The following is a 60948-nucleotide window of genomic DNA, read 5'->3' as shown; positions in this document are numbered from 1 at the left end:
GATAGATAGATAGAGAGAGAGAGAGAGAGAGAGAGATTGATACATACAGATTGGATATATTGATCACTATCACTATCAATCATAAAAAATTAAGTACCAGGTACTATGCTAAGTGCTGAGGATACAAAGAGTCAAAAAATAGTTTCAGCCCTCTTGGTACTTAAAATATAATGCATGCTACATAGGTAAAAAAAGTCAAAAGATGATTTGTGAAGGAACAGGAAGGAAGAATCCTCCAATGAGTAACAGTTATGAGTATGATAATGGGAATGAAATCTATTAGACTATAAACTGTTTGCTTAAAGCCAAGGTGTGGGGGTGACTTCCCATTTTTGGATTACAGAAGTTGAATTGGCCTTACAAGGTAGTACATTTTGTAGGACAGACTTTATAAGTCAATTCAAATTATAAACTTTACTCCATTTACATTCCCCCTAAGAGGTAGAATAGTGTTTGGGAATATGCCCCAAAAAATGTAATCTGAATTCTTTAAAGGAATTCAAAATAAGAAGGTAAAAACTGAAATCATATTGCCAATAATGAAATACTTGAATATACAAGTTTATTTTATTTATATATAACACAAAGTTTGACTACATATCAAATAAATAGGTCAAATTTAATTGAAACAATATAAAGAAAGTACTGTGCATTTTGAGGGGCGGAGAGAAAATTATAGAAAAAGTGCTGTGAGCCTCACTTATCTCCCTGAGGGGATAGGATGGTCCACAAGAACTAATGATTTTATAAAAGGGAATATAGAGTGGGGAAAGGATAAAAGGGGAAATGAGTAGAGGAATTAACATGGAAAGACTATTTCTTACTCCCATCTCCTTCTATAAATGTCATCTTAGCCCCATCAACTCCATTGTAGGAGCTGCTGGAGCAGAATCATAGGGTAATGGATGGGACCAAAAGCCATGGGCAAGACCCCAGTGTGAAACATTACTTGGATTCATTAGGAGTCCTATATATAGTCAGGAAGAATCATAGGTAATGCGTTTAGACTAAAAGTAAATGCAAGGCCGAAATGCAATAAGATCGTATGTTGGAGCTTGTCTCTGCAATGTCCACTGCCAAGACTGTGAATAGTTTTTAGAACTTTTAGAAAAAGCCAAGTCCCAAGCAGAGGGTCAGTGTTCATTATGACACAGTAGCATAGCAGTGAAGGAGGGGAGGGTCTTGGCTATTATCCATGGGTGAAATTCACACCACTTCACATTCCAATATTCAACTACATTATATGCCACATCTGGAGTGATTTTTTTTTTCTTTCTTTTTAAAATCTAGTATATCAAGAAGTACAAAAGAGCTATCACTTATTGGAACAAAGAGAGGGACTTCCTGGAGAATCAGTCCCAGCTTCACACAATAGATTCCCACCTAGTCAGTGTAATTTCAGATTTTTAAAAATGGTTCTTCTGGTCCTAATCTTAATCTCTCTTGCCGTCACTGATGCTTAATAATCCTTCCATAGGTATAAAACAGGTTGTAAAAAACAAAAAACAGAAAAACAGGTTGTAAAAAATTGGCATAAAATCCCACTTATGTAAAAATGACATGTCTGGACCTTTCTTGAGATCAGGTTTTGATAACAAGTTAAAAATAGGAAGGTATGGTACACTTGACATTTAACATTGAGAAGAATATTTAAAAACAAAAAAACAAACCAAAAAAAAAAAAAAAAGACTCTGGGAGTAATAAAGACAACCTACTTTATACATAAAGTTTTTCAGGACAAGATTTTTTTTAAAAGCTTTGGTACTTATAATCTCTAAATTCCGTTTAGTATGAAAATATTAAAGAAATAATAAATCTTGATTTGTTCAGCAGAATGCATCCTTTCTAAAATATGTATTTTTTATGGATCTACTATTTTTTCTCTTCTTTTTCTTTAAAAAAAAATCTGTATTTTATGCAGTGGCTCCCTGAGAGTGGAAGGAAAACTAAAATAAGGAGAAAGTTAGATGCTATAAAAACAAAAGATATCAATCAAAAAAATGTTTTAAATATCCTTGTTTGTATAGACTCTACTCCAGTGAGACTTTCAACCAGTCCACTGAGAGACTTTTTTTAAAATCTACAATTAAGTTCACTGGGGTAAATAAGGCAAACTGCTTAAATTCACTTTACTAGGAAGAGGGAGAGAGAATAAGTAAAGGAAAAATATTCCGATGAACTAGTCAATTTATTACTCTTTTTTTTCAGGGTATTTTTCTCATATTTGGAAGCAGCTATGTGCTCTCATCTAACAAAAGAAGATTAAATGCTTTGTTTAAATGGTATCCACTCCAGTCAAGTCACCACTACCATTGTTGTGATCATTAAAAATTATTGTAGCTCCCTCAATCTTCTTGCAGATTGAGGAAAATAGTCCTGAAAGAGGATAACTGCTTTGCCCACAATCACAAAGGTGGCTGTACTTGCTCGAGGAAGGCTGATAGAAAAAGAAGCTGCATAGAAGTTAGAACACAGAAATCATCAAATAGAGGGCTAGCTACATTCAGAATCCATAGCAGGTCTTTCTTTCCTTCTTTTCTGATGGACTCAGGAGAAGACTTGATGACTGAACTCACAATCATTCTGTTAAAGTTGATTTTTCACTTCCTTTTCACTTCCCGGTCCGAGAGACCACCTGAATGGCTTTGATCCACTCAGTGCGTTCCTGAGGGGAGGCAGCTTGTAAGAAATAATGAACTTCAGAGGAAGTAATGATCTCAAAAAGGTTTTCATCACCACTCTTCTTTGCTAAAGGAGACAGAAAAAAATCATAATTATTAGAGGACCCTTCATTTAAAGAGGTCATATGGTCCAAACAGTGGACTCAATATATAATTTAAATGACTGATTATATTATTCATAGAGAAATAGAATTTTAGAGCTGGAAGTGATCTCATAGATCATTTAATGCAATAATCTTCATTTTGCAGATGAAGATACTAAGACCAAGAGAAGTAGCTTGTTCAAATTAATGAAAGAGAAAGTATCAAAAGACAGATCTCCTGCACCAAATCCAATACTCCAGCCATTATATCATGCTGCTGCCCCAATAGAAGATTTCTTAGATAATAAATAAATATAAAGGATTTCTTTAATAAGTTTTAAAGGTTATATGATAACAAAATCTAAGATAGACTGAGACCCAGAAGAACCTTCACTGGGTGACATTGATGGCAAAGTTGCTTTTATAGACCTCAGGTTTTGTTCACTACAGTTCAAAGTCCTCAGAAAGCCATGAAGCTTTATGATTTTTCTGGGACTGGACAGGCAAGATTACAAATGGGAAGCTTTGTTCTCTAAGACCTTTTGGAAGCCAATCATACATGCATAAATATATTTTTGCTGATACTATTGAGATAGACATGATCAGAGGTGCAGAGTGGAAAGAAAATTCACAGACTAATCCAACCTCATCACTTTATAAAGAAGAAAACTAAAGTCCAGAGGGGTGAATGATGGGCCCAAGACAGGCAGCAGGAAAGAACAAGCATTTATTCATTTATTTTATATATCTCTATATACATATATACATACATATTATATATACATATATATAATAGTTAATTTATTAAAGTACAACTATGTGCCAGGCACGAATTATTATTTCTTCTGATCTTCACAATAATTAATACAATTATACAACAATACTGGGGAATAAATATTATTATAATCGCCATTTTTCAGCTGAAGAAATTAAGGCAGACAGAGGTTAAGCAACTTGTCTAGGAAGCATCTGAAATTGGACTTGAACTCAGGTCTTACTGACTCCAAGTCCAGTACTCGATATACTGCCTAACTGATGAGGTCTTCTACTTCCAATTCCAGTGTTTCTTTCCTTTGTGCTTCTAGAGGAGAGTTGTACTTACCCTCAGGGGTGCTCTCCACTGCAGTGACCACACAACCTCTCAAGTGAATTGCCCCCAATGGATCTTCTCCCTGGAAAAAAAGAGAACATTATGCCCACCAAGTATTTAGGATCCAGCACAGTCCGACTAGTAAAGAGTTATACAACAGCTCAGAAGAGATTCAATTCAATGCAACAAAAATATATTAAGCCTTTGGAATAAAGAAGAGAAACTTGGCAGTTCAAGGATTAGATTCCCAAAGCTACATCTCACAGGGGCAGAAGAGGACATTTTTTAAAAATTGTAAGTTGTATGCATAATAGGGTACTTCCCTAAATTAAAAGTTCAAATTAGTTGGGAAACAGGAAGAAGAAGTGGAGGAACTTAAGATTCGACCACATCTCTTTCAGAGGTCTTACCTCCCTTGGCTCACCTATTGCCTAAAAGGTCATAGGATGTAGTCAAAGAATACTACCCTTCAGTCAAAAATAGAACTGGAGAATCCAGTCTGCTCAGGGGAGGCTTAAGACTTCAGACCAAACACCTCCTGAGTAAAAGATAAAACTGCTTAAATTAAACAATCAAAATATTCTCATCTAATTAAACCTGATTAGAGAACATTACTTCTTAGCTACTTTAGCCAAAAGCTAAAAATTAGATCAAATTCCTCCTCCCACCTTTACCAAAAATACTACCAAAGATAATTAGAGTGAAAGGAAAGTTGTGTTGAAAGTCTAATTGAAATATAAGATATGGAGAAATTAACTTTAATCCCAGAGATAAAGAAAGCTTAAATTGAAAAAGGGATGTCCTAAGGCCATAAGTTTATTGGATGACCTTAACAGCTCTATAATTCAACAGATTTCTCCAGTTGAGCCTGAAATGGAGGAAATGGAGGAAAGTAGGAAGTGGGAAAGGAGTATGAGGAAATGATGAGGAGAGAACATCATATGACCATGGAGAATATATGTTTAGAGTTGGAAAGACCCCCTGAGATATATAAAAGGAATTGAGATCAAGGAGAGAATCAGAAAAACAGAAAAATTTAGCTTTTGAGTATGATAATGAAAATAATATTCAAAGACCTTTCAGCAATCATTGCACTCACCCCTGCAGGATCATAATAATGCAAATATGCAGGGTCCTCCCTCAGAATAAATTTCCTCACTTTCCAGTTCTTCCTCCGATGCCCCTGCATCCAGAATCAGCACACAAAAGAGAAATAATATTATCAGCCCAATATCACCATGACCTACTCCAGTACAGAGGCACAAAATTAGCAATGATGTAATTCAATCAATAGACAAAATGCTTATGGCTCACCCATTATATGCAAGACACTATTCTCAGCATTTAAAATCCATAGATAAAAATGAAAAATCTTGTCATTAAGCAACTTTTATTTGTAGGACAGAAGAGGTCTAGGAAGTGATTTTTGGACTAGCTAGTTGAGAGCAGGAACAAACTAGAAGTAAGGAGATCTTTCAGAAGTTGTTTATTCCAAGTAAGAGGTGACAAAGACAGAACAGCAGCTTTGTGAAAAGAGAATGGTGTAAGAGACGGTATAGATGTGGAATTGACAATTGATTGGCTATTAGTGTGAAAGAAAGCAAATGCCTAGGATCATTTACCAGTTGAAACATGGCTGACTAGAAAAGTGGGGCCAACAAGAAGAATAGAGAAGTTTGAAAGAGGATGGATTTAAAGGGGAAAATAATGAGCACTATTTTTCTGTGTCAAGTTTGAACTGGACTGTGAACTGGAGGAGTTCTTTAGAAAAAGGGGAGCAGCAAGCCCCACACACTGAGGAAAGTACAGTGAACAGAGTGCTGGACATGGAGTCAGGGGGAACTGAATTCAAATTCAGTCTCAGACTTATTATTAGCAGTATGATCCCAGACAAGTGCCTTAAACTCTGCCTCAATTTCCGAATCTATAAATTGGGGATGATAATAATTGCCTCTACTTCCCAAGGTGGTTGTGAGGACCAAATGAGATAATATACATAAAGCATTTAGCACACAGGGCTTGGAACAAAGTAGGGCGCTATATAAATGTTAGCTATGATTGTTGTTATTTTATAATTGATTGGGGTTTATGAGAGTTTATATACTTGGGAATCATTTGTATAGAAATGCTACTTGAATCCACAGAATCTGAAAAAATCTTCAAGAGACATCATGCAATTCATTTCGTACGGCCTCATATTCCTCATTTGTCAAATAAATGGTTGGTCATTTGTCAAATAAATGAATTAATTTATATCCCTTTTTTATTTAAAAAAAAATCCTATTATGATCCTATTATTCCCAGCACCTTGTATGGACTGAACTTACAGTTAACTCCAGTCGCTCTTTATTACCTTTCATTCAAATATAAACTCCTCTGGCATGGAAAACATTTTAAACCATGACCTTTTACAATATTCGTTCCTGTACTCTTACACATATCCCTTCCTTCCCTCCATGAATTCTGCCATCTATCTGCAATGGCTTGTTGCTGTGTCTCACACACAACACCATTTCCATGCCTTTCTGCTCCATCCCAGGTCCATTATGCTCTTCCTTCTCTTGCACTTTTTAGAATCTTTGGCTTTAATCAAGATTTAGTTAAAGTGACATCTTCGATATGAAGCAATGCTTTCCTGCTATTATCTTCCCCTCATACTGTGTGTACTTGGTATTTATCTTCTCTCTCTCTCTCTTTCTCTTTCCCTCTCTGAAATAGCCTGGTATTGGTAAATATAGATATACCTATATATATGCATACATATATAATACATGTGTGTACATGTTTTAATTTAATACTTTTTTGTTTTTATATAAAAGTAGTATTATATATAAAGATAGTGTTTTTTATACAGATAGCTTTCAACATTCATTTTTGTAAGATTTTGAATTCCAAATTTTTCCCCCTTCTTCCTTTCCCTTCTTCCCTCTCCAAGAATCCGATCTAGGTTACACATTGTATAATTTCTTCTCTCCCTTCCAAGAACATAAGCTTCTTGAGGGTAGGAACTATTTTCAATTTTTCTTTGCATCCCCAGTGCTTATAGTAAGTACTTAATAAATGTTGGATGATTGATTGGTTGGATGAATCAGCATGACAATTTCTTATAGTCATCATTTCTTCCTTTTTTTCCAGACAAACATGTAATTGCTGGGCAATTCTGCTGTTTGTGGTGAGTCAACTTTCAGAGGAAGATGGCAATGGAAATTTGGAAGCAATGGGCATTGTTCAAGTTCCCTTAAGCACTTTGGTTGCATCAGAATGTGACGGCAGTGAGCCATCATTTCCAGAATAAGGTTACTCTGAATGAATGCTATGGCAATTTATAATATGTATGTCTGGGACTTTTAGACTATTTCTGAGAATTGATAGTCAACTGGAAAGATCAGCAACTATCCAATATCAATTGCATTCGCTCAATAAGAGCTACTGAGCACTAGCTGTATGTCTCATGATGTGCTAGGCTGTAGGGGAGATATATGTGGATATACATATACACACATATATATATGTATGCACGAATGCACACACACATATATATCTATCTATATGTGTGTGTGTGCGTTTGTATTAGACATAATCCCTGCCTGAAGGTTCTTAAAATCTACTTGGTAGACAAGATACATACAGACATAATTACAGGACAATACAAAGAAATAAATTACATAAATGAACAAAAGGGATGAAAAAAATCAAGTATGCCAGTATATGGTCTTAGTTAGAAAGCACAGGGTTAGGGGACTTTACTAGAAACTTAATCTACTAAGATATGAGACTTCCCTCGGGCACCTATTGATTGTATTCAAAAATAATGTAGTATCCCGATTGCCTCATAAACTATGGTCAGTAATTGATACTATGCTCAACAAGTTTACATTCTAGTAGGGGAGGTTTCTGAATTTAAAAAGAACCTTCTTGCTTGTATTCAAAGATTCATGTCATATTAGAGCTGGAAGAGACCTAAGTAATATGGTGCATTTGGGTTTAGCTGATTAAAGATTGAATTAAATGGTCATTTAGGTAAAAGGAAAAACTCAATGCCCTCCTGAGGAAATATGTTGTATTGGAAAGAACAATGAAATTGCAGTCAGAATATCTTGATTCAAAATCTGGCTTTTTAGCTTGCTGATCTTACTTGGCCATTCTAAGCTTCTGGTTCCTCATCTTTAAAATAGTAAAAATAACACTTACATTGCCTACCTTACAAGATTATTGTGATGATGAAATATGATTGTATATGAAAAATAGCTACATAAAAGTGAACGAAAAAGGATCTAAAGCCTCAGCTATCATTAGATGGCCATAAAGAATCCCAAATTCTTTTTCCTTTCTTTTCTCCCAATTACCTCTGAACAGCTCCCTTCTTTTCTTATTTCTGATAGAGCTTTATTGTAAGGGAAATTGTTGTCATGATGGTGACAGGGAATGCTAAAAGGATATAAATACAATGACCATTTAATTCAATCTTTCATCAGCTAAGCCCAAATGCACCATATTACTTAGGTCTCTTCCAGCTCTAATATGACATGAATCTTTGAATACAAGCTTTCCAAGGTTCTTTTTAAACTCAGAAACCTCCCCTACTAGAATGTAAGCTTGTTGAGCATAGAGACTCCCTCACTTTTATCCTTATATAACCAGCATTTAGCACAGTGATGGCACATAATAGGTTGTTAATGCATATTTATTAATTGACTGACTGACTCTCCATACTCCATGTCTTCTCACAAAAAATGTCACTTTAATTTTTTTGGTATACCATTCATTGCTAGCTTACAGATGTGAATACAGATTGTTCATTTAAATAGAATTTCACTTTTCTTACTTAGCTTCAAATCTCCCTCATCTAAATGTCTCTCTTATTTGATTATTTGTTTATTATAAAGATAAATATAAATTTAATATTAAATATCTCAACTTAAGAATTAATTTAATATTTAACAGTCAATGTATGTAAGATATTTTCTCATTGGCTCTCCTCCATCTCATAAAGTGGCAATATTTTCTTGTTATCTTCTTTTTCTTATTATTTTGAAGATAATGACCGCCACTATGCCCCCCTTTCTTAAGCTGTGAGATGAGATCCCATATAGGGTCCCATAACTGAATGTAGAAGTCATGAAATTATGATATATTATCAGTAAATGTTTGATTTATATATATATATACACATACATATATATGTATATATGTACATATATATATAACCATGATTTCATGAAAATTTCTTGGATGGGGCAACTAGATGGCACAGTGGATAGAGTACTGGCCCCTGGAATCAGGAGGATCTGAATTCAAAACCACCCTCATACTCTTGATGTTTACTAGCTGTGCAACTCTGGGCAAGTCACTTAACTCCAATTGCCTCTCAAAAAAAAAAAAAAAGAATTTCTTGGATGAAAAGGGGTCATGAGTGGAAAAAGTTTAAATAGCTCTGCTAGTCTATTTCAAGTTGTCTCTCTCTCTCTACTTTATTCTTCCAAATATTATTGTCTCTTGGATTTTTTGAACAAATTATTGGTCATTTGTCTTACTTTTACTCTATAGAAGAACAGTGGAATGCTTAGTTGTGATTCCCACCACTGATAGTCCTTAATAAGCTTTCAGAAAAGATAATGGAGGTAAAAGAAGAAGAAAAGAGCATCCAGTGAAGGAGAGGGATCCATAGCAAAAGGTTCTGGCCACTCACCTGCTTCAATAGGCACCCTTGCTTAATGATTATTCCTCTGAATTCTTCCTTTAAAATCACATCATCATCACTGGAATTGTCTTCACAGAAAAATCCACTGTCTGCCTAATTAGAAACCAACACAGATTTCTTTCATCAAATCACAGGCTTGCCATTCCTTCTTACTTCTCTGATCACCAGCATTTTAATGTTCCTTCTACATTTCTGTGTTTTTGGTACCCCAATCTTAATCTTTAAGGCTCTCCCCTAGAATGCTTCTTCCTACAAAACTTTATTCCTTGTCTCTCTCCTCTTGGGCATGGTTGTTATGAATAATCTTCCCTTTCCTGATGTGATTTGTTCATTTGTTTGTTTCTCTATTCCTAAGTCAATATTTCTCTAAGAAATTTTCTGCCTTCAAAAATTACTTTCTCTCAAACTACTCTTTTTCTTACTCTTACAAAACTAAACTGAGTAACATCCAGGGCATTTTCCTACCTCTACCATTTGTGGCTTTCTATATCTCCCTGAAGACTGGAGAACTTGTCTGGAGGAAATGAGACTGGCAATGAATTCACCCAAAGTGAACTGAAACCTTGTATCTGGGAAGTTTGTCTCAGTCTCATAAAGAAAGTTTTTCTCTCATAAAGCCTCCAAATATCTGGACTTCAAAATCCAGAAGAAACAGAACTGACAAAATCCCCAGAGAAATCTTCTCTTGTTATGTGTATAATATGACCCAGAGTGGGTTAGTTTTTTGAAAGAGAAATCTGCAGTGCTCTTATGGGGATTTCCATGAGTTGGGTTCTTTTTTGCAGAATTGTGAGCTTTTTTCCCTCAAAAGTGAATATAGTTTGCCCGGTGTTTAAAACAGGACATCTTAGTCTGGGATGTGTGAACTTAAAAAAATTAATAGCTATTTTAATACAATTAGTCTTCTTTGTAATCTCATGTATTATCTCTATTTAAAAACATTTTTTCTAAGAAAGGGGTCCCCAAGCTTCATTAGACTACTAAAGAGTTTCCCCTCAAAAGTCAAGAACTCCTGCACTGGGATTTGATTGAGTTATATTCATTATAAAAATGAGGAGGTAATTCTTCCCACTTACAAAGTAGTAGAAAGCATCAGGGTTATCAAGGAAGGATGTTTCAGCAGTTCCATCAACTGCATTCTTAGACAAGTCCCCAGCAGGCTGTAAGAAACCTTCATTCAGTAGTGAAGATGCAATCATGAGACCTTCCTGACGATTCCGAACAGATTTTTTAGATAAAAGCCAGTCAATCACACAGTTACCTAGACAGGAAAAATAGCAGTCATATTATTAGTTCAAAACTAGAAACAAAAGGCTGAAAGAACTTTGGAAGATGATACCCCATTTCTGATCAAGACTATATTTGTCATTCTAAGGAATGAATTTTCCGTCATTTAAAAAAAATTATCCCCAAAAAACTGCCTCTTTCTTGACAACATATTGAGCATCTTTAAGTAAAAAATCTGGCACTTTATCTGGATTAGATAAAGAAAATTGATCTTTTAAAACATAGATAAAATCATCCTTATATTTAAATTATTGACATAATTTTTGAGAGCCATCTATGAAAATAATTGAATCTTCCAAATTAGGTGGACTAGGGAAGTAGTTGGTGGGATTGTGGTTGATTTACCCAGGGCAGTTGTGTAACATGATCATGCCTTAACTAAGACCAATTCATTCATTCATTTATTCATTCATTCAACAAACATTTATTAAGTACCTACAATGTTCCAAAAATTGGCTTAAGTTCTAGGAATACAAAAACAGTCTTTGCTCTCAAGTAGTTTTCATTCTATTGAGGTAAGGCAACACAGAGAAAGAAGTATATGTGTTGTCAGGGGAAGATACTTACAAAATAGGAAGAACAGAATAGATTTCATGTAGGAGATGATATTTAAGCTAATTTGAAGAAATCTAGATGTTTTAATACATAGAAGTGAGAAAAGAATCCATTTCAGGTATAAGGGACTGCCTATTCAAAGGGACAGAGATAGGTGGCAGAATGACATGTCTGGAGAATTTGATTTACCAAAGGGAAATTAACAAAAAGGAATATTTGGATATAAACTAAGACCAAGACCCTTCGTACTTTGGTCTTGATGATTGAAATTTGATCTTAGAGCCTGACCTAGTAAAAGAACTTTAGATTTCATTGCATTCTCTTCTAGGGTTTATTCTGAGAATTCTCCAAATTTGGACAATGTCTATATTTCTGTGTCTATGGGTATCAGGGTCCCCAAGTCCTATAAAAGCATTCAAGATAAAATATTCACATGCTTTTTGGCTACAGGATAATCTTTCTCACCACTCTTGAAAAGGCAGAAAACACAAAAGACTCACAATAGTCTATAAACAGATACAGAAAACATAGAAAGAACTGAAATCTGGTTTTACTGCAGGGACACATTCCAACATTCTGGTGAATCCATAACTCTCTCATCATATCTTATACATTCCCACCTACATTTGTTATGTCCCTGTGGCTGACACCTCCCAGAAGGCAAGCACACTTTGGAGTTGCTTGATTTCCCTTCCCACAAGACTTGTATTATATGAATATTTATATATAGTATAATCCTGGAGGGATGACAAGATCTGAATCTTAAAGATACAATTATTTCATTACTGAAAGCTTTTGCCTTCTTTTCTCTTTTACCTCAACTAAACCTTGCTATATAACTTGACACCTAAGGTTTTATGACATGCCTTTTCAGTCTTGTACCATAATGTTCTTCTCCATCCAGGCTAGTTAACGCACATTCTTTTTTTCTATAGTATGGCAATTTTTACTTCCACACTTTTATTTGTACCATCTGTTTCTAATGGGACTACTCCAAGATTCTCCACAGCTTTCTGCCCATGAAAATCATGTCCAATCTCCCAGGAACATCCTACCTTCTGACCACTTCGATCTATAGTGATCTCTTTCTCTCTCCTCTAAATTCATGATATCTGTTGTCTAACATGTTTATTTGACATTTAACAGATAGTGTGTTGTTGCAACTCTTATTTTGTTATGTTAATAAATTTTGTACTTTTACTTGACAGTTCATGAATACATTTTTATTGATCCAACTAGACTATAATCTCCCTGACAAAAGGATTCATGTCTTTTTATTTTAATCTTCTACTTCCCTTGAACATAATGCTCAAAATTGTATTTTTTATTCTAGGATCTGTGATAAAATCAAAGTAAGCATTTCCATCACAAATATCAAATGCAACTTTTCAAAGCTTTGAGAAACTCTCTTTCTGAAGGCATATCTAGCTAGAGGAAGTCTCACACAAAAAAAATCTCCACTAGTTCCCTCATATTACAGAAAAGGAAACTGAGACCCAGAGTATGTTTGATTTCATTAACCCTGTGTTAAACAATCAAATTCCCAAAATTTCTACGGTATAATCCACAAACTGTCACAGAACTGAAGAATGTCACAGTAAGAAAGTATCTTTGAGATCATTTAATCCAACTCCCTTATTTTAAAGATGAAGAAACAGGGGGTCATAGAGATTGAAGTCATTTGTCTGACGTCATACAATCATCTAGTAGCAAATTTGATACCATAATACATCTCCCACTTCCTAGCCAAGACCTCTTTCCATTATACTTTAAATTCTATTGAGCAACAAAGACCTTTTCTTTTCTTTTCTTTTCTTGTTTTGCTCTTACAGTCCAGTTCTTCGATTTCAATTGGCTCACTGAGTATGTCCCAAATTATCTTTCTGCCCAGCACTCCTCTTTTATCATCTCTAAGGATGAGTCAGAGTTCAAATCCAATGCATTTCATTCATTTCAATAGTGACCACATCTAACAGTTTGTGGGAAATTGTTGGGAAATCCAGACTTTTACCTGTAAAACAGTGGTTGAACACCTTCTTGTCCTTCTCAATCTTCAGTTCTTTTATTCCTTTGTCAGCATCCTTCATGGATAAATATAGGGCACTGAGCAGAATAGAGAAAAAAAGGAATGAATAAGAAGAACCTATTTAATGTTCCTCCACATACCTTTTATCCAGGAGAGGGTGACCATGATAGCAAATGGCATTTCTATAACCCTTTAATTAAGAAGAGCACCTTGTATACATTATTTTACTTTAGTTTCACAACAATGCTGTGAGGTAGTTACTATAGATATTATTATCCTTCTCTGCAAAATAGGGGTAACAATATTTATGGTAGCTACCTCACAGCATTGTTCAATGAGGTTAAATAATGTGGTCAGATCATTGGTAAGTACTAAACAAGACCTCAATCTAGGGATTCTTGACTCCAAAGGCAACTATCGATCCACTACACTGCCTAGAAGCTGAACTTTCTATTACCTTGGTCTTTGTAAATATATATACATCTGGCTAGATTAAGGCACCATGAGGGTCAACATGTCTAGCATAATTTTAAATCTTGTATTGCAATTAGTACAATGATTTGTGTGCTGTTTGTGGTTTGGTAGTTTCATTCATGTCCCTTTTGAGATCTTCTTGGCAAAGTTACTGAAGTGGTTTGCCACTTCTTTCTCTAGCTTATCTTACAAATCGAGGAAAACTGAGGCAAACAGAATTAAGTGATTTGACCAGAGTTATAGAACTAGTAAGTGTTTGAGGCCAGATTTGTTCACTGGAGGCACTCAATTATTTGTTGTATGAATGAACTGAACAAATAAATAAAACTATTTGAAGAATTAACTACTGATACTCAAAAGAGAAAGTTATACCTAATGTGAAGGGAACGTTTGGTGTAGCTCCTTTACAGACTAATGTCTCAACCAGACATGAAGTATTTTTTTTACATTTTCCCTAAATAGAAACAGATCAAAAGAAGGGAAGGAGAAAAGATAAAGACATTAAGTGAGGTAAGGAAATGGGGTAAAGAAGAGGAGTTTTTATTTTTTACAGAGTAAGTGGGGAGCCCTATCACAGGAATATTTAGCAACAGAACAGAAAATAGTCTTCCTGTTTCTTATATCTTGCTTCCCCTCAACATTGCCCAGCCGTCCCCTTCACACATATCTTTGACAATTGCGGTCAACAATGTGGCTCCCAGTGACACATTCAGAAACAAAAAGGCCCCCAAGCATCCCACCCCTCCTGGTTTCATACCATTTTATCTAATTGAAGGAAACAGTCTGGTTTTCCTCTCTAGGACAGTCTGATAGGGAAGTTATCAGAAACCATCCCTGTGTTCCTTTCACAACCTCTGGGAGCTTTAGTGGCTATTCTGAGTACCAAGTGTGGGAGTGAGAGGATGTTGCTGAAGACTAGTTTCTAAATATATTTTTTTCAGAGAAATGTAAGATACAATGGAGCAAAAGATCCTTTCTTATAATGAATTCACAGGAATATGGAAAATGCATTCTGAAGACCTTTGGATAAGCTGCTATAGGCTGGTCAGAGAACAAACAGCCCAGACTGTAGGATTCAGAGCTAGACTTGTGTTGCCAAGATTCAGAGCTAGCAGGGACCTTAGAAGCCATCAAGTCCAATCCCTTTCATTATTTCATCGGGTGGATGGGAAAACCGGGCCCTAGAGACTGACTTCTCTAAGGTCATACCAGTAACAACTTACAAAGGGAAGATTTGAAAGCAGGTCCTTTGAGTCTAGAACCAGGGCTTGTGCCCCTGTATCCCACTGCTTCTCAAGGGCAGCTCTTATTGACTCTCTCCAGCCTCTATATTGTATTCCTCCACACACCAATATCTCCCTGTTCTTTCTTTCCTGCCTTAGCCCATTTCCAGAGACTGAACCTTTGACAAAATAGACATAAACTACGCTTTCCTGATTCCAGTCCTCCAAGTAGCAAGGTCATTGCTACCTGTAGCCCTCTTATGACTGTGAACTTAACTGTTTAAAAAAATCTAATCAAAGGTAACCTTGAAAGGAGAAGAGTTGTATTTTCTCCCTATTTAGACTAGTGGATATGTTATTCCATCAATAGCATTCTGCACCTGTCTATTATAGGAGTAAGAGGTGTTCCATACACTTAATTACTGTGTGACCTTCCTATGGTCAGAAGTCTGGGCTTTTCCTTGAAGCAGCCACTATGAGTGTCCCATAAATTCTGTAATATTGGCATTGGTCACAGTGCCTTGAGAGTGTCAAACACTTAATGGAAATGCTAAAGCTCTCAGAAGTAGATACTGGTTTGAGTACTATAGACTCTTTGAGATACTGCCATTCATTAACTCTGGCCAATGGTTGGCCATTTAGTGCACTAAGCTAGATAAAACCTCATGGCCTTGAAGCAGTTTTTACACTGATAGAGTTTGGTCAATTCCAAAACCTGGAAGGAAAAAACCCAAGGAAACAATCACCTTAAGTCAATAGTTTCTGGTAGTCGAATGGACCTCCTGGTGGATTTTCTAGCAAATTTCTGGCCTCCTTCAATGCACTTAATAGCCTTCTTAATGTCTCGCACCCAGACATCTCTCTCCTCCAGGTAGGCAGCCTGGAAAAAGTGGTCTTGCTGCTTGGTTGTGGCAAGTTTAAACACGAACTAAAAGCAAAATGTAATATGTTAGCAAGGAACAACTGCCACAAAGCAGAGGTTTGAGCCCAGTTATAATCTGCTAGTGCGTACTCAAAAGTCAATTAGCCACCCCAAACCAATCATTTATTAAGTCTTATTAATTCTATTTCAGCAATATCTATTGCATTTTTCTGGCAAATTGGAGTCATTGGAGTTGGAAGTCTAATAAAATGGGGACTATTTCATTTTTTTTTGTTTTTCCCCCAGTGCTTTGCACATAGTAGACACTTTTTTATATAAGCATTTTTATTATGAATTTAATATAAATACATATATTCAAATATACAAAGAACAAAAACAGAGGATTATATAAAAAATTGCCACCTTTTGCACATTTTATATAGATATGGATATATATAACAAATATACATATATATCAAATTTAACAAGTTAAAAACAAAATTGTCCACTTCATTTCAATGTAATGGGCTCTTACTAGATTTTTTTAGAATTTGAAAAATGTTGAAAAACTAAAGTATAGTTTAATGGGATGGTGGAAAGATATGGCTTCAGATCCTAACTGCCACATGTTTAACTTTGGTATCCTTTTTAATTTTATCTGTAAAATAAAGAGATTGAACAGGATAACCTTCAAGATTCCTTCCAGTTCTTACTCCTATGATCTGCTTTTCTGAGGATTCAAGGAAATGAATCTTTGTACACCCAATATTAATTCACTGGCTATCCCTGGGAAAATGGTTCACTTTTACTAGCTTTCATGTTCCTAAAAATCCAATGGAGGGATCAGCAAGAGAATTGTTCACACTTAGCTCAGAGGATATTATTGGATTAAGAATGACCTATGGGTGCCACTAGGATGGAGATGGTTAGTGGTAGGTTTTAAGATTATACAGGAAAAAGTAAAAGTGGGGGGAAAAGACATATAGTTAGACAAAATGGGCACTTAAAGGTTTATTTGGATTGGTCTAGATACCAACTATAATTATTTCAAATACTGACTGTATGAACTTGATAATCATATACTCTTTAATAGCCCTCCTAGTATCATTTCTATTTTATTTATCCCACAACACATTTTCTCTATGATTTAAAAAAAGCAAGCTTAATCAAGCCTGTTATGATGAACAGCTTATGACATGGCTTTTTCATTTGAATAAGGGAAGAGAACATTCAAATGAGGGCTAGAGGAGAGGGGACAGAATAAAGATATGTGAGCAGAGATTTCAACTCTTTATTTTTGGCCTCTCCTCTCTCCTCAGGTTAGGATATTATATCTATGCAGGTCTGGGAAAGAGTATGTATACCATAGTATAACCTTTGAGGTTCCCTAGATTCCAGAGTCACAGGTTGCCATAAATAAAAAGGGTGTATTTGGAAAGGGACTTCTATTACTTGAAGCAATTTTGCCTGTCTCGGTATTGACACTCAAGTCTGGACTCTTGCTGTTCTGTGTGGGCACTGATTAAATTATAATTAAATACATAGGAGTAATCAGGAAGAATTCACTTTGCATCTCAGCATTTATTGGATTGAGCTATCAAAGGGTGAAATTTGCTGTTATTAATTATTGTCATAGTAATCATTCTGCAGTTCTTTGTGATCAATCTATGATTGCTTTGATATTAGGAACTCCTGTGAAGAAATACAGATCAGCATCTGTTTGGCAGCTCAAATCACTAAAAGAGTCATGAGGCTGACATTTATCAGAGATGTGACATGAACTTAGAGGTTCTTAATTTAAAGGACCACTCTATCTTTATGCTCCATTCCACCTCATCCTAAATAGTAAAAAATTAAAAATTAACCAATCTACGAAGACTTGTGCCCACAGTAAGGATGAAAGCTGACAGCTCTGCTTCTTATATGTTGTGAGTCAAATAAGAACACATTTGGGGAGAGTTTCCAAGCCCACCCAGAAGTACCCATGAAGGTCTGACTCATGAATACTGTTATGTAGCTTGAGCTCCATAAGCCTTTATATTATCAGAACCCTGATTGAGACCCACTTACTTCTGATGTGATTCTGTCTGTCAACATTTATCTAAGCAAGAGGAAAAACCTGGACATCAAAAATATAAGATGACTGCTGCAGGATTGCGTGCCTAAGGCAGCATGATATAGGGGTTAGTGGTCAGATCTATGACAAGAAGATTGAAGATCAAATTCTGTCTCTGACACACTATGACTGTGTGACCCTGAATTTAGGCTCTCAGTTTTTAGGTCAAAATTCTTAATCTGTGGGTTGAAACCCCATATGGGGTTTGCATAACTGAACAAAGGGATTGAGAAATATTTGGCAAGAGTAAAAGGTATCAAATATTCTACTAAGATTTAATTCTTTTTATAAAAATAAACACATTCAGTTCATTAGTATGCACATTTGTTTTTGTCTTTAATAAATGATAAAATTATATTTATATCAAATAATTGTTTTAAAATAAAGTTACGATTTATTATAATTATTTGATTTATATACCTACATACCTGAGGTCACATAAAAAATTTCTTGGGCAAAAGGGGATCTCAAGTGGAAAAAGTTTAATAAGCCCTGGTCTAAGTACCTTTCCAAGATGAGAGATGCCAACCTACATTGCAGATAAAGTTCCCTTGCCAGGGATTTCCCTATACTAAAGAAATTATAGGTCTATGGCTATCCCCTATCTTTTCTCCTAGTTTCTAAAACAATGTTTTTCATGTTAGTAACATTTTGGAAATGTTTAATGAGTTGAATAGAAAAAATAAGGCCATATTGGGAAACAATTTTTTAAAAATTAACTAACTTACCATTCTTTTACCAAAGTCTTGGCAGGGGCTGGTAAGAGTACTTCCTTTCAGAGGGATCATTCCCTTGGGACTATTATCACTTTTTTTCTTGTAAAATTCAATAGCATCTTCCAGCAACACAACCCACATGGGTTTCCAGCTATTGAACACGCTGCCCTATATTGACACCATAGAAAGAAAAAAGAATGAGACTTTTTGAAAAATATTTATTTCTCCTAATTTCCACATCCCTAGACCCCAAGTCAGAATACTAATATGGAGTGGCTAATACATTAGCACTGTAGACTGCTAACAGACTCGAGGGTATGTGATGAGTTGCCTACATATGTGGAACAAACTGTAACTGCTACAGGAAGGTCCCTGTAAGAAAGCATCAGTATTTGTTTCCTCGGATAAAGTTGTAAATTTCTCAAGAGGAGGAATTATAATGCTTAAGTCTCTTACTTCTCCTCACTACATTCATTGCAGTACTGATCTATCACTGTAATGAAGTTGACGCTTGTTATGTTGCTTTTGTATGTGAGTGTGTGTGTGTGTGCGTGTGTGTGTGTGTGAAGGCAATGAGGTTAAGTGACTTGTCCAGAGTCATACAACTTGTAAGTATCAAGGGTCTGAAGCTGAATTTAAACTCAGGTCTTCCTGACTCAAGGATCAGTGCTCTACCCACTAAGCCACCTAGCTGCCCCTGCTATATGCCTATTAAAAAAGACTTGACTCTCAAATAAGATTCCAAATATACCATTATAATCACATTTGTTTCTCTACTTAAAAATTCTCTATAAATAATTATTACCTAATGAATAAAGTAAAAACTTTTGAGCTTGGCTCTAGCACTTCTCTTCATGTATTTTATGCTCTGATCAAATCCATTAATCTCCGTTTCCCATTTTCATCTAGCCTCTCCTGCCTTGATATTTTTGCTCTTACTGCACCCCATCTTTGGAGTGTATCTCCATCTCTTAGACTCCTTCCCTTTCTTCACAGCCTAACTCAGACATTACCTCCTCCATGAAGCCTTCTCTGCTTCTACCTCCAGGTCCAAAGCCTCTCATTCCTCATGGTCTTTATAAAACTTTGCCTGGGCTTCTACTTTCCCCTTGTCCCGCTCTCCTTTACATCACTCTTCTAAGATGAAATATAAACTCTTCTGTGTGGCAGTGAGAGCTAATCATAACTTGGCCCTATGAACACCATACTCATGCTGCTCCTTATTCCTTCTTTCATCTCCATTCCTTTTCTGTGGATATTTCTCTCTTCTCTGCCTAAAAAACTCTCTATTCACCTTCCTCCCTTGATTTCCTTCAAGACTCAGCTCAAGGCACCATCTTTTTCATGAGCTTTGCTTATCCCCACAATGGCTAATGTCTTCCATTCCAAAGGAACCTTCTCTCTGCTTTGTGTGAGGTCTCTCTCTTTCTCTGTCTCTGCCTGTCTATCTCTATCTGATTCTCTGTTTTTCTATCTTGTTCTCTCTCTCTCGTTCTCTCTCTTTTTTTCTCTCTCTCTGTGTATCTATCTCTTTTGTTCTCTCTGTCTCTGTGCATCTCTTTTGCTCTCTCTGTCTCTCTGTCTCTGTCTCTCTTTGTCTGTTTTCTCTCTCTCTTGCTCTCTCTACCTGTGTGTCTATCTCTCTCTCTCTCTCTCTCTCTCTGTCTCTCTTTGTCTTTGTCTCTCTCTCTCTTGCTCTCTCTACCTGTTTGTCTGTCTCTCTCTCTCTTGCTCTATCTCTGTGTCTGTCTTTTATCTGTCTGTCTCTGTTTTTGTCTCTGTCTCTCATTTCTTTCAATAGAATGCAAGTTCCTTCCCTTTGTTAACTGTAAATTCCTTATCAGTAACTTTCTTTGCATAGCTGAAGTCTAGAACAGACCTTGTATACAGTAACTAATTAATAAATGGTCGATGAATTTTTTTTGTTGAAAATATAACTCTTGGACAATTCCAAATCCTGCTAACCTCCATGGGAAATAGTGAAAAATTCTCTTTCTTTAATTATTATTCATTTGTGTTAACACTTCATATTCTTTACCTCAAACAGGGCCCCTTCTCACAATTCAAAAATTGCTTACCATAAAAGGAACCACAAGAAATCCACCCGAATAATTAGCACCCTTGCTACACAGTTACATGTGAAAAGTGTCAAAAACAGTATGGGAAGAACTAAGTACAGTTTCCTTCTGTGGCCAATTCTTATTAATATTTAATCATTCATCTTAAACAGTTAACAAAGCCTTATCATTTATCTTTTAGTATTTCCATAATACTATGGAATATATTATGGAAATACTTGGCCTTGGAGCTAAGAAACAAGGGGTCAAGTCCCTTCACTGACACATAGTTGGTATGTAATCTTAGGCAAGTTATTTAATGTCCATTGCTTTAAGTAAGTAAGATTATAATCAGAAGAGATGGCCTACATTGGTAAAGGTAATTCCTCATGAAGAGTTTCCAAAAACAGTGAAATCACAACTCCTTTCCCTATCTAGCAGACAACGGCCAAAAGGAGATAATAATTATTAAGTGAAAGATTGTCTTGTTTTGAAAATAATTTGTTTCTCTGGAGTTTGTCAGAGTTTAACTTAAATTGAAGCAATTAATAATCATTTATCAGGCATGGAGCCTGTCATGATGGGCACTGAGAATACAAATGAAAAAGTAAGAAAAATATTTATTCTCAAGGTAAGTCAATACAAGGTCATTTGAGGGGAGAGACAGCACTAATAACTGGGAGATAAGAGAGAGCTTAGAAGCTAACTTTTGAGCTGGACTTCAAAAGAAAGTAAGAATATTGAGAGGTAGAGATGAAAAATGCATTGTATGTATTAGGAATATCCTATACAAAGATATGGAGAAGCTGATGAAATGCCAAGCTTGCAAACAGCTGGGAGGATAGTTTAAATTAGGATAAGAAAAGAATATTTAAAGAAGAATAATGTAATTTAAGTCAAGAAATATGGGATGGGTCCAGATTTTGGAGAACTTAAATTCTAGTAGAGGAATTTGTAATTTATTTTAAGAAAAAAATGGAGCCACTGGAGATTTTTGACCAGGACAATATAATTGTTACATTGATGGCTTAGGAAGATTATTTTGGGAGCAATGCAAAAAATTTAATTGGAGAGAAGAGCCAGGTGGTAATTAAGGGGCTTAAAAAGCAAAGCTAAAAAGACACCTAAGCTAACAAGTATAAATAGGTTGAATATAAGTTTGGACAAATTCATTGATGATATAGCTACAATGGGTTATTTGGGGAATACTTTTAATTCCTCATTCCTGCATTCCTCCAAAATAAAGTATACCTTTGTGACATTTTGAGGTTTGCATAAGGAAGAAAATTTAAATACCTTTTCTCAAACTATCTTTGATACCACTGTCAGAAACAGCAAACAAAAATGCCACAAGAAGCATTTACAATGATACTATTTATGTCTGCTTTCATTTCTGAGTCTTCATGCTGGTGTTCAGGTTACTGAATTTTGTACTTCAAGAATTACCAACTGAGAATCTATTATACGGGTCTTAGCTTATTGCTTGCCATTATTTCAAAGACCCTATAATTCTTATTTCATTATCTTTCCATGCCTAAGAGATACCTGGGAAATGGGTATGTTCATACCATATTTGAGATAAGAAATTTCATCTTCAGTGGCATTCAGTAACATCCTCAGCAAACCAATCACAGATCTGGGCAGTAATGGTGAGCTAATGGCCCTTAACTCAATGCACTGGTCATGAAATTACAGATGGATCCCTTGTTGTAGTGGCTCTCCTTAGCTGTGGTTGGGAGTCATCTCTGATTTCTGATGACCTTCACTATACCCAATGGCCACTCCCTAGAATCTGTGTGTCTCCTCAATTTCTGTCACGTGAACATTTAATATTTAAAATACACAAAGAGCCATTCTGTTGAGCTTACACTCTTTGCATACTATCTATTCCTTTGACTTCATATATGTCATGAAAACCAGAAAATTCAAATAATGTCCAGTTCTCAGGAGGTTCATTTATCTGTGAATGGCAGAAGGTACTTAAATAAATCTGCTACTTACATAATTGGATGGCTCTCTATTATCTTAGATGTTGAAATCCTACTTAGCTTTTAGATTTTTTTTTTAGTGTTTTGATTTTGATGAACATAACAACCATATATTTACCTGTTACAAAAAACAGAAAGAGCACTGCAAATAAAGCTATGAATTTATATTATGTACATCTTGTGTTTTTCACTTCCTTCCTTCCCTCCTTCCTTCCTTCCTTCCTTCCCTTCTTCATTCCTTCCTTCCTTCCTTCCCTCCTTCATTCCTTCCTTCCTTCCCTCTCTCCCTCCTTCCTTCCTTCCTTCCTTCCTTCCTTCCTTCCTTCCTTTTTTCCTTCCTTCCTTCCTTCCTTCCTTCCTTCCTTCCTTCCTTCCTTCCTTCCTTCCTTCCTTCCTTCCTTCTTTCCTTCCTTCCTTCTTTTCTTCCTTTTTCTTTCTTTCGTTCTTTCTTTCTCTTTCTCTTTCTTCCTTTCTTTTTCTTTCTTCCTTTCTTCCTTCCTTTCTCCCTCCCTTCCCCTTTTTCTTTCTTTCTTTCTTTCTTTCTTTCTTTCTTTCTTTCTTTCTTTCTTTCTTTCTTTCTTTCTTTCTTTCTTTCTTTCTTTCTTTCTTTCTTTCTTTCCTGAGGCAATTGGGGTTAAGTGACTTGCCCAGGGTCACACAGCTAGGAAGTATTAAGTGTCTAAGACCAGATTTGAACTCAGATCCTCCTGACGTCAGGGCTGGTATTCAATCCACTGTACCTCCTAGCTGCCCCATTTTTCATTTTCTTACCCCTAACTAGCCTCCTAGCTATTTGCAAGCAAAAAAAAAAGGTATATTTATCTTTGAATCTTGATCTTCTTGGATTTAAGAATAGCTCTCTATACCATGCTTTATTCTTTTAAACACAACTCAAATGCAACTTCTTCCAAAAAGCCTTCCCATACTACCCCATGGTGGTGATTAGGTTGGAAGGAATGGAGATAAAATGATGATAAAATTACTTAATTTCTCTGAACCTCAGTTTCCCTGAATGCAAAATGAAAACATCTATAATATAATACCTATTTCATAGGGTTACTGTGAGGCTCAAATGAAATAATGTATGTAAAATGCTTTGCAAACCATAAAAGGCTATATAAATGCTAATGGTTATTATTATGAGCAAGTGCAAGCAATGACAAATATAACTGGTAAGGATAGTAACATTTTAATTGAAAAATCACCTAAGAATCTATTTCACAGCCTTATGATCATCCCCAGGATACATAGCATTACTATCTGTAAAAGTGGCCCCTTTCATCTTAATTTTAACTTGCCTACAGAGAAGTGCCTCAAGGAGACACTTTCTCAGAGAAAGATTATTCTGTTGTTGTTGAGGCATGTCTGACTCTTCATGGCTAACTCTTCATGATGCCATTTCAGGTTTTCTTGGCAAAAATACTGGAATGATTTGCCATTTCCTTCTCCAACTCATTTTACAGATGAGGAAATGGAGGTAAATGGAGTTGAATGACTTGCCCAGGGTCACATAGTTAATGTGTTTGAGGTCAGACACCCAAATTTAATATATCTTTGAATTCTGATCTTCTTGGATTTAAGAACAGCTCTCTATGCCATGCTTCATCCTTTTAAACACAATTCAAATGCTACTTCTACAGCCTTCCCATATCACCCCATGATGGTGGTTAGGTTAGAAGAAATGGAGAAAAGACAATGGTAAAGTTACTTAGCTTCTCTGATCTTCAGTTTCCCTGAATGGAAATATGTTAAATTTTATTAAATTTTAAAATATATTAAATTTTAAACTCTGGAAAATGAATCTTCCTGTCTTGATATCCAGCACTTTATCCTCTATATTATCCAGCCACCTGATCACTTTTTTAGGTGCTTTAAAAACAAGAACAGCAACAACCCTGAAATACTTACATAATCAGACCATAAAAAAATCCCCTTCTGTCTCTTTCCATCTGTCTCCTCCTACTGAAGCACAGCAATGAAACTTGGCTGCTTGTGCCTGCCATCCCTAGTCGGCCCACATTCCCTTTCAAGGTTACCTTCCATTTTAACAGAGCTAAAGCTCAGGGAGTGAGACATAGAATATAATTTCTCTAGGGTTTTGCATCCCTTAAGGATGACCTACCTTCCTTCTCTCCTTACCCTCCTCTCATAGATCTGAAGGTGAAGAGACATCGGATAATGTATCAAACCACAGCAAAATGAATTATGAGCCCTTTAATAACCCTGTTTTGCCTCCGTATGAGTTTGGATGAGGCAAGTATGGTAGAAACCAAAAACCTAAAAGTTTTTGTTTAAAATTTTTTGCTCTATCAGCAATGAACTGGCTGACTTTTTTAGAAGCAGGGAGTTCCTCTTTCTCATCTATATTTTAGGGAGGGCTTTGAGCAGGGAAAAGAAAAATTAACTTGGATTCTTTGCATACTAACTAATTCATAATATTCTTATGTCATAGAAGCCACACAATTCAGATAACATTGAGCTCCTAGCAGATTCTATTACTTATCTGAAAATAGCAGAGAGTTTCTATATAAAGCTGCCATTTGCACAATAGAGTAATTGTTTATGCAAACAAGACAAATGCTTTTTGCAACAATAGCATCCCTGTTCCAATACTTTCCAATGCAAACCATCACTACAAAAAAGTCAGCAAATGTTTTCTTTTTTCTCCTGGCATGATAGCCAGATAGCCTCACCTAATACCAGACTAAATGAATAGCCTATTTTCTGTCCCCTTCCCACTTGTTAAATTCCTACATATCCATTTATTTTTATGATTATGAACTTGACCAGCATTAAGAAATATGAATATTTTCCTATACAAAGGAAAACAGAAGAACAAGACTGCATATGAAATTGTGAATCTCTATCATGTTCATCTTATTAAGATTTGAGATAAAAGGGGAAGTTTTTAGATATTACAAATTTAATATGGTTACCTGTTTTTTAAGGCCAATTCAAATGTTACTTCTCCCATGAAATTTATATTACTTCTTCAAGGAAAACTATCTTTCTTCATCCCCCAGTTAGAAATGATCTTTCTCCACCACCATCCCCACTCAAGAATACTGCTTATTATAAGAATCATGCTGCTGCTGTTCAGTCACTTCAGTCATGTCCAACTCTGGATTTTTTTTTAGCAGACATATGGAATGATTTTGTGATTCCTTCTCCAGCTCATTTACAGATGAAGTAATTAAAGCAAACAGAGTTAAGTAACTTGGCCAAGGTCACACAACTAGTAAGTGTGTGAAGCTGTATTTGAACTCATAAACATGAGTTTTTCCGATTTTAAGCCCAGTGCTCTATCCAATGTGTCCCCTAGTTGTTCACTAACAATTATATGTGTGTAAATACATATATATATATACATATATATCTATTATAACATTGTATACCTTTCTTAAACAACTACCATGTATTTATTGTTTTGTATTGTTTCTCTATATGTCATATCTCTTTGCTACTTACAAGTTCAATGAGGACAGGGATTTTTTCCTAAATCTCCAAATTTTATCTCCCTTAATTCCTGGCCATGTGCTCTGCATACTTCTTTACCTTGCCTTTAATAAATGTGTATTAAATTGAAATTTGAACTTTAAATTATTAGAACAGAAAGGGTCATGAAAGTTCATCTGATCCAACTTCTTGATTTTACAGATGAGGAAACTGAGTTGAAAGTATGTGATGTATACAATTTGTCTCCAGAAATAGTGATCAGATCATGAACTAGGTACATGCTGCTCATATAATGTTTTTTCCTAGATCTATGATTCTGTACATGTGGGAATTTCCTGTTATGGAAACTTCCTCCAGAACTAGAGAATTGCAGTATATAATCTTACAGAGTTGCCTTGGACACTGAGAAAGGGCAATCAACTCCTTCTGACTCTGAAGTTAATCAGCTTTGTCAATTGCCTCTTTTTTTTAATTATAGCTTTTTATTTACAAGTTATATGCATGGGTAATTTTACAGCATTGACAATTGCCAAACCTTTTGTTCCAATTTTTCCCCTCCTTCTCCCCACCCCCTACCCCAGATGGCAGGTTGACCAATACATGTTAAATATGTTGAAGTATAAGTTAAATACAATATATGTATACATGTCCAAACAGTTATTTTGCCGTACAAAAAGAATTGGACTTTGAAATAGTGTACAATTAACCTGTGAAGGAAATCAAAAATGCAGGTGGACAAAAATAGAGGGATTGGGAATTCTATATAGTGGTTCATAGTCATCTCCCAGAGTTCTTGCGCTGGGTGTAGCTGGTTCAGTTCATTACTGCTCTATTGGAGCTGATTTGGTTCATCTCATTGCTGAAGAGGGACACACCCATCAGAATTGATCATCATATAGTGTTGTTGTTGAAGTATATGATCTCCTGGTCCTTCTCATTTCACTCAGCATCAGTTCATGTAAGTCTCTCCAGATCTTTCTTTCAGTTGTCTTTTAAAATAATTTCAATTAAATGTCATAAGAAATGACTATTGTATGATGTCATAAATGAAAGATGAAGAGAACAGAGCACAAAGAACAATGTACAAAATAATTACAACTATGTAAATGCATGCAACTTTAAAAGGACCATAAAAGTGAGATCAAATGTGATAGATACCATCAGCTAAAGTGCACACCGTTCCCTTCTTTTAATAAATAGCAAATCACTAAAATGTTAGGTCATGTATGTGCAAAAATGTTTGTGGCAGTCCTTTTTGTAGTGGCTAGAAACTGGAAATTGAATGGATGCCCATCAATTGGAGAATGGCTGAATAAGTTATAGTATATGAATGTTAAGGAATATTATTGTTCTGTAAGAAATGACCAGCAGGATGATTTGAGAGAGGCCTGGGGAGACTTAGATGAACTGATGCTAAGAGAAATGAGCAGAACAAGGAGATAATTATACACTTCAATAATACTATATAAGGATCAATTCTGATGGACTTGGATATCCTTGGCAATGAGAGGATCCAATTCAATTCCAATCGATCAGTGATGAACAGAACCAGCTACACCCAGCAAAAGAACACTGAGAAACATGTGCACTGCTTGCATTTTTGTTTTTCTTCCTAGGTTATTTTTACCTTTCTAAATCTGATTTTTCTCGTGCAACAAGAGAACTGTACAAATATGTACACATATATTATATTGAAGATATACTTTAACATGTTTAACATGTATGAGACTGTGTGTCATCTAGGGCAAAGAGTGGAGGGAAGGAAGGGAGAAGTTGGAACAGACCCTTGTTTTCAAGGGCCAATGTTGAAAAATTACCCAGGCATATGTTCTGCCAATAAAAAGCTATAATAAAAAATATATATTAATATATATAATAAAATATATATGTGTATATATATTTATATATATTAATATATAATAAAATATATATAAGACTTTTAAAAGACACACACACACACACACACACACATATATAGTTAAAAAAAGTCTTAGGTCACATTCGTGTTCACTTGCCATCATCCATTTATGCTATTTTATTGAATTGTCAAAGGATAAGGGGTGGGAGGTAGAGCTAAACTGTGAGCTTGGAGTAAGGGTTATATAATGCATCAAAGCACCATCCTAGTTAGCTACATTTGCATTGTTGGTGTAAAGGTTAATTCCTCACTATTACTCACCCCATGCACCCAATCAGCTCCTAAATCATGTCGTTTCTACAATAATAGCTAGCATCTATAGGGCTCTTTAAGAATTGCCAAGTGCATCAATGTTATCTCCCTTTCTTTCCTCTCAACACTCACCAGCATAATTCAAACTTTCATTACCTTTCCAAGAGACTGTTGCAATAGCTGCCTGATTGGTCTCTCTGCCTCAGCATTCTAGTCCATCTTCCACATGGCTATCAGAATGATTTTCCTGAAGCCCAGGTCTCACCTCATCTCTTTCCTCCTTAATCCCAACTCTAGTATCTCCTCAATATCTGTAAAAGGAAATATTTTGCCTCTTTTCTCTTGAAGCCCTTCAGAATCTGATCCATCTCATTCTTCTGGTCTTATATTTTACTTCTTTCAGAACACGTATTGTTCAATATAGCTGATCATTTAGTCGTTTTTCTAATTTGTCGCTTCATTTTCTATCTTTCTTCATTTGCTCTGGTTGTCTGTCCCCAGTGTTTAGAATATACTTTTTCCTTCCCTTCTCCAATTAGAATTCCTTATTTCTTTCTATAATGAGTACATGTTATCTTCAATATAAATTCTTTCCTAATCTGCCCATCTCCCCAATATACTCATGCCTGGTTTGTGTCTTCATTCCTATATGTGTTCATGCCCTATGCATCAAATACAGTTATCCCTTCCACATTTTAGGAGATAGGAAAGAATGAACCCACAATCTGGAAAATACACATAAAAATTTTTGGCCTTCTCTCAGAAAAGAAGTCTGAATTATTATGGTATCAAAAGATAAAATAGGTTGATATTATATAATATTATATATATATATATATATATAAATATATATATAGAATGTATTTCTGAGTTTCTAAACTTGTTCTGTGTTGTCTGCTAGCCTTTGAGTGTTGCCTGTAACTTCTGCAAACCCCCCAAAATTCCCATTTAATTTCTTATGCCAACCCATGATATATCAAAACTATGATGGGCAAAGTCACAGTACAGAAGGGATAAGTATATATTCTTGTTGAAAGCAGGGACTATTTAATTTTTGTTTTTGTATTCCCAATGCCTAGCACAATGCCTATATATAATAGGCCTGTTGAATGGTTATTTGATTAGTAAGAGAAGATAATTTGTTTAAATGGATTTCTGTTGGAATCAGAGAATTTTAGAGAATACTTACTCCAATCATAATTTTACAGATGAGAGAACTTTGATGTAGGCAGGCTAAGTGACTTGCCAAAAGTTGCATAATCAGTTCTTGGCAGAGTAGTTTCCTGATTCCCAATGCTGTGCTCTTCCATTATACCACAGGAGTCTAATTTGCTCCTATTAAATAATTTCCCTAACTTAGAGCCTTTAGAAGCAACATTAATTTTTTCAAGCAATTAGGGTAAATTCAGATTTGCTTGTAATAAATAGGATCTTAGATTATGTAACCTTTCCAGGTTCCTCTTTTAAAAACATAAAAATGGGCATATATCTATATCTATCTATATCTATATAGATGGGCGTTAGTAGACTACAATTTTAGTCAATCACCTGTATGAAAAAATCTAAATTAAAATGCTAATTTTATCTAAATTCTAAAACTTAATTTAAATGCTCTAAAATGATAATTTCATGCAATTTTATACTGCACTCATGTCCAGAATTAGGAAACTAATAACCCCCTCTATGTTCTGTCCTAGTCAGATAACACATAGAGTATTATGTTTAGTTCTGTATGCCATATTTTACGAAGGAAATTGATAAAATAAGAGAATATGGAACAAAAATTTTTTGACTTTAATGTCATGGATCCCTTTGGCAACTTTGTTTTTTTTTTTTTTTTAGTAACTTTTTATTGACAGAACCCATGCCAAGATAATTTTTTACAGCATTATCCCTTGCACTCACTTCTGTTCCGATTTTTCTCCTCCCCTCCTTTCCCCTTCCCCCAGATGGCAAGCAGTCCTGTACATGTTAAATAGGTTACAATATATACTAGATACAATATATGTGTGCAGAACTGAACAGTTCTCTTGTTGCACAGGGAGAATTGGATCCAGAAGATAAAAATAACCCGGGAAGAAAAACAAAAATGCAAGCAGTTTATATTCATTTCTCAGTGTTCTTTCTTTGGGTGTAGCTGCTTCTGTCCATCCTTGATCAATTGAAACTGAATTAGCTCTCTTTATCGAAGAGATCCACTTCCATCAGAATACATCCTCAAACAGTATCATTGTTGAGGTATATAATGATCTCCTAGTTCTGCTCATTTCACTTAGCATCAGTTCATGTAAGTCTCGCCTTTGGCAACTTTGTAATGCTTGTGCACCCTTTCTCAGAATAACATTCTTCAATGCATTTAAGAAAATACATAGGATTACAAAGGAAATTAATTTCATTGAACTAGCTATAAAAATGTGTTTAACATACTCATGGACCCCCACATTAAGTACTCTTGACCTAGAGGAAAGTTAACAGCATAGTAATAAAGGGCTATAAAATCAGCCCATAAGAGGACCAGTTAAAAGCAAGTTTATAGCCTGGGGAAGAGAAATCTTAATGAAGGGGGCTATATGAAAGTGTTTGATGGACATATATGGAAGAGTGATTCAACTGGTTTTGCTTACTACTGGGGACAGAACAAGGTGGAATTAATGGGAGTTTCAAAGAGGTACACTGAGGCTTGTAAGGAAATAGTAAGGATTAGTAAGGGAAAAAAACAATCAGAACTGGCTAATATTGAAATGGGCTACATGGAAAGGAAATAGGATTCCCCCTTCCAGAAGATCTTTGATCAAAACTTAGTTGTAGATAGGATTCTTTGTTTCAGGGATAGATTGTTCTTTATGGTCTCTAAGGTGCCTTCCAAATCTGATATTTTATGAAATCTAATATTACATATTCTCACAGTAGTTTGGATGCTAAAATAATCTTACTCAAGAATTGCCTCCTCAGCATTTTTTTAATTTGTGGACTCATTTAGAGAAATTTCATTGAGAAAACACCATTTACCAATTCCCACTGGCAAAGGCTTTGCATCTTAAGACTCCAAGATATATATATATATATATATATATATATATATATATATATATATATATATACACATACATATACATACATGTGTTTATAGGTAGATATACAAATATGTGTGTTCATATGTATATTGTGTGCATACATATATGTTTGTGTGTGTATATGTGTGAGTGTGCATACATATATATGTTATTTTCTTCATTAGAGTATACGGTTTTAAATGTGTAAGTTTCTATAGAGCAGAGATTATTTAACTTTTGTTCTTGTGTCTCTAGAATCTGGCATATAATATGTGCTTAATAAGTGTTTAACTGATTAATTCAAATTCTGAAGCCAGTTCACTATTTACAATATCATTTTTCTTTAGCTTTAGCTGGTCCAATAAAATCTCATTTCTTTATACCTCTGTCTCCAGACATATGACCAGACCAATTTCTTATCTCAGAGTCATCTGAAGCAATTACGTGGAAGCTAGGAGGGAGGAGGTGGGGAGGGGATTTTCCTGTTATTTTAGGTCAGGTCCTATACAAATGCCTATCCATTCTGAGTATATAAGTCTTAGATACTGAGTCAGACTTAGTTTTCCCAAAGGAAAAGAGCTCATTATCATGAGACTAAACGTATTTACAAGCAATGGGGAACTATTTTCTGGAGTAGCAAAGATTTAGTAGGAAAACAACTGAAATGATCATCTGCTTGCCAAAGTCTGCAGCCTTTTCCTTCTGTTTTATATATATATATATATATACTTTTTGTTTCACCTCCTTCCTAATCTAAGAACTTGTCTCTAAAGGGTGGAAAGAAATAACAAATGAATATTAGAAACAAAGTCTCCACCACCAACCCCATTCCCCAAAAGGCAGGGATGCCCCCATCAATTCATTTGTTCATATATTTTTTGGGGGTGGGGAAACTCATAATTGAGAATTACTACTTTTCCTAATTACTACGTATTTTAGTTTAAAGTCTCTTTCCTGGCCATATATACGGTGATTTTCTGTTTATGTCTGTTATGCCACCCAAAGTTAAAGCATTTTATGAATGACTATTGAGTAAGAACAAGTGAACTGATGAATAAATAAATAAAGGAGTGAACAAGAGAATCAATGAATAAATGTAGATTTCAGTAGATGGCTACAGCAAACTGCTCTTCAAGAGATGAAATTTAGTTTGGGGTTCTAAATTAGTTTAGAAACTCTTTACAGATACCTCCCACAAAATAAAGAGCCTCTTCTAACTTCCCCTTTCTAACACTTCTCCTTTTAGGTGCCAAGTTGGTGACTGGAATTCACTAATCAGTTATACTTTAAGAAAAAATATTCAGTATTTTGATGTGTGTGTCTAGTCAAACTCTGAGCTCTATTTATTATAAATGTTTTCACTAAAATTTATTACAGAAAAAAATGCAACTGTAGGAAGAATGAGCTATAATCCAAATGAAATATATAAGATACAGTAGAAAGTGTGGATACTGTTTGATTGTAAAATTTGCCTTTTTGTTCTGGTTTTGCCATTAACTGGTTGTATATCTTTGGGACTTTGGGCAGGTTACCTTTCTCTGGGTCTCACTTTCCTGTATTGTAAAATGAAGGGATTTTATTAATGATATCCAGCATGCTTTCTATATTTTATTTATAGATAAGAAAGTTCTAAAATCTAATCATAGACAGAATTTTTAAATGATGAAATAATGTGTTTGCCCTCCTTCCCAGAAACCCCATACATCTTTGAAAATATCAGTCAGGCAACAGAGTTAAGGGAACCTGAGATTCACAATGAAGGGGAAATATTTGCTATAGAAATAAAATGGAAACCAAAACATCAATGATACTGCAATCAACAAAGTTCTGCAGGAATGCCTCCATTTCTCTGGTTTACATATAAAAATAACTTTTCCCAGACCTTCTCTAGTGCAGTCCTTCTTCTATTCAGAATATTTTTGCATGCTTCCAGTTCAGAAAACTAGAAGGACAAGGTGTTCTCTCATTAACAAAATCAAATAAAACTATCCTTTCTATATCTCCCAATTGCATTGCATAAGAATAAGTTTAACTTTATTCAAATAAAAAAATGTAAATTGAAGAAAACTAATTAAAATATTGTCAGAGAATGACAAATGTATCAGAAATGCAGCAAAAAATTATAGTATAAAGAGATTAAGACTTTAAAAGCCATCCAATTCAACTTTCATTTTACAGATAAGGAGACTGAGGACCAGATTGATTGTAATTTGCCTTAGGGTCGTACACTTGGGAAATATTTGAGAAAAGGTTTGAAGTCAGGTCTTCCTAACTCCAAGTCAAAAGTTCTATCCACTATATCACACTCCTGCTAAGAGATACTTTTTAATCCTGGACAAATGATAGAATATTTACAGAAGCAAAGTATTAGAATTCCTGACTATTATGAGGACATAGTCCTAATAACTCACAAATGCTGAGGATGAGAACAGTTATCTTAAGAGATAGTGGCAGAGAAGCAATGGTTTATTAAGGAGGAAGAGGAGGAAAAGAAGAAAAAAACTGAAGGAAGAAAAGGAGAAGGAAGAGGAGAAAAAGAAGGAGGAGAAAAGGGAGAAGATGGGAGAGGAGGAGGAGGAGAAAAAGAAGAAGGAAGAGGAAGGAGAAAAAGGAAGAGGAGGAAGAAAAGGAAGAAGAAGGAGGAGGAAGAAGAGGAGAAGGAGGAAGAAGAAGAAGAGGAGAAGGAGGAGGAGGAGAAAGAGAAAAATAAGGAGAAGGAGAAGAATGAGAAGGAGAAAAAGGAGGAGAAGGAGAAGGAAGAGGAGGAGGAAGAGGAGAAGGAGGAGGAGGAGGAAGAAGAGGAAGAGGAAGAAGGAAGGAAGATGAGGAGGAGGAGGAGAGGAAAAAGAGGAGGAGGAGGAGGAAGAGGAAGAGGAGGAGGAGCAGGAGGAGGAGGAGAAAAAGAATGAAGAACAAGAGCTGGAAGAAGTTGTTTAGCAGCCTAAACTTTTTTTCTCTAAACTAGAAACTTGCTCTTCAGAATTAGTCTTCTATTAAACTATGAAGAGTCTCATTAAGTATTTCTAAGAAATGAGTACAGATTTGCAAGAAATGCAAAATAAAATTGTGGGAATTCCTTCCATTAATAACAAAGGAAGTTTACATGAATCTAAATTAAACTCATATTAATTTAATGTCAGGACATTTGAACTCATCTCTGCTGTACTATTTATTTTTTAAAAGATCTTGAGAATGAATCTTTTTTTTTTGCTACTTTTTTTAATTTTATAATAACTTTTTATTGACAGAACCCATGCCAGGGTAAATTTTTTACAACATTATCCTTGCACTCGCTTCTGTTCCGATTTTTCCCCTCCCTCCCTCTACCCCCTCCCCTAGATGGCAAGCAGTTCTATATATGTTAAATATGTTGCAGTATATCCTAGATACAATATATGTATGCAGAGCCGAACAGTTCTCTTATTGCACAGGGAGAATTGGATTCAGAAGGTAAAAATAACCCAGGAAGAAAAACAAAAATACAAATAGTTTACATTCAAGAGAATGAATCTTAATATAATGAAAGTAAAATGAGGGAACTAGATGAAATGACCTCTAAAGGTAATTTCTCCCCATGAGATAGATTCCACTGTTTATTACTCAAGTATTTTTTTTTTAAGATTAGGCTTTATGAACCACAATAAGGGGTTCAAGTTCATTATCTAAATGGACAGTTAGTTCTATAACCATTATTCCCTTGTAGCATAGCAAAAAGAATATGTTCTATCATTTTCGTATGTACTCTATGTTGTATGTTCACACATTAATTTTTCAGTTAATGGCTCAATATTTTTCTCGAATGTCAAAATTTCAAAATTACTGATTCTTTTTAGTTTGCCTTACAGTTGCTTTTTTTTTTTTTTTTTTTTTTTTTAAGGCAGTTCCTAAGCCTCTGTCTCTCAAAGGATAATTGGCCCATTTATATGATAATGGAATCCTCCATGATTTCTTCAGTGTGGAAAACTCCTTCACCAACTCTAACTTAGTACTTCCCCAGGGAGTTTCCTGAGGCTCACAGGTTGTCCAGTGTTACATAACTAATAAGTGCCAGAATAAGGATTTGAACCCATGTTTTAGACACCTAGGTGGTGTGATAGTATGCTAGTCCTGGAGTCAGGAGGACCTAAGATCAAAAACAACCTCAGACACTGACTAGTTGTGTGACCTGGGCAGGTCACTTACCCCTGTTTGCCTCAGTTTCCTCATCTGTAAAATGAACTGGAGAAGGAAATGGCAAACCACTCCACTATTTTTGCCATGGTCATGAAGAGTCACAAAGAGACAGACATGATTGAAATGATTTAACAGCAAACTCAAAGGCTAGTTCTCAATCCACTGTCATTGACTCTTGGCCTAGGTATACAAAAATAAAAAAGCAAGGCATATATCCATCACTACCTCTAAAGGTTTACTGCCTTTCGGAAAGGCAAGTGGGATATACTCTACATGGACAATAGCACCATTCATTCATCAGCAACTCCCAGCTAGGTAGGACCAAGGACAATGCCTGTGAACTAGGATAAAACATGTTTAAAAAGGTTTGTACTATAATGGCCTAAAAGTCAGAAAACTTGGGTTCTTAATTCAGTTCTGCGATTAATTGTACTGTGTGACTTTAGCTGAGTCACTTCATTTTTCTGAGTTTCAACTGCCATATCAATGGACTGGAGAGACTGATCTAATTGATCTTTATAATCCCTTTTACATCTAAAATTCTATGAATAAATAGGAAGTCAGTTGGTTAATGAGGCATTTCTTACACTCAGACCACTTCAGGCAGAATAGACCTAAACCAATGGGAAAAACTCTCCTTTTTCCTTTTAGTACAGTGGAACATTAACCTCACTTTAAAGGGCATTCTTTTTCTTTCTGTTTATGAAAGTTTTTCTCACAGAATGCAAACTAAGTCCAGCCCTGCCAGTGAACTCCACATTTTGTTAAGAGAGTTTCAGAATGACATTGGGGACAAACCCACTACCAGGACTCAGAAAAAAAAAAGAGGGGGAGCACTTATGGTAGATGATCTTTCCAAGCTCCATCATAGTTAGTTCACATATATTTGGGAAAGTCATCTCTCTTGGTAGCTCAATTTTCTAATCTGGAAATCCTACTGTCTTACAGAAATGGTGAACCAATTATGAATTATTGGCCAAATGATTATAGAATCACAAAAGTTAGTGTTAGAAGAAACCTCAGAGATCATTTAGCCCCACCTCATCATTTTATATATGAGAAAAATGAGACTCAGAGATGCTATGTGCCCAAATTCACATAGATTCTAAATAGCAAAGAGAATTTTAAAATTATGTTATTATATAAACATATCAGTATTAAGAACTAAGAAAGGAGGCTATCACTATCTTTATCAATAATCATTTTATTTTCATTCTCGATCTTACTGACTTCACATCTCTTCCCTCGTTCCCCCCACCCCCAAAAAAATCTTTAAAAAAAAATTTAAGAATGAACCTGTAGAATGCACAATGGTCAACTGTGAATGACATAATGCAAAATGCTATCCACCTCCAGAGAGCAAACTTGGTGAAGTCTGAATGCAGATCAAAGCATATTATTTTTCAATTTATTTTTAATATTTTTTTCTTTCTTAGTCTGTTTTCTTTCACAGCATAAATAATATGGAAACATTTTTGCATGCTTGCACATGTATAACCTATATCAAATTGCCTAATTCTCAGGGAAGGAAAGGAGAGAGAGAATCTGGAACTAAATTTTTAAAAAAAGATTAATTTTTAAAATTATCTTTACATATAATTGGGAAAAAATGAAATACTATTTTTAAAAATTTAGTGAGCATACAATCTGTGTAGTTTTACATGTGAATAATGGTTCTGCCTTCAATATTTTATATATTAAGAAACTCCCTTATTCTAATCCACAATTATTCAATACTTAGCTTTAAGCATTATCAAAAGAAACCATTCCTAATTGCCTCTCTAAGATAGGAGTTACAGACAACTTGCTAATCAACTGCAATGGAAGAAATCTATTTGCCAAGAGATCTCCTAAATTGATGAAATCCCAATCTACACAATGAAAAATACAATAAAAATATAAAAACTAACACAGCCATCTCCCCCATTTGGTCTCTAGACAGCTTAGTTAGGAGACCAATCCCTTCCTGGAATCATGAAGTCCTTTAAGGCAGTTGTTGGCACCTACCTTTTTCACAAGATAACCTTCCCTGATTTTCTTTGGTTCCATGTCTGCTGTATACTCCCCAGAGTCAGTTGTTTCTGCAGCAACTGCTCATCTGGAAGCCCAAAATAACTGAGTTTCTTTATAAACAGCAAGGACACTTTCACAAGTTCCCCTCTGCCTGTCAATCATATGAGCACATCCGGTTTCTCTTCAATAAGGTAAAAAAGAAAATAGGGAAGGAATGCCAAACCACCCTCTTGCTTTGCAAATTTTGGGGACTCCTGTGTTATTAACAGAAAACTTGTGGTAAATATTTGCCTGTGTGTCACAAAAAAGGGAAGGTTATGTTTCCAGAGCAAGGGCAGGAATTAATTAAAAAAAAAAAAAAAAAAAGATCAGGACCAAGTCAAAGTGAAGAGGAAGAATTTCCTTACTAGAAATGTTCATGTGTGAAAATCATTGGTGGAAAATCCAGAATTTTAAGAGAGTCCAAGCAATACAAAAAGCTTTCCACCTGTGTGAATTGAAAAGGAAAATAATATTGCACTGTTTGGAAAATATGTTTTATCAACAGATGGCCATTTTCAAAGATGGCCTTAATTAACAATAACAACAACTATTGGAATCAGCCAGAGAGCTAAATTTAATATTCCATCCCCTCTCCATTACCTTATTCTCTTTAGAGACAACAAAGATTGAGCTTGTGGAATAGACTCTCTTCTGGGAGCTTCACTTTCTGGAGATTGTCCAGAGGAGGGCAGCCAAGAAGATGAAGGGCCTTGATTCCATGTCATGTAAGGATAGGTTGAAAAAACTAGATATGCTTACCCTAAAAATGTTGGGGAGGGAGGAGAGAGCAAGAGCATGATAGATGTCTTCAAGTAGTAAAGTGCTAGAAGAATTAGGCAATGTATTTGGCCCCAAAGAGCATAACAAGGAGCAATGAATAGAAATTGAAAAGGAATACAATAGAACTTGATGTTAGGAAAAACTCCCTAATTAAGATATGAGAAAGTAGAATAGATTGCTTTGAGAGGTAGTGGTTGATCTCTTTTTGGAGGCCCTCAAGCAGAGGGTGACTTGACCAGTATGTTATCATAAGACTTCCTTTGGGATATGAATTGGATTAGATGACTGCTGAGGTTCCTTCTGAAATTCTGTAATTCTAATTCCTCTCTCTCTCTCTAGCACTGCCACAAGAAGTGGTAGTCACTGCATTTCACAAATGTTTTTAAGGTTCCTCTTTGGGCTTAAACATGTGACCAGACAAAACAAATTGGCCAGTATCAACCATATCCTCCTGTTGGATACTTTCTCTTTCCTAGTTTCTGTGATATTGCTGACTCTTAATTCTCTTCCATAGTCTGACCACTATTGTTGTACCCCTAAGGATCTATACAAAGCTTTCTTGTTTTTTTTCTATATATTCTCTAAATCAATGATCTCATCAGCATCTATTGTTTGAATTATCATCCATGAACAAGTGATTCCTAAATCAATATTCTCAGCCCTGATTGCTCTCCTGAACTCTAATCCAATATTATCAACTGCCAGCTGCACTTCTCTCCCTCAAGAACTTGAAGGAATCCCAAATTCAGACTATCTAAAATGGAATTCATTGTAAAATCCACAAAAGCCATCCTTACCTCAAACTTCTTTATTTCTATTGATGACATCACTATTCTTCCAGTTGCCATAATGGAGTCATCCACAACTCAAGCCTTTATAATTTCCTATATAATCAGTTGCCAAGTCTTATCAATTCTACCTCCAAGACTTCTCTTATATCCATCCCCGTCTCTTTTTGATACAGCCTCTACTTCAGTTTAGGTGCTTAGCATCTTTCTGAATTATTGCATTAGCCTCATAATTGATCTTCCTTTATCTAATCTTTCCCACAGATAATCCAACATCCACATAGCTGCCCAATGGATAGTCCTAAAACCTTAACTTCCCCTTTGCCACAACTCTGCTTAAAAAATTCTTAATAGCTCCTATAGGATTAACCTAAATTTGTAGGATTTTGCATTCAATAGGCACAGACTTGAAAAGGGGAAATATAGCAGTGTATTACTGCCCAGGACCTTGATTTAATCAAGATGTAAGAAAAGAGTAAATTTATAGCATAAAGGTAACGTGCAATTAACAAACACAGTGATCACTAAGCCAATATAAGAAACAAACAGACAACATGCAATATATATCATCACCAGTATGAGGAAGCATCAATATTTGAATTCCTTGGCTGGGAGAATCTGGGGTCATAGCTATTCAGAGTCTGGAGTGAGAGACTTTGTTAAGCAAGCTGTACTGAATTTAAAGTCCCTTTACTCTAAGGAGTTTTTATATACTGAGAACAAAGAAGGCACTATGTTAAATATTCTCATTTGATACATGACTCTTGAAATGGAGCAGCCTCCCTCAGTACAAGACTCCCTGGGATTCCTCTCTAGGATTCCTTATAGCTCCCTTCTGTCTGTAGGAGAAAATACAAAACCTTTAAAATATTAAATGTAACAAGCTATTTACTGAAAATGATATCCTATTTCTTTGCTTTCATAGCTTACATAAGCAGTTCCCCTAATTTTATATTCAGAATGCAATCCTTCCTTAGACCTCCTTATAGAGTTCCTAGCTTTCTTCAAAGCATGGTTCATGTAACACTCTCTACATGACACCTTCTCTGATTTCCATTATTCATATTCTTTTCCTTTGCATATGTTTTGGATTTACTTACATGCTGTATTTTCTCAATAGAATGTAAATATGTTGGGGTAGGAGCTTCTTTTGTTTCTGTCTTTGTACCTACTCTGCCCTGTACAGAGAAATGTTTATAACAATTTTACCATGTCATTGTTTAAACAAGTAAGTATACTGGGAGTTGCTTTGACAATGATTATACTGGGAACCATGTTGTAAGTCTGTGGATCAGTCCAACTCATAACCAATTTCATCTTAATGAGCATAAAAACCAAAATCTTCTTCCAATGGCAGAATGATATTTTGAAAATTATTTTGTCTTCTTTCATAAAATATTCACAAAACTGAAGAATCCTTGATGGCTTATTTTGTTTCCTTCACACATTTCTAATGTGTAGGTATTTACCATGTTACAATAATAAGATTGTAAATTGTTCCACATTAATCAAGAGCTGGTTGATACTGTCCAAGACAGTTTGCTATAATTTCTTCTGACAACTATCAAATTTCTCTGAACCAAATGGCACCACCCAGTGTCAGGAATAGAGAACGATCTGATTCAGTCTTGCATCACCTAGGCAGCTAAGTGGCTAAGTGGTTGAATGGATAGATCTCTAGCCTGGAGTCAGAAAGACATTTTCAAATCCCATTTTAAACACTTACTAGCTGTGTAATTTTCTGGAAAGTCCTTAAACCTCTGTTCAACTTAGTTTCCCCACTGCAAAATGAAAATCATAATAGCATCTATTTTGAAGGATTTTTTCAAGAATAAAAAAAAGAAAAAAATTGTAAAGCTCTTAGCCCAATACCTGGCAAGTAATAGGTACTTAATAAATGCTGGTTCCTTTTCCTCACTATCTCCTTTTTATTCCCACCAGGGAAGTCATACAGACTATGCTTCTCCATTTTTCATAATCATTATGATCATTATTCACCTTTTAATAATGATTTTTGTAATACTTTTTTTCACAACCAGTTGTAGAAATGGGCAAATGATTTATTAATATATTCATTTTGCAGAAAAGCAAATTGAGACTCAGAAAGATTAAAAACTCCCAAGTTTGAAAGTATTAGAATTGGCTCTTAAAGCATTTCATTTTTGCCTTAGGCAAAATATTTCTCATACACATATATGTATGTATTATACATAAATTTTCTTGAGGTTCTTTAGTTCTTTTCTTCAGAAATAAATGTTTCTTATATCTTCATTCCATCTTTTTTTAAAAAAATGTTTTAATAGCATTTTATTCTTTCAAATAAAGAAAGTTTTTAACTTACATTTTTGTAAATCTTTGTGTTCTAAATTTTTCTTTAGCCCTCCCTTATCTCCCCCTTCTCCAAGACAACAAGCAAAATGATTTGGGTTAAACATGTGCAATTCTTTTAAACATATTCCATATTTGTTATGTTGTACAAGAAAAATCAAACCAAAAGGAAGGGGAGAATGCAAGAAAGGAAAAAACCCAATAAAAATTAAAAATACTATGTTATGATCCACATTCAGTCTCTTTAATTCTCTCTCTGGAATCTTCATTTCATTTCATACAATAAAAGTCATGGTCAGCAAATATAAGTTATAATGTTCTCTTCTCTAAAATATGTTGTTCTCTGGGAGCAGGTTTCTTGGGGGCTTCTGGAGGTAGCCTTCATTTCAGTTCAGATCAATAATCACCTCAAATGTAGCCAGAGTTAAAATCCAAATCCTTTATTGTCTCATTCAAAATAGCCCGGTTAGTTTTCTTAGAGGCCTATCTCTCCCCTTGGTTCCAAGAGCTCTTGACGCTTTTCTTTTGCCTCTGCCATCTTCAGCCTTTAGTTCAACTCTGAATCCAAAGTCTCCAGCCAGCAGAAAGGTAAAAGTTGGAATCAATCTGTCTTGCCTCCTCTAGTGGGCTTGTCCTTCTGACTTGTGAATCTCCTGGACTTGTGAATCTACAGACTGAATCCTGACTTGTGAATCTCCTGGAGTGCCTATCAATTCCAGTGACTTAGCACCTATGCAAGAATCATAACAATAAGTGAAGAGTTTGTACCAAAGAAAAAGAAAACCACAAATTAAAGCAGATAAAATTGAGAATGCATCTTTAAACAGAAAAATTATGGAAAGTAAAAGGCTCTTCCAAATCTTTAGAAAAATGTCTCCTCTTTCTAGTGTCTCTCCTAAAGAAACCAGCTTTTTCTTAGTTTGAAATGAGCTGAAAAAAATCAGATGCCCCCATTGTAATACTGATCATAAAACAAGTTTGTTGATCAAGAGAATAAAAGTACCAGTATCCAAGATATGTAAATATATATGACTTCAATAAATATGCACAGATATATATTATATTCTCTTTTATCTTTTATTCATCTATTTATCAAATATTTATTAAGCATTCACTAAGATAAGACATTGTATAAGGCTATGAGGATACCATGAGAAAACAAACAAACAAAAAAAAAAGTCTTTACCTTCCAGAATCATAAATATTATTTGAGTAAGTAAAAAGAGAAAGTCCACAAACCAAAAAAAAAAGGAAGTCATAGGTATTATTTGCCTGTTTTATATATTGATTCCATGTTCTTATCACTAACTATATCATTTGAATATCTAAATATTCATAATTAAGTTCATTTGTGTATGCCTACAAGTGACATGCTAGCCTATTATCAGTTAGAAACATGGGGCAAGGGAACTATCAATCATCTAGCACTCCCTTCCTTTTCTGTTATGGGAAGGAGTGAACTCCATCCAGGAGTCAATTATTCCTTTGTACTTGACTTTGTCCACCTCCTGCTCCTGTTAGCCATTTCTATTTTTTCCAGATTCAGTATATTGTTTCAGGTACTCAAACCTCAACACCATAGTTAAGAAAATAGTTGTTATATTAGATAAACTCATGATAAAATTAAAAGCATTAGTCCTATGTATTATTAGTTCAAAGTTACTTAGTAATCACATGAGACAACCAAGTGATTCAACAACTGTAGAGCATTGAATGTGGAGTCAAGAATACTCACATTTAAATTTGACCTGAGGCATTCAGTGATTCTTAACTATTGTTTGCCTCAATTTTCTCATTTATAAAATGAGACTAACAATAACACTAACCTCCTTAGGTTGTTGTGAGGATCAAATGAGATAATCTTTTAAAAATGATTTGCAAACCTTAAAATGCAATAAAAATGCTAGCTATTATTATGAAATTATTGCAATATTCCTTGTTTCCCATCTCAATATTCCCAAGACCAAAACAAAAACACATGTTCAGACTGGAATCTACAAATTGTCATCTACAGATTTAATAACAATGTCATTTGAGAGGCTCTGTGGTTGGGGCATAGGGAATTAGCTTTGAAGTCAAGAAAACTTTTAGAGATAAAACAATTTGCCTAATATCATTTAGCTAAGAAGAGTCTGAAAACAGCCAAGTATTTTATAAATATTATCTCATTTGATTCTCATAACAATCCTGGGAAGTAAACTTTATTGCTATCCCTATTTTACAGTTGAAAAAGCCAAGGTAGATAGACATAAAATGACTTGGTCAGGATCATATAGCTATTAAGAGTCTAAAGGCAGATTTGAATTCAAGACTTCCTAATTCCAGATCTAACACTCTATCCACTGTTCTACCTAGGCTGAGATTTGTGATATATTTTCCTTAATCTCTTAGAACTAGAGGAAAAACTGGGTAGTGGGAAGGAAGTCTGGGCACATAATATACCTCTTCAATATCCTTTGTCCTTCAGAATAACTCATATATTTTCAAAAAGTCTAGAAGTTAAATCAAATGAGTATGAGATTCTTTCTCTATGCCTTGAGATTTCAGAATTATTGTTAAAATTATCTATTGGGGTCCTCAGCTGGTGCAGACCTGCTGACACCAGCTGCAGTCTGAGCACTTACCCAAGTTATCATCTTCTCTATGACCTTCAGATGTCTCCAGATACAACAGAGTAGTCAGACACCACTTATGCAGTTAGAGAATCTTTATTGCTTGGTTATATCATCTTGTCTCTCCTTTCCCTCTGTCCCTCTGCTGTCCTGTACTTATACCCCTTTCATCTTCCCTTGCCAATGTGCCCCAGCAACAAGTATGTGTATAGCTTGTGTATCCAGGAGCCCAACTCCTGAGATGGTGGGGGCGATCTCAATTTGGTGCATGCCTGTACTGACATTTCTACAGGGTGTGCCCTGGACCTGTCATCACCAGGCAGAACATACACTGAGAGCTTCAACATCCCAAGAATGAGATGACCAAGATCCAACCAGCCACAGACCACAAGGGTCAGATTTGCACAAGACTTGTTTTTGCACAGACTTGTTGCTTATGCAAATGGGGCATTGTGGGCAAGGTACATGATGAAGGGTCACAAGATTAATAAAGATTCTTGTTATTCTGTTCCCTAGCACTCTTGTTGCTATGTTCCCTAGCATCTCCCCCTTTTTGTTTTCTATGAAGGGGGTGCCACTCGGCCACTAGTCCTGCAAGGGAAGGTCATAAGAGAGAGAGAAAGTATCAGAAAATACAAGACAAAAGCAAGAACAATACAACAAAAAAGGCAATTAACAATAAAATATGAGACAACCATGAGGGTATTGGCATTGTATGTTGGTATATCCAATCATGAGAAACATCATTAGGGAGGCTAAAATTTTTGCTGATACATTAATGTCAGCAGCAAGCTTTGTGAATTCTTGGATTTGATTAGACACATTGGCAGCTAACAGAGCGCCCCTAAGGTGGTCTCTGACTTGTTCCCAAGTGTAGTTCAGTGAGAAAAGCAAGTCCACGACACAACCATTTCAGTCTTCTCTTCTACTCTCTCTTTTCTGTTGACTGGCATGTCCTGGTCCTCCTTTTCTGCCTCCTTTTGCTTTTCTTCTTGTTCTTGAGAACCTAGGAGTCGCAAGGAGCAGGTTGGCACCCCCTGTTCGGCTTCATCGGGACCTGGAATGACATAAGCGTACCCTATCCCCCATTTGTGCACCACCCCAGGCCCCTTCCATGATCCATCTGATATATCCTTCCACATCATTCGCCATTGTGTTGGAGTCGTCCTGGTATGGGGTGGAACCTGTAAATCCCTGACCTGTGGCATAGCAAAGAAGCGTAAAGCTGGTGTAAGGGTATTAATAGTTGAAAATTAAAGAAAATTAAGTGTGTAGAGAGCGGCATCCAATTGGGACTGAGTTAAGCGTCCCATCCCTCCACCTTCACCTCCTCCTTTTTGCTTTTGCAGCACAGTCTTCAGCGTGCGATTGGCATGCTCAACCACTGCCTGACCTGTGGGGTTATAAGAAAGGCCTGTGAGGTGGCAAATCCTAAATCCCTGTAAAAAGAAAAGCCTTTGAAGGAATATGTGTGCCATTGTCAGTTTATATAGATGTGAGATGGCATGCCTGGTCACCTCGCCTGGTTGAACAGTTGGAACCTGGAAAAGGTATCTACTGTATTGTGAATAAAGCTGCTTGCCCCAATGGGTAATGTCCATTTGCCAGAGGGCATTAGGATGATCACCACAGGGATTCTGTGAAGAGGGAACTAAAGGAGGGGGATGGAAGGGAGCACATGTAACACATCAGTTAATTAATGTGGCCACCTCCTTTCTGCTAAGACCATATAGTATTCGCAGTGATCTAGCGGATAAATGGTACTTCTCATGAGTGACTCGAGCTGAAGAAGAAGGAGAAATGTTTTCTAGTGAAGAAGAATATAGCAGAGCGTCCACTGCTCAATTGCCTAAAAAAATGGAACCATCAGTATGAGATCAAACATGCATGATAAACACAGGAGAGGTTCGAGCGAGGAGTGTTGATTGATCTGTTTGAAGCAAGAAAGATACATTAATATCTTCAATGAAGGCAGAAGGCAGATGAAATAGAGCCTTTATAGCATAGGCACTGTCCAAAACAATGTTACATGCCTGAAGGAAGAATTCTAGAACTTTAATTATAGCAAACAGTTCATTCTGTTGAGCAGACTCATGGCGGATATGGAGAACCCATTGTTGATTGGTATTAGGGCATACTATCATAGCTCTCCCTGATTTGGTAGTGTCAATGAATACTGTTGGATCCACAACTGGTTCTATAGATATTATCTTAGGAGGGAGCCACAGGAAGCTGATCATCTGATATAGATTATCACAGGTAGGTTTAAATCTTACAACAGACACTATGGAGGTCCACAACAAGTTGGATTGTGCAATAGCTAACATGTGCTATTCTGGTATGGGACATGCACAATTGGGTAGGTCCCATTAAGCCATAGTGTCCTTTGTATGTAGGACCAAAGAAATTCAGCCAGCAAGTCTGTCCAAGATACTGTGACCTTCGTGGCTCTTTGAGGGTACAACCACTCAATAGGGTCCTCTCCTTGATGTAGCATGATATACATGGGGACATCTTTTTATATGGTTAACTCAGTTGGAAGGGTGGGATCTATACGTGTGAGTCAGTTAGACCATAATTGTTGAATGGAGTGAAAACTGTCCCTGGCTGCTGGAATCCACTGATGGGGGGACAATAGTGAAGGATCACTGGGTAAAATATCATATAAGAGCTTCATTAGCAAAGGTGGAATAGGAACTACTGACCTCATCCATTGTATCAGCCCAATCACCTTTTGAAAATTGTTCAGAGTCTTTGCTTTGGTCATATCCAATTGGGGAGGATGTAAAAAAAAAAAAAACATACACTCTGTCCACCACATAACCCAAGTAAGAAAAAGGGAGTTGAGTTTGAGTTTTATCAGAAGCAGGGTATAAGCCATTGAGCTGCAGGGCAGTGAGGATTGCTTGATGCACATATTGTAACTGAGTTTCTTCGCTAGATGCCAGCAGTAGATCATCCATATAGTGAACAATCAAAGCATTGGAAAATTCCTGCCTAACAGGTTGTATTACTCTATTAACATACCATTGACACAAGGATGGACTGTTTTGCATGCCCTACGGCAGTATTTTCCAATGAAACCACAAAGAAGGTGCATTACAATTGAGGTCAGGTATAGTAAAGGCAAATTTTTCATAATCATTGGGAAGCAATGGAATAGAATAGAAGCAATCTCTTTTCATCCCTTCTTGCATTAATCTCAGGAGCAAGAAGTGTGTACCGGGATCAGTGCCTAGTAATTTTGGTGAAGAAGAAAAAAAAAGAATCTTCACTTATTAATGAGCTTATTTTTGGAAATTTATAAGTTAGTCTTTTGGACCTTGGAACACTTCTCTATAGAAATCATATGATATGCAGTTACCAAGTACTATGACTAGCCCATGATAGCCTATTTTAGCATAATAAGACTTTTGCAATAAAAAGGAAATGTACAGTAGAAAGTAATATTTTTGTGATATTCCAAGGAGGAATTAGAAAATAGCTAAAATGAATTTAAGTCTATTTTCAAGATGCTTTGTTTCAGACGTAGAAAGAAAAATATTTTCCTATTTCAGATTTTATAGAAATAATTAGGGGCAGATAGGTGGCTCAATGGATAGAGCACCAGCCCTGAAGTCAGGAGGACCTGAGTTCAAATCTGGTCTCAGACATTTAACACTTCCTAGTTATGTTATCCTGGGCCTCAGCAAAAAAATAAAATAAAATAAAATAAAAAGCATTTAATTCATTTTTTAATTATATATTTTATATTTCATATACTGTATCCCTAGTCTTAGGAATCCTACTTCCAAAATATCTCTCCCCTCTTCTCCTTTCAAGCCGTATTCCTACCAATACGCAGAGGCTCTCTTTGCCATCCACCTAGTATATTTCTGTAGACTCCTATTAAAATTTCCTGATTTTAGTTTCTCCCAAAACCAAACCAAATTATTATTCACACTTATCAGAGTAATTTTTCTTATATATAAATGCAAAAAAATGTAACTCCTATTCTCAAAAAACTCTCCACATAATTGCTAGGGAACATAGCAACAAGAAAGCTAGGGAACAAATTTTGTGCCTTAATTTTGTGACCCTTCATCGTGTACCTACACATAAGGCCCCATTTGCGCAAGCAACAAGTCTGTGCAAAGACAAGTCTTGTGCAAACCTGACCCTTGTGGTCTGTGGCTGGTTGGATCTCGGTCAGCTCATTCTTGGGAATGGAAGTTGAGGCCTCGGGTGTGAGTTCTGTCTGGCTAATTACAGGTCTGGGGCACACCCTGTAGACACGCCAGGACAGGAATCGAGTATGCGCCAGATTGAGATCTCCCCTAAAGTCTCAGGAGTTGGACTCCTGGATATACAAGTTAAACGCATCCTTGTTGTTGGGGCACATTGGCAAGGGCAGATGAAAGGGGTGTAAGTACAGGATAGCAGAGGGAGAGAGAGGAAGAAGGGACAAAATGATGTAACCAAGTAATAAAGCTTCTCTAACTGCATTAGTGGTGTCTGTATACTCTGTCATATCCACAGATGTCCAAAGGTCACCAAATTCTCTAGCTTCTCTTTTTATCTCCTTTCCTCCCTATCTTGCTGATCAGCTCTGATCTGCTCCATTGTCTGATCTGTTCTGAAGCCAGTTCGGCCCTTCTAGGCAGCCTGGTGACTTCCTCTCTTGAAAGTTTTGACATGCTGAAACCAGACTTAGTACCACATTGGCTTTAGTTTGATTGCAGCTCAGAACTCTAGAACTCAAGCAATCCACCAACCTCAGCTTTCCCAGTAGCAGAGACTGCTATCATCACACCTAGTCAGAAGCTTCCTAAGTGCTGCACAGTGACTTTCCTACATGACAAGTAAATGCTAAAATAAGTGATAACTAGATAATTACAGGATTTTTTCCCAGTGGGGAGTTGGCTTACCTACAGAGAAATTCCAGTACTTTCACCTCATAAGAATGCTAATGCTTGAGAATAAATTGAGTGGGAAGGATGCAGAAAGGAAAGAAACAAGGGGAAGCCCCTCATTTTAACGATCATGGTAAATTTTTAACCAAAAATTCACTAGTTTCAAGCTTTGTAAAAGGAAGTGTTTCTGATTATTGTATAATGAAGTCAAGTGTTTAGAAGAAGATAAGTATGTGTTTTATATTTGTCCAGCTGATGGTTGCGAGATCCTTCTCTAGAAATGGTAAATTAGCACTAAAGTAATCCAATCCTAATTGGCAGGATAGTGTTTGGCTGGATCTGACCACATCCTCCTTTCACCAATTATGGGACAGACTGTGCAGCCCTTGACCCCCACTAAAAAGACACCTTTGAACCTCCCACACACCACAAAGATAACACCAAGAGAAAAGAGCAAAAACAAACACTGTGACTGCTACTGTTATGCTCTATAATCCCAACCATAACCTGAGGGCCTGGAGCTCTGATCCAGGAGCTTTCTTCTTATCTGACCTGGTTCTCAACTTCCTATGTACCTCCTGACCATGCCCAAGCCAAGGTGCTATGCTCTTCTTCTTCCCTCCCACCCTATACATCATTTCTAGATTCCTTTTTGTTTGCTCTCTTAGAATGTCACTCTTGGATGATAGTTTGACTTGCTTGTTTGTTTTTGCATCCACACAACATAACAATGCCTAGCATGTAATAGCAATTAATAATTTTTTTAAATTTTTAATTAATTTTAATTTATGGAATACATTCTTTTCTATTTATACCAAATGAATAAACCTTTCAATCAGCCAGTCATTTTTATTAAATATTTCTACAGTCACTATTGACAACTTAAAAAAACAAACACTTTCCAGCTTTTGGTATACCAGATAGTCAGGAAGTTCTTAATTCAACCCTTTGACAAAATACCTTATCAACTTATGTCATCTGCCTCTCTGAATTCTAGGGCTTATGAAAATTCAATTCTTCCACAGAAGCCCTCAACAAAAAAATTAATAACAATAAAAAAATTTATATACCATTTTACCTAAATTATGTCATTTGTTTTTCAGTACAGTCCTGTGGAACAAACATAAGTATCAACTCCATTTTGCTGATTAGAAAACTGAGTCTTAGAGAGTTAGAAAGTTTGCAGATCTAATAAGTGTCTGTAGCCAGATTTGAATGAAAGTCTCCTCAAATTCCAAGTTTAGTCCTGTCTCTATTATAGATTGCTTTCCCTCAATTAATGAACCAGTTCCATCTCTACTTACTCCAATATTTCTTCAGTTTCTGAACATGGGTCCTTAGTTTGCAGTTGTTTGGGGGGAGAGAGAGACAGAGAGAGAGGAAGCAGGGATTAGAGGATGTAACCAAGCAATAAAGCTTCTCTCACAGCATTCGTGGTGTCTGTCTACTCTGTCATATTCAAAGGTCACCAAATTCTCCAGTTCCTCTTTTTATCTCCTTTCCTCCCTTTTCCTGTAACTCTCCATCATGTTGTGCAAGTGATACTGAATTTTCAAAGGATCTTATTAGTGGAATAATAGAACACTGGTATATCTGAATGAGCTCTAAGTTTCTGTAGCAAATAATCCAAAATCAATTTAGATAAAGTTGGAGAGGTTCATCCACAGAATATTGATCCAAAGATAACGAGAAGGTTTTTCTTTGCTTTAATTTGTCATAATTATTCATGAAATTATCTGTTAAAACATGGAGAGATGTGATCTCCAATGTTGCGACTATATATGTTGTTGTATAGGGAGATAACCTCTACAGAACTCCTGTGAGTTGTTTTCTAGTGCTCAATAAATCCTTTCCTTACTGAGACAGAAGGAGAACTTTCAATACAAAGCTCTGGGGCCATGAGCTACCCAAAACTAAACCTATTCTTTTGATTACCCGTGCTAGGCACTGATTTGAAATCTGTTGCCTCAGATAATTATTTGATTTGGGATTAGAGAAGTCCTTGTAATGCCCATTTAATCCCTAATGAAGACCCTGTTGTTAAAAAAAATAACACTTGACACTGAAAATCAGATATTGAGGAAAATTTATTAAAGAATCTTAAGGAATTGTCTTAATGTTTCTGGCCAAAAGTGCCAGTCCCTTTAGGAAGAGGGAGCCCTGAGCACAGAAGTGGGAAACCTTTAAACTTGCTAATGTGGCACAGCCCCTCCCTTCAGAGACCAGATTGGTCCATTTCTCCTGGGTTACAATCTTTCTGATACTCTTAATTACATGTTTCCCCTTCAAATGTACAAATATGTTCTCCCTCCCTCATCATACATTCCAAGTTCAAAAATGGAGGAAAATTCCATCTAAGGGGTGTGTTGTTTAATATCCAATTAGCCTATGAAGCAGGTGCAGTAGTGATTTGGTCAAGTCAGGTCATCAACTTCAACTAGTTTGGGCTGGATCAGCTATTATCTTAAGTTTATGGATTTCTCAAGATCATAAAACTCTTTCTGATTGGCTGAATCCACCTGTGCTTTCTAGCCCCCCAAAATTTCTTGTTTTCTTAAGGCTTCCATTGATCATTTAATTGTTCTGTGGAATCCTAACCTTCCTTAACCTCTCACATTCTGAAAACCTCTTGGTCAGCGATATCCACTATTCTCCATTACCTCAAAGCTTGCAACACTATGGAAACCCAATTTTTCAGCATTTCTGACACTGTATTCCCTAAAACCCTTTCAGTATAGTTGTCAAATATGTAGCATGTAGCTTAAAACAGCTCCAAGTATAGCCCAAAGTAAATTGAAATGTAATGCAGAAATATCTAACAAAATAAATAAAAATGCAATAAAATATAAATAAGATTACATCTTAAAGCTAAGTTAATATGCAGCCTACAGGGATCTTTATGTATGGTTTCATAGCCCCCATTTCTATATGAGTTTGATACTATACCTTACTAATTGGGAACATAAATTCAGCAAATAGATATCAAGAGTAAAAATGGGAAAAGTAGCAAAAAATTTCTCAATGACCAGAGAATTCAGCAAGATTAATTTGATGAGAGAGATGGTGAAGAGCAAAGGCATGATGCCTACCAAGAAACATTATAATAATTTCATCAGCACTTATCAGCAACTCTATAGCATCAGAAATAGGAGTAGTTCTGACCATAGATTCTTGGTATATATTTCTTCACATATGTTCTCTGATTATATTTGTTTCTTATATGAAATTTGTTCATGTTTGTTCCCTGGTTATACATGTTCTGTGCATGAGTGTCATTCCCTGATGCTATGTGATCACTTATGAGAAAATATACCCACGAATAGATATGAAGGAGAACTTTTCTTGATCTGTTTTCTATGCTACTTGATTAAATGTATTTTGCTTGGAAATAAAGTGCTCTCTAGCTGTTAATAAAAACATTGGCCTTTTTAGGCATGATTTTGAGTAGGGGATGACTCATGGAGTAGCTCAAATCTCAAAATGAAAGCATTTCTTACATATTTTATATGTAAGAAAGAATACCCCAAAAGCAATGTGAAATTACTGATCTTAAAAAAACATTCAAGTCAACTTTTATCCTTCATTTTTGAATCAGTTCCTTGTTGTCAAGGATCAAGATTTCTATTTATTGCCTTATTGTGCTAAAAAGGAAATCTAATGCATAATGGTTAATTAGTATCAGATGTGTCCTGCTTGGATGATTTCAAAAAGGCCTGGATAGACTTACATGAAGTGATGCTGAGTGAAATGAGCAGGACCAGCAGATCATTATAAACTTCAACAACAATACTATATGACGATCAATTCTGATGGATGTGGCTCTCTTCAGCAATGAGATGAACTAAATCAGTTCCAATAGAGCAATAATGAATTGAACCAGCTACATACACCCAGCGAAAGAACTCTGGGAGATGACTATGAACCACTACATAGAATTCCCAATCCCTCTATTTATGTCCACCTGCATTTTTGATTTCCTTCACAGGCTAATTGTACACTATTTCAAAGTCCAATTCTTTTTGTACAGCAAAATAACTGTTTGGACATGTATGCTTATATTGTATTCAACTTATACTTTAACATATTTAACATGTATTGGTCAATCTGCCATCTGGGGGAAGGGGTGGGGGGAAGGAGGGGAAAAATTGGAACAAAGGCTTTGCAATTGTCAATGCTGTAAAATTACCCATGCATATATCTTGTAAATAAAAAGCTATAATTAAAAAAAAGAAGTATCCTGCTTCTTTAAGTTTCCATTAATCTTCAGTGGCTCCAGACCTAAAGTATTACTATCTCAACAGACTGTAGTGATAGATTAGCTTTCCTCACTTCTGAACACGGTCACCTTCCAAGTAAGAATGTTACTACATAGAATCATAAATTTATTATCATCATCATAATTCCAAATTAATCTCTCATTTGATTTGAGAGTCTTACTGATGTTAAAAGAGGCAGCATAGCTATAATAAATAGAATGAATACAGGATTAGGAATCAGGGTAACTGGGTTCCAGTCCCAGATCTACTATGATTTACCTGTATGACCTAGAACAAATCACTTCACCTCTCTGGACCTTGGTTTGCCTATCTATAAGATGAAGTATACTGGAGTACTTGAAGGTCTCTAAGGTTCCTTCCAATTTTAAGTCCAATTGAGCCATACCAGATATAGCCATAACACATGGGGGCACTGCAGCTTTGCAGGATAGAACCCAAGGCACATCTCCTGTACAACTTTGTAGAGGCAATAAATCCTCACCAGAGCACAGTAAAAGCAGCTATGGGTACATTCTGGCTTGAAAATAGTAGCTAGTTGACAGAGTGTATCAATCATAACTGAAGATTGTCATTCATTTACAGTTATCAAAAGATAGAACTTGACGGCAATGACTACAGGTATTCTAGAGATAGATGACCAATTCAGAACTTATACTTTAGACTCGTTGTAAGTCAATTTTGCTAATAGAAAAATCACTAGTAATAAATAACAATTACCAGTTAGTTATAAACAACTAGAAAAACTAAGATTAAGAAGTGGACAGTCTTTATGTAAAAACAGTTTTCCTAACTGGTATCAAATTAAAGCTCAATTTTGTAGGAAAATTTACCTGAGAAATCTTTCTTATGAAATCAAGTGCCCTCATTGAGCTGCAGGATTCTCTTTCACACAATGAAAAAGTCTGAAATTCAGTTTCTTCATCTAAATGGGAGTGATGGTACTTATGCTATCTATCTCAAAAGGCTATTGTGAAGATTAAATGATATGATCTATATAAAATGCTTTACAAATCACAAAGTATTATATCAGCTAAAAAACGTAGAGTCCCACACCTGAAATCTGGTAGACTTGCATTCAAATCTGATCTCTGGTACTTACTAACTTTGGAAGTCACTTAGCCTTTTTTCCTCAGTTTCCTCATCTGTAAAATGGGGATAATAATAATATCTCTTTTCCAGGATTGTGATAAGAATCAAATCAGATATTTTTAAGCCCACAGCACAGTGACTAGCATATGCCATATGGTGTCATGCTTAATAAATGCTTGCTAAAATTATAGGAAAATATTATCTTCAGCAAAGTCCTATGGCTTTCAATTACTTGACATGGAAGGACTGTGAGCTACACCACTAATAGGGCTAAATATATGATACACACACACACATGCATATATATATATATATATATATATATATATATATATGTATATATATATATATATATATATATATATATATATGATATATGATACAAGGAAACAGCTTCTACATAACCCCTATGGGTTATTCTATTTCTGCAGGGTCTCCAAAGTGATTTTGGAAGTATAAGGTTCCCATAAGGAATTAAAAGGGAATTACAGGGATATTTTACACTCTAAGTCAAAGAGTTGTCTGAGACTATAGACTACAAATTAATACCAGACACAGGTAATCAAATGATAAAGATTCATTACTCTTAAAAAATATTTGCTATGAAAAACTCAAAACCAACAACTGAAATCATACCACATGAAGATCAACTAAAGGAATGGGAGACTATTTAGCCTGGAAAAGATAAGATATAAGGGGACATCTTAGCTATCCTAAAATATTTGAAAGACAATCACATCAAAAAAGTGGATTGGTCCATTTTATTTGTTACAACTTCCAAAAAGATAGATTATGGCTTGATGTAAGAAACTCTCACTAACAATTTAAAGTCTCCATAAATGGAATGGGCTAATTCAGGACATAGTGGATTCTCTCTCATTGGAGGTAGATCTCCAAACAAAAGATGGATGCCACTTGCTCAGGTATCATTTTGAATGAATGCTGACCTATAAAATACTTCAGATTTGGAGGGTAACTTTTCTGGAAATTCAGATGCAACTGAGGGTACCCCATGTACATATGACAACATGGATCTTGTGAAATAAGTGAAAGTAAACTTATCTTATCCTCTATCAGTGAGATCCTCAAGGTTGGGGGAAAGTCTTTCATTGTTTTTTAACTCCACAAAGAGGGATGATGAATGATATTTTTTTTTTCCATATGAGTGCTTGGTGCTTGAAATTGGCCTTAATATGCAATTGCTTGGGAATTAGAAAAGAAGTTTATTTGAAATAAATTGAACTAGAAGTAATTCCTGATTCTGAGATTGGGTAATTCTCTTAAAAATTAAAGGGGAAGAGTCTTCTATTAACTTATACAAAGAATTCAGTTCAGGATTCTGATCTTCCATCCTTCTTATTTTTCAGTTGTGTCCAACTCTTTGTGATCTCAATTGGGATTTTCTTGACAAAGATACTGGGGTGGTTTGCTATTTTCTTCTCTTGCTATTCTCCTCCAATTCATTTTACAGATGATAAATTGAGGTAAATAAAGTTAAATTGGATGGATGTGAATTCACAAAGACGAGTCTTCCTAATTCCATGTCCAGCACTCTATCCACTGTACATCCTCATAACCTCCATCCTTTATACTCACCTTATCCCAGGCTATCTTTTGTACTACTACCTGATTAATCATCCATGTGTGCCAATTATGTTAATCCATTGTTCAAAATCTTATAAAGGCTCCCTACTGACTACTGGAGTCATAATTCCTTAGCAAGAGATTCAAGGCTTTCTGAAATCTATAACCAGCCTAGCTTTTCAACTTGAATTTGGAATCAAAGGACCTAAACAAATCCAAGTTCTGATACTAAAGCATGACTCTGAACAAGTCATTTTAATCTCTGTGATTCTGTTTCCTAACCTATAAAATGAGAATTACAAACACACACACACATACAGACACGTATGTATATATCACACACACATATAACTATGAATGTACATAGATATGTGTATAGATGTATTTATAAATATGATATAAACAAATAAAAATGAGATAATATGGAATAATGATAATATAACATAAAAATTATAAGCAATGCTTTGTAAATTGTAAAGTACTCTAGATGTGTGAGTTGTTATCACAACCTCTGTCTAAGCTAGACTTTTATAAATACATCCCACAAACCACATACACTTTTTCCAATTCATGACTTTGTTAAGTGTTCCTTAAATATGCCTTTTTCCCTTCAACCCAGCCATGTTAATTTAGACATTTGAATCCTATCTGCTCTTCAAGATCCAGTGCAAATTAAACTTCCTCCATGAAATCCTGATCCCCTAAGTTGGAAATGATCTTACTTACCTTGGAACTCACTCAGGGTCTTATTTTTACCTCTCTTATGCACTTATCACATTCTTCAGTAGTTTGTATAATGGTTATTTATGTATTTAACTTATCATCTCTACTAGGATTTAAGCTACTTAAGGGCAAGGACTAGTGCCAAAACAGTGATTTGTCAGTAGTAGGCACTAAAAGAATATTTATGGAACTTGTTGAACTTATATAACAAAATTTTACTATACTTTTAATATGGTTCAATTGCCAAAAAATTTAATTAAAACATTTTCAAGAAGCCAGTTTATATAAAAACATACTTGTAAAAAAAAGCCTTTAAAAAAGTAAAAGTTGGCAAATATATGCTTTCTAGGTCAACCAAGAGAAATTAGTATTTCTTGCATCTAAAAATTATCTTCAACATACATGCCAAAATGTTTACATCTATCTATATCAATCTATCTATAGCAATGTCACTGTCTAGATAACATGATTATGTTTAGCTTTCAACTTGTCCAAACAAGTCCTTTAGTTAAAATGGGACACATCCTTTTTTTTTTTTAAATCCAATGCTGACTACTCACTTCTTAGGATATAGTTTCTTAGAATTCCCCTTGTTACTTAGTCATCTCACATGTCTTGCCCATGTCCAGCTCATTTCTTTGAAATTAGTGTCTGTCCTACTTTTTACAGTAGCAGTAGAAGGAAAAGTATTTAATGGTATGCTCTACCTCCAAGATTTATGGAGATCACATACTATCCCTTCAGGAACTGACCATGTATGACTCCTGAGCTCCCCCTTCTGATTGCTATGCAATTCCTCTAGCAGTTAGGGTATTATTCTATAGAACTTAGGCTAAAAAAAATCAGTTTAAAAAATAGGACTTTCTAGTTAAAAAACATATTAACTCCATTTCAATGGAATGGGCCCAATAAATGTTTTGAAAAAACTACAAAAACAAAAAGCTACATTGAAACCACAAATTAGTGAAAAATTTTAATATCTGAGTATTTCATTTAATAAAAATTTATGAGACCCTATTGTATAGAGAATACTGTTCTGGGCTCTAAACATCCCAGAGCATATAGTCCAGAATGGGTGAAAGATACAAATATAGATAATATAAAAGATTATTTAAGCCTGGGAAGGTCTATCCCAGTCTTGGAGTTTGGTAGAATGGGGGAAGGAAAGGCATGGGTATGCAGGGACTATGACTTCATCTCTTTGGCCCAGAAGTATTCCACGCCTAGAAGGGTTATGTTCTCAGAATGGAGCTGAGTGGGCAGGACACAGTTGGGCCTAAATAAGCACGTGTCTGCTGACTAATTATATAGTGAAGAATGTAAGATATAGAAGATTAAGATGGAATGAAAAAGTATTGGTCAACCTGTCATCTGGGGGAAGGGGGAGGGAGAAGGAGGGGAAAAATTGGAACAAAAGGTTTTGCAATTGTCAATGCTGAAAAATTACCCATGCATATACCTTGAAAATAAAAAGTTATAATAATAAAAAAAGATGGAATGGGAAAATGTCTGGATTTTTAGATGATATAGGTTAGAATCTCAGTTACTACTTCCTCCATCTTCAGCAAACACTTAACTTATCTGAGCTTCAGTTGTATCATCTAAAAAGGGATCTCCAAGGTCCTTCTTACTTCTGAATCTATGATTCCACAACCTTGGATATTATCTAGTTCAATATTTTAAAAATGACAAAATTAAGTCCTAAGAGTAAATTGAAGCTTGTACAGCAAGCTTCATAAATTGATATAGTTAGAATGTGAATTAGGTCTTCTGAGTTCAAGCTGAGAGCTCTTTTTACTGTAATACTGCAACTATATTCTGAAATAAAATTAACTGAGTGAAATGGGAAGCCAATCTGGAACTGTCTTGATTTCTTTCAGTCCTCTCTGTTCCTATGGTACTGAATCCTTTGCTTGACCAATCTATGGGATACTATTTAGGTCCATGGTTTCTGGAAGCTGAACTCTCCTGGTCCACAGCTGTCTTAACCAACCTGGTCCCTGGTATCTCTCAGCCCTTAAAAACCAAATTTTTTGGGGAGGGGAAAAAACTATTGACACTATTTTTTTCAACTTAGTCAACTCTCAACCCTCAACTCTTGCTATCAGGTTTTTCACTCTCATCACTACAGAAACTGCTATTTCCTAGATAAAGTCCTCTTAACTGTCAAGTCTGATACTGGTGCATTCCTTCTTATCTCTCTATAACTGTTGACACTGCTAACTGCCTCCTAGATACTCTCTCCATCATTGATATTTATTGTATTGCTCTTTCCTAATTTCCCCCTAAGCATCTGTATACTCCTTTTCAGCCTTCTTTGTGATATCATTATCCATACTCCTTTTACCTCCTATATGTGAGCATATTACACAGTTCTGCCTGAAGCTCTCTTCTCTTCTCTCTCATGGTAAGTTCCTCAGCACCCATGGATTCAAATACAATTTCTAAACAGCTGACCTCCTTCCCAGAACATATTGTTGTTATTGTTATCATTATTAATATTGCTTCTTTCCATGTTCTATATAAACATATGGGATATATGGGGTATTCATGGAGGACTAGCACTTTTGGCGTGAGAGCTGGTGACACCTTTAGTGTCCACTTGATACTCAACTCACCTGTGGCTCCAAAGAAGTTGAACCATGTGCAGCTATCAAAAAACCTTGTTAAAACCATTACGGCAAGCCTCAAACCCATCATGCGTTAGAAGGACGTCTACTATACATATGTGAAGACTTTCCCTGGCGCGATGGGCAGATGAGAACAATTTATTCTGATGACCACGAAGACATCTGGAGCAGACTTTGTGGAGCACTTAGAGCTTGGTCAGATATTGAAGTGACCAAGGTCATCTACTGAGTCTCAAACCATAGTCAGTCATCTTGACTTCTGTCTTGTCACTGGATTTCATTGACTGAAAGAGAAAGGGAGGCTGATGACTTTCTGCAACTCTTCTTCATCTAAACCCAATTCACATGAAAGTCAAGACTTCCTCCTTTGATGTCATTGGTCCTCTTTGAAAACAAAAGATGAACAATAACAAATATACATATACATACATGTACAAAGTATTATAATATATATATATATATACAGATATGCTCATTCATACAGATTTATATATGCAAATCTACATATATAGACCTAAGCAATCCTTCAAATTTTCATATGGTAACTGCCTTTTGGCCATTTCCAATTGAATATCTCACAGACATCTCAAACTCAATATGTCCAAAAAAAGAACTTTCTCCAAACTCCATCCCCTAAACAATCCCTCTTTTCTTTCTGACTTTCTAATGGATTTGAACCTCATGCCTAGTTTTATTGAGAACTCTACCATCATTCTAGTCACTCAGTTTGATAGATCAGAGTCATTCCTAAATCTTTCCTCTTCCTGTGAACTAGTAGTCAAATCTAGTTATTTCTACTTCCACAATATCTCTCAAGTCTGTCTCATTACCTCCATTCCCACAGTCACAGTCCTAGGTCAGGTCCTTATCACATTTCCCCTGGACTACTGCAATAGTCTCATACTTGGTTTCTCTGCCTCTCAGCTATGTTCATTCCACTCCATCTTTCACAAAGTTGCCAAACTAGTAACTGGAACTGAGTTGGGGATATCATCAATTGGGGAATGGCTGAATAACTTATGTCATATGAATGTTATGGAATATTATTGTTCTATTAGAAATGATCAGCAGGATAATTTCAGAAAAGCCTAAAGAGACATTAACTGATGCTAAGTGAAGTGAATAGAACCAGGAGATCATTGTACACAGTAATGACAAAATGATGATCCACTCTAATGGGTGTGGTTCTTTTCAGCAATAAGGTGATTCAGGCCAGTTCCAATGGATTTGTAAAGGAGAGAGCCATCTGCACCCAGAGAGAGGACTGTGAAGATAGAATGTGGATCACATCATAGTATTTTCAACATTTTGTGGTTATTTGCTTGTTTTTTAATTTTTTTTCCTCTTTGATCTGATTTTTCTTGTGCAGCATGATAATTGTAGAAATATGTATAAAATTGCACATGTTTAACATATATTGGATTATTTGCTATCTAGAGAAGTTTTATATATATTTTAAATTTACTAATTTACTTTACT

At 35.6% G+C, this 60948-nt stretch overlaps 1 protein-coding gene across 1 annotated transcript; it reads right to left on the bottom strand.

Annotated features, from left to right (window-relative positions):
- Nucleotides 1–540: 540 nt before the first annotated feature.
- Nucleotides 541–38374, bottom strand: PLEK (pleckstrin). Its single transcript, XM_051975415.1, has 9 exons — nucleotides 37719–38374; nucleotides 18827–18982; nucleotides 15867–16048; nucleotides 13409–13500; nucleotides 10632–10816; nucleotides 9544–9648; nucleotides 4954–5037; nucleotides 3867–3936; nucleotides 541–2748 (listed from the first exon to the last, which is right to left on the bottom strand). The coding sequence occupies exons 1-9, from the start codon at nucleotides 37758–37760 to the stop codon at nucleotides 2612–2614; spliced, it is 1053 nt and encodes a 350-aa protein (XP_051831375.1). The 5' UTR covers nucleotides 37761–38374; the 3' UTR covers nucleotides 541–2611.
- Between the last annotated feature and the right edge of the window lie 22574 nt (nucleotides 38375–60948).

Source organism: Antechinus flavipes, chromosome 2 (genome assembly GCF_016432865.1).
Source record: "Antechinus flavipes isolate AdamAnt ecotype Samford, QLD, Australia chromosome 2, AdamAnt_v2, whole genome shotgun sequence".
Taxonomy (NCBI): domain Eukaryota; kingdom Metazoa; phylum Chordata; class Mammalia; order Dasyuromorphia; family Dasyuridae; genus Antechinus; species Antechinus flavipes.
Note: the sequence above shows the minus strand (reverse complement) of the source record. Positions and strands in the feature narration are given on the sequence as shown.

What these genes read in the sequence shown, in the direction of transcription:
- PLEK (XM_051975415.1), bottom strand. Translation starts at nt 37,760, where the DNA reads ATGGAACCAAAGAAAATCAGGGAAGGTTATCTTGTGAAAAAG. An exon ending in GTTCAACCACTGTTTTACAG is followed by an intron (nt 10,817 to 13,408) that starts GTAAAAGTCTGG and finishes TTTCCTGTCTAG; the next exon opens with GTAACTGTGTGATTGACTGG. An exon ending in AGTGGAGAGCACCCCTGAGG is followed by an intron (nt 2,749 to 3,866) that starts GTAAGTACAACT and finishes TGTCTCCTTTAG; the next exon opens with CAAAGAAGAGTGGTGATGAA.